The sequence below is a fragment of the Anas acuta genome, chromosome 2 (assembly GCF_963932015.1).
Source record: "Anas acuta chromosome 2, bAnaAcu1.1, whole genome shotgun sequence".
Classification (NCBI taxonomy): domain Eukaryota; kingdom Metazoa; phylum Chordata; class Aves; order Anseriformes; family Anatidae; genus Anas; species Anas acuta.
In genome coordinates this window covers 115,412,614-115,484,702 of record NC_088980.1, presented here as the reverse complement: position 1 = coordinate 115,484,702, position 72,089 = coordinate 115,412,614, and the positions used below count along the sequence as shown (strand labels likewise).

The window sequence follows — 72,089 nt, the reverse complement described above, 5'->3', positions numbered from 1 at the left end:
CTGAAATCAGAGGTCTGATTAAATAACAGATATACTTGTTTATGTTTCTGAATTTTAGTGTCCCAGTCCAAGGAAGGGAAATGCAGTGCAGATGGAGAGAAATTTTGTATTTTACCAGACTGACAATGTGTTGTTTCGCATCGTGTTGGATTACTTGATATAACTTGCTTTTCTTCCTTTCTGGGGTTTAAACTTTGTCATCTGGGAGGTTTTTTACAGTCTTATATTTCTCCACTTCTTTCATGTTTTCCATAAGGAGAACAAGGACTATTTTCATTTCAGATAAACTAATCATAAAGAAACTTCAAACATGGATCTTTATTGTAGGCAGTTGTATAAAATTGTCCTGATATTTGGCATTCTGACTGCTCAGAGCTTGTACTTATTTCTAAACATTGACCTTTTTTTTTTTTTTTCCTGAAATTAAGTATGGAAGAGATTTTTATTTTATTATTTTATTTTATTTTATTTTATTTTATTTTATTTTATTTTATTTTATTTTATTTTATTTTATTTTATTTTATTTTATTTTATTTTATTTTATTTTATTTTATTTTATTTTATTTTATTTTATTTTATTTTATTTTTTCCCCAAGACTGAGATGAAAAATGTGTGGTAGGTTACATAAATAAACATATCTCTAGCTATAAGCACCTGAGTAGTGAGTCTGCTTTCATGTCTTATGCCTAAGATTATGTCTGTGCTTATGTGTAATAAACATGCAAGCCCTTAGAATATGACATGAGTGTCTGCTTCAAAACAATGTATGTAAACTGCATCAGTCACAAAGAAGACGTCATTTGCTTCAAAGTAATGTATTCAGTGTTTTCTATGAAATGTTTGTGGCATTTCTTGCCCTAGGGCCTTTGCTTCTGCTTTTCCATTTATTGGTAAGTTCCACTGCTTGGGGCACACCTTCTGTCAAACACATTATTTGGAAATGTCACTGGAGCAATGAAATCAGTAAGAGGTGAGAAGCTGACATAAGAGGCTTGGTGTACAGCAAAACTCCATTGCTCATGAGTGATCTGTGATAGGAATCTAACAGCAGAATATCTATGTTTTGAATGGGGTAGGATAAGTCTTTCTGTAGTTCACCTGAAACAGATAAAATCATAATTCCATATCTGAGGATATGACAATACATTTTATTGTATCCATCATTCCACACAAAGATTTGTGTTTGGTTTACCACATATTCATAGTTCTTCTAAGCCAGTATAGCTCTGTGAATTTCAATGGATTGGTCTTCAGATTTGAGTGCTGTTCTGTTACACCATCTTTATGCTAATGAATTGGAACCTAATTTTGAAATCATGTCTGCCATCTTTTCATTGTACTGTACATCACCTGGCAGCTGCATATGTAGTTGCTGTGTAATTTATGCTTTGCAGGTGTCAGTAACTCCATGTCAGAAAACAGAAATGTATTTGGTAATTACTGTGTTACTAACAGGGTAATTGCACACTTATTTCTGTCTACAAATTGCATGGTAGTTGCACTCAGAATTGCCATTGAAGACATCTTCAGTAGATGCCAGTGAATAATTGCTTTTTAATTACAATATAATTACATGCTTATTACTGTCTGGTAGAATAAAGCACTACTTGATTTTGTACACTTTATAGCATTGTTATAGCAGCCAAAGGTCTATGGATGTCATTCACATTAATATTGTCTGTGGCAACTCACCAAAATTTTTGAAAGTGTCCCTCTCTGAGACTAGGAAATGGCTATTTCTGTGGAGGTGATACTATAGCTTGAGTAAGCAGTTCAACCCGTTATTAAAGTCCCTGTCAGTTAACGTTAAGACTGACATTGTTTTTGAAGGTCATTGTAACATTTCTGTTTTAAGTTGACAAGAAGAGTGTTCATGGGTGGAGCAAGGACAAGAATTTGCACAGGGGCTTCTACCAAGAAAACTCCAGCCCAGTGCTCCAAATAACTGCATATCACTTTTTTCAGCAGTGGCGAGCCCTCATCCAGTGATTAACTCCAGGCTGCTCCAATAACCTGTTTGATAATGAATTTTAGAGCTGGACTACTACAAAGTAGCACCTTCCCTAAGTTCCAGGGCTTCAGAAGAAATGTAAGAATTGACAACATTTGATAAATCAACAAAAGTAAAACTGAGAGGTCTAAAAGTATAGAAAGAGAAAATACTATAGAAAGTATTCAGCTAACTGTGGAAGAAAAAAAATGAGAAGTATCATTAATTTCTACTTTGTTTATAAGCAGTGAAGGATGGCAGGATATTCAAAACGTAGAGCTGATTTTCAGAGAGACCCAACAAAATGAATTCCAGAAATCCAACAGAATCAGTCTATTCATCATGGAAATATAAAAGCCTGCTCCAGGCTTTTTCCTCTTACAGACAAAACAAAACAAAACAAAACAAAAAAAAAAACACTTTCACTGGCTTGAGGTCAGTTTTTGGTTTCCTGAAAATTTCCTGAATTTTCTTAGCAGGGAGTACTTTCCTCACTGAGTTTGGCCTAGAGGATCTACAGCCTTTTAGCTCTGGGATCATCTTACCAAGAACCACAGTTTGCCTTCAGACCTCACTGAGATAGTTAATCATGATTAAGTACTTTACTGTAAGATTTTAGAGTCTGTTTTATTGCAAATACAATAGGCAAATTAAATGAGGTTCATTTAATCATCAAGATTTGGATAACCTGAATTCTGCAGAGTGTTAATCACAGTTTAAACAAATAGGTAGCATTTTCAACAATTTAAAGCATGCTGTGCCATTCAACGTGCTTTACAAATGAATGAAATTCTTCCTGTGACAGCATGGAAAAAAAACCCTGAAAACCAGGCACTGGAGAAACTCAATCTTTGTTTTGACTTCTAAGTTGTAAAAAACCTTTATGTTTGCTAGCTTATCATCATCCCTAGTGGCACTTTCAGGCAGTGCTTATTCACGTACCTTGCCATTTTCAATAATGCACTGATTTGCAGATAATGGGAAAAATATTTTCTATCTCAAGTTTCAACCTGAGTCTGATCTTTTATATAGGCAGAAGGAGAAATGATTGAATGTAATAGAGCTGTAAAGGTTTCAGCTAATCATAGATATTGAAAGAAGAGAAATACCTTCAGTTAACATTCAGTTACATTTTCACAAATGCTTTCTAGTTGTCCACTCTGCTTATATTTATCCTCCTCAAGGATAGTTTATATCTTGCTCACAAACTCTCTTATTAATAGGAGAAGTTGAAATTCAAAGAGTAGTCAACAGTCACTGTGAGCAGTGTCACTAAACCTACTTTCTTTTCTCATACTTCTTTGATTGAGTTCATTTAAATCTAACTTGAAGGGCTGGCAAAATAACAGTAGGCTGAAATAATGGATTTCTATGTGTTAAAGTAATAATACATTTTTTTTGAGGTCAGAATATTCAAAACAATTTAGCATACATGACATATTCACAGTCTTTATTTTCAGAGACTTCCTTTTTAATCTAAAATATTGAAGTTTATTTTTGAAACAAAATTGCAGAGGTGGAGAGCAAACTGCAAACCACTCAGTGTTATTGCAAATAATTCAAAGGTAAATGCAATGCGTGAAAGAAGTATTATTTACTAAAGGACATTTGGTAGCAGTCAGAAGCATGAGACAGAACAACTGTCTCAGCTGAACTCTGAAGCCTGGTAAAGACTAGAGTGTATGTGTACCGGGTTTTAGAAATTAAAGACTACTGAAATATTATAATGATATCTGAGTGTTTAAGTATACAAGAAACTGCTGGACTCTCACAGTATTCTCAGAAGCCAACATCAAATGGTTAAAACAATGCTTTCTTCATGGTCTTTGAGACATCTAGCATGATTTCATTGAAGTTTATTTATGCTTTCTGTAGCATTTCTCAATTGGAAGTTTTAAATAATGTTTTGTCTTTCTAGTGCTGGAAATCATTTTTTATCTTTAGCTTATGATCCATCCAGTCTGTAAACCAAAATAAATCTGCATCATGGATTATAAAGGCTTTGAAAGGTTGACTGGAAATTCTGACTCTATTGGCAGAGATAGAAACGCAGTTATAGGGGCTCCCCAAGTCAGAGGTAGAACTCTAGTTAGAGGGTGCGCACTACAAGCTAAAACACACTAGGTTCTTGGAATAAACTTTTTCACCTTTAAAGATTTTTGCTGAAGCAGCAATCTTCTGTCAAGAGCATTGGAGCAATGGAGTGTTATACAGAGTAAAAAGAAACAGCAGCTGATCTGGAAAAAAGCCCATTTCCACTTGATGCATTCATCCTAAAAAGATCAAGTAAAATGTTCATCCTACATGCTCTGGATTCATGCATGCTCCATTACTGAAATAATTGAACCTTGAGTAGTTCCACTAATCAAAAGAAACATAAAATCAAAATGTGTGTGTACAGAAAAGAAGAGGATGGGAAAGTTTGGTGGGCTGAGGCAGACAGCTATGAAGTAAGAGATCTGAGTTTACAGCCTGTTTCTCTCTTAAATTTACAGAATCACAGAATTTCTAGGTTGGAAGAGACCTCAAGATCATCGAGTCCAACCTCTGACCTAACGCTAACAGTCCCCACTAAACCATATCCCTAAGCTCTACATCTAAACGTCTTTTAAAGACTTCCAGGGATGGTGACTCCACCACCTACCTGGGCAGCCTGTTCCAGTGTCTAACAACCCTTTCAGTAAAGAAGCTCTTCCTAACATCCAACCTAAAACTCCCCTGGCACAACTTAAGCCCATTCCCCCTCGTCCTGTCACCAGGCACGTGGGAGAACAGAACAACCCCCACCTCACTACAGCCTCCTTTAAGGTATCTGTAGAGAGCAATAAGGTCACCCCTGAGCCTTCTCTTCTCCAGGCTGAACAATCACAGCTCCCTCAGCTGCTCCTTGTAGGACTTGTTCTCCAGGCCCCTCACCAGCTTCGTCGCCCTTCTCTGGACCTGCTCAAGCACCTCGATGTCCTTCTTGTAGCGAGGGGCCCAAAACTGAACACAGTACTCGAGGTGTGGCCTCACCAGAGCTGAGTACAGGGGGACGATCACCTCCCTAGCCCTGCTGGTCACAGTGTTTCTGATACAAGCCAGGATGGTGTTGGCCTTCTTGGCCACCTGAGCACACTGCTGGCTCATATTCAGCCGACTATCCACCATCACTCCCAGGTCCTTCTCTGCCTGGCAGCTCTCCAAGCACTCATCTCCCAGCCTGTAGCTCTGCTTGGGGTTATTGCGCCCCAGGTGCAGGACCCGGCACTTGGCCTTGTTGAACTTCATACAGTTGGCCTCAACCCATCGGTGCAGCCTATCCAGATCCTTTTGTAGAGCTTTCCTACCCTCGAGCAGGTCGACACATGCGCATAGCTTGGTGTCATCTGCAAACTTACTGAGGGTGCACTCAATGCCCTCGTCCAGATCATTGATGAAGATATTAAAGAGGACCGGCCCCAGCACCGAGCCCTGGGGGACGCCACTAGTGACTGGCCTCCAACTGGATATGACTCCATTCACCACGACTCCTTGGGCCCAGCTATCCAGCCAGTTTTTAACCCAACGAAGCATGCGCCAGTCCAAGTCAAGAGCAGCCAGTTTCTTGAGGAGAATGCTGTGGGAGATGGTGTCAAAAACCTTGCTGAAGTCAAGGTAGACCAAATCCACAGCCTTTCCCTCATCCACCCAGCGCGTCACTTTGTCATAAAAGGAGATCAAGGTTCGTCAAGCAGGATCTGCCTTTCATAAACCCATGCTGACAGAGCCTGATCACCTGCTTGCCCTGCAAGTGCCACATGATGACTCTCAAGAGGATCTGCTTCATGAGCTTCCCTGGTACTGAGGTCAAACTGACAGGCCTGTAGTTTCCCGGGTCTTCCCTCCGGCCCTTCTTGTAGATGGGCGTCACATTTGCTAGCTGCCAGTTATACCACTTGAACCAGTTATTTAAACTTTATGTAATTCCATATCCCAGGTACAACACAGGAATAACAACCCTTCCTTTCTTTCCCTTATCTGCCCTATATAGTTAGTCTGCCAGATATTTGGCAAAAGAATCACCTCTTCGTGTCTATTTACAGCATTCCAGTTTTGATGGGGATGTCTGGCTAACACAAGTAATTCATGCCACCAAGAAGAATCAGATGTATTTTACATGGACTTTCCTCTGTGGCCAGAATTTACAGCAAGTGATTCTAAATGGCAAACACAGTATGACACCTTCTCATTCCCTCTCTGCACAACCTTTGCAGCCAGTTTCTGTTCATTTACTGATATCTTAGTGTGCAGAATAACTGCATCCTTTTCAAACTCTTTGATTTGATCCCTTTGTGGGTTTGAACATATCATGTAACCCTGAACTTACAGCTATTCTTAAGCACATAGCATTTTTTATAGACATGCCTCCTTACCTAAGCATAGTATTGCAAGCTTTCCTATATCTTCATTAAAATAAATTTTAAAAAGAGCAGAGTGTATAATTAGGCTAGTGTCATGTATTCAGTGGTTTTGGAGTTTGTTAGTAATTTTAATAGAGGGTATTAATTGTGTCTGCATTCTGTATGAACAGAAAGACTCAGGAGAAAAGGATATTCTGAAGAGAGTTGATATGAATGGAGTTCTCTGCAAAACACAGATGTGGTGCTGCTTGCACCTGTTTTATGTCAGACAGTTTATGGAGGAAACTGAAAATGCATCTGGAGATGAAAAGTAATGTGGAAGAGAGAGGGGTATGAGTAAAGCTACAAAGGTAGAAAAGCCCGAAGAAGTATATGAAGAGCAGATAGTTTAGTAGGCTGTATTGTTTGAGAGGGCAGTGACAGCAGACGAGAGAATAGGGAAAGAAAATTGGAGGTGAGGATGAGTGGTTTTATTTTTAATTGGATGGGGAATCTAGAAAAAAGGTGGCAGGAAGTGGCACCCAAGCAGCCATTTACTTTCAACATGTCCTTGCCTTTTTTCGAAAAGCTACCCATCTTGACCAAATGCTCAGAATTTCTTTTACAGAAGTTGTTACAAAGACATGATCAGTTCCCTACAAAGTGAAACTTCTCTGCCTATGATATTTGGTTGTAACTGTGGATTCAGTCACTAAAGAAAGACACATTGAATAATGCCCAGTACAGAAAAATCTAGAAAAATCCTGCCTAGCAAAGAGCATTACATCATATCCAGGAAAAAAAAAAAGAAAAAAAAAAAGAAAAAAAAAAGAGAGAGAATCTTTCAGGTTAACAAGCATAATTTTTATTTAATTGTAATATGCCTCTATAATGTCCTGTGACACATCACATGAAAAGTTAATATTTATTTTTGAAAGGGTGGACTTAGGTAGGCATAAGAAAGAATCCACTCTCAGCTAGGAAATCATTTTTATATTAGGCAAAGCAAAATCTTCACAGTGAATGTATGTAAATCACTAACTCAGTGCACCAAAGGGACTGTACTTCATACTATAACTTAAATACTAATGAAATCAACTGAAAATGATAGTCATTAGTCAGCTGTGCCTTGATAAGGTTCCCTGTGGACTGATATAAATTCACCATTAGGAATAGATTCTCTCATAGTCCACAGTGAACATTTAATCCCCCTGTAAAGCAGATTTAAATTTGATATTTATTTTTTTTTCCTTTTCATTTCAGGTCTCTTATGTTTCCATATTTGCAGCTTGTGTTTAATCTTTTTTATTTTTAAGTTACTTTATTATTATTTTTTTAAATCTGAATTCTCTTGGTTTTATGTGAATATTACTGGTCTATGAGAATCACACAGTCACAGGTATTAATGATCAGCCATGCAAGTGAACAAATTAGCACAAAGCTCAAAATAATGATTTCTCTTGCAAGCTAAATGACCTATTTTGGTTTCAGTACATTAAAGGAATGTGTTACCACATTGAAATTTAGGGGCAGTGCTTTAAATGGCATCCAAGAAAAATACAATCATAAACATTCTTCATCTCTTTCCTTAGATGAAAATAATTTTAAATACTTCTCCAGTGTCTGAGAGATTATATGAAAATAAAATAGCAGAGACTTAGGCACACATGCACATGCACACATACACATGCATTCACATATGCAACTTTTGAAACTGTGGCTGAAGTTGTTTGAAAGGAGTGTGGAGTGAGATTCTTGACAGCATTCCTGTGAGTCAAATCATACTTCATGTCATATATGCTATATATGTCTCATGTCTCATATGCTATATAAGTATATGCTATCCATTCAGGTTTTGTTCTAGTGTGAGCTCCTCACTCCCTTACATTTTTGTCAGATCTGTGTAGGAAATATCAGTGGAGCAGCACGAAGCTGTGATTTGAACTGAATATTTACTCAGAGGAAACTCCCACTGAAATTAACAGAAACTCTTCTGTACATAGGACACTCTTCTGTACATATGAAAAGACATAATAAAATAGAAAAAGTAGTATTTCTTAGGAATAGTATGTTAATTATAGATTTTCTTGGCTCACTGCCATATCTACATATTTATATTAGACAATTGCCAGACTAAGGAAGAAAGAAAGAAAGAAACATAGCGGTGTCCTGCATGTATAGCAGTGTCTGCTCTTGTACAGCTGACAGGAATAATGGGAATTATTGTGGGCTGTGTGTTATGTTCGAAATCATAAATTATAGTACTATGGAAAATCAAATCAGAGAATGATGTCAAGCATGGACTACTGATTGTCTATATGCTTAACAGTCAGCACGTTCCCTGGACAAGTTTGGCCTGGTGATTATGCAAACAAGTTGGTGTGACTTACTTTCTTCCTAGAAAACAAAACCAACCCTCCTCCTACGTTGCTCTGCTTTTCCAGTCAAAATACAAACCAAGGGTATTATTGGCTTAATCAAACTCTAGTCAGGAGTCCTGCTTGAAATTAACCTAATACTGCTTTAAATTAAACAGTTTGTACTGACTATATTGAACAGAAATTAAGCTAGCTCCTATTTCCATTCTATAGTAAGATAAACTAGTGGAAAACACCTTCTTACATAACTCATGAAGTTGTTATATCTGAACTTTATCAGCAGGGGAAAAATTGCAGCTTTTGTGAAATCTATTGATTTAGACATTTTGGACTGAATTTTGAAAAAGCTTGGCCTTTGGTTTAGCAGACTTTGTGTGCAAAAGACATGAGCTTTAGACCTGCTGCTATTACTATTAAAAATCCCAGTTCAGAGCAGTACAAAATTTACATGCAAAATCCAGTCAGAAGCATCCAGTCTCCGTCTTTAATGGAGAAAGAGAAAACTACTTAGACCAGACAGAACTGGAGAGCTTTCAATACTGTCCTGGTTTACACAAGACCGGATAAGAAGCTGTGGACTTGGCATACACCTCCACCTCCCTGTCCTGACGTGCATCCTGGTCATCTTGCATTCTGTCATCTTGCTTTCTCTGGGATCCCTCTCCACTGTGTTTGTTTCCCACTCTTATCTTTCACTGTGGTCTGGCCTCTGCCCTGAGGAGTGCTTTTGGGTGAAAAAGCGTGGGGCAAGAGGCGAGTGCCTTCAAAAAGTGATGAATGTGCCACTTAAGTTCAGTTTACAGTAAGTTCAGTTGAGGCTAAGTATGCTATTTTATGACATATTCTGTTTTCACAGTTTCTCAGCAGGGGGTGAAGTGAAATTTGTAACCTATCCTATAAATCCAAAACAAATCAAAAAAGCAAACCTAAATCTTTTTGTGCAGCTTCCCTTCCTAATAAGTTTGGAGCTGCTGTCTAATAATTTATGATGGTCTGATGTTAGTTTGTTTTTTTGGATGAGAGTGTTGGTCTAATTCCAGAGGTATCTGCCTGGAAAAATACACAGAAAAGAGAAGACTGTATTAAGTTTTGCCACGTCTTAGACAATACTTGAGGGAAGAATCAGGTCAGATTTAGGTTCAGTGTCGGAAGTCTTACTGGACTTAAACAAAAATGGTTTGACTGCCATGAAACAAAGCAAAAGTACTCAGGGAGTGTAAATGACAACTTCTTCTTGAGAAGGGTCTAACAGGTTTTTGGAGAGCCTAGTTGCTGCTGTGAGTATGGGAATTCTTCCCATTCAGAAGAAAGGGATTCAGATTCAGGGAATTTGAAATACTCAGGGCATCTGAAACCAGCAGATGAGAAAGCTTTTTTGTGTTGGAAAAAAAGAAAAAGAAGAAAGAAAAAAAGTATATGGACCGCTTATATTTTAAAACTAAGAAAAGCACTGACAAGTCAGTGACTTTGTTGTTACTTATGACGTATACACTGTTTGAAAAGGGTTTCTAGAGCAGAAGAAATAAAAGTTCCTGAGCACATTTCAACCTATACATATCTACACCTGAATGTACTTGATATTTTAGTCCAGGACACTTTTCAAGATTATATGATGTTAACTGTGGTATTATGTGTATATTTACCAATATTATCAGTCATAATATGCTTTTTTTTTTTTTTTTTTTTAAATATATTATTTTAACAACCATGACTTCAGATTTGGTAAAACGACTTTCTTGTGTATTTTGTAGTTTAGAAACTGATCTCTGATGGTGAAAAATTCCAGTAAAATGGAGAAGTAAAAGGAAATAGAGCAATAGAAAAAGTCAAATTTTCAAGGCTAACAAGGATACAACCTATAGTCCAAGACATTAGACCCCATTCTCAGTTGTTTTTCATAGCCTCTCCCATGTGCCAGACTATAGCATGCAGCATGATTCTCTCAAGGAGAGTTGGCCTTTCCACTCTCACATGCCTCAGTCAAAGCAGGGGAGCAGCAGTAGTGAGCAACATGAAGGTTGCAGGAACCGCATAGAATCGTAGTTATTTAGGTTGAAAAATATCTGCTGAACCAGAACTGGCCTGGGTCATTTTTAGGGCCTCTAGAAGATCTCTTCCAAAAACTTTGAGCTGGTAAGGTAAAAGGAACACGTATTTGGCCTTCTTCACAGACAAGAGTTCTTCTTGTGCCTGGGCTCAATAAAAAGGTGGAAAAAATCTGATGGCTAAAATCTCAGGAACCATCTGCATCATGCTCTCTCTCCTTTCTCTCTTTTCTTCCCTCAGGCTCTGCAAACATTCTGAAATCAGAATTTATTGCCATTTTGTTGATGATTCAAGAAGCAGTGACCTTATTTCCCAGAGAAGCAATGAGTCATCAGTGCTGAGACCAGTAAAACGTGGTCTTTGAGTGGCCCCTTATCCATGTCTGGCTATTTATCCAAGGACTGCAAAATACATAATTAGCATTAATGCCCATAAATTTACTGGCAGAAGGTGTAGTGATACCTGTAATTCAGAACAGATTATTGATGTTTTCAGTAGGATCAGTTCTATTTTAACCCTTACCACCTTTCACTGTGTTTAGCTGATGACGAGACACTAGCTTAGCAATATTAAGCAACTTGCTCAAGGTCCTGCATGAGCACTATGACAAATTCAGTAATGAAAGCACAGATCTTAACTCCTACATCTGTACTTCAAATACATTTTCTTGTTATAGTCCGTGGATGTTACTCAGCCTCATAGGAGGCAGATGTTTTTGTCAGAACTCTCACTTTTTTTTGGCAATAGCATCATTTTTATTTGATGGCACAAATGAGTTGAAGCTGCGTGATCTCCCTGTGCTTTTGTTATATTTGAGAATTTTAGCTTGAAATTGTATTTTAAAGGCAGCTTCTGACGCTATTCACAGTAGCAGTGGAGCTATTAATTCTGACTATCCCGCTTCTCATTTTCTCTTTCCTTTAACAAATATTTTTTACTAGATTTCTTCAGTGCAGGTGAGGCCTGTGAACCTGGAAAATATAAAATAGATCTGTGAGGCATGCTCATTAGGCACATTCTACTTAAATGGGGATGCAGATTGCCATGGTGCAAGTCAAGCAGTGCATAGAAGTGAACAGTCCAGCCAGCAGTGATGAGAGATGGAAGCTGGGGTTTGCTAACTGTTCTGCATTGTCTTCACACTGCCACATGCATCTGTTGTTAACCTGTGTTACTCACACAAGGCTAGATGCACCAAGAGGGTTGTATGGTATGTAGAATTCAGATATATAAATTATACTATATATATTATATCATATATAGTATATATATTATATATATTTATATATATTATATATATATAAATATATATATAATATATAAAGTTTTAACTTGAACTGTGGATAACTAACCTTGAAACTTAGAATGTTTATTTAGGCATATAGCTAAGGATCTTAATGGTTTTTTTTTTTTTTTTTTTTTTTTTTTTTTTTTTTTTGTTTTTCTTTTCTGGAGAAACAATGCAGTTTGATACATAAATAAATGATCTGTGCTGCTGGTCATATGTGTCTGTACATACATTTTACGTACACATCTGTATATATAATCTGTAGTACATAGGTGCACATCTGCATATGGACAATATAAATACTTACAGACAATATGCTCAGATACAAAATCTGTGCAAAGTTTATTAGATTTCTCTGAAGCTCTGTGAAACGTATTTTTTCTTAATGAAACTGAAGGAGAAAACAAACAAACAAAAAAATGGTATGATACCTTTTTCTCCAGTGTTTTTGCAATGAAATAATGCAATGTGAATGCTGCTACTGATCGACAAAAATTCATTACACAGTTACTTTGTACCATCTGACAGTAGTGTACATCAGATCACTCTTCTTTTATCCATCCTCATTTGCTTGCTTCCATTTTCAATCTGTCCTACATTTTCAGCAATGCTCTTACATGCAGTGGCTGTTATTCCCTGCAAATCTTCAAATTATTTGGTACACTAGAAACATAACCTGGGTAATGACCTTACTAGTGCTAATGAAATATAAGTGTTTCCTAGAACTAATAATAAGCGTATAACATTCTATTGATTTCAGAAGAAATGTGTCTAATATTAATTATTTTGTCCCTCATCGAGCCCTCCAAAATGTTGAAAGTTTTATTTTCTGTTTAATTTTTGAAAGTTAATAAATCTAGACCTTGTTTGCATCACAAAGGGTGCAAAAGTATTAGGGAAAGATATAGTATACTTCTATTCCTAGATCAAGTAAACTTAAGATTTGATTAATTACATCTCTTTTTACATTAGATCTGCTTAAAAATTCTATTCAAACCATAATGTCATCATTAAGGCTCTTTCAGCATGGCAGAACTGACAATAGTTAGTTCCAGTATGTAATTAGGACATATAAAAATCTTCACTATAAACAGAATTTTAATACCTACGACATCATCAGAGGAGAGATTTTATTTTATGGATTGCTTTTATCCTATTTGGAGGTTCTAGCATGAGCTGATGTCTTTGTTAATGTGCAAAGAAACAATGACAAGATCAAGAGTACTGGCATCCAAATTGTCTTATGTCGGGAGTTATGGTCTTTTTTTTTCCCCAGCAGCCTCACATGGTACTTCAGAACTAAGGAGATGCGGCAGCAGTTCTATTACAATATGCAAGATTTAACAGCTAAGATAGTATTCCACTCTTATTTAGCCAGTCTCTGTAATTTATTTTCCATTACTGATTTATTTCTTTTCACTAGATGTAAAGATAATAATAGAGCTAACATTCATTTTGAATAGATAGGTATTAGAAGGGTATTCTTTATCTTTCTATCCATATGGATTTAGCTAGCATTAATTTTCATTTGCAATCCTGATTGCAAAAGGCACGTACAGAAATCTCATCCATATATTGCTCAGTGTTCTTACTAGAGTACAGAGGTGTCAAATACTATCAGGTACTAAATTAGCAAGGACATTTTCACTGAAATTGATTTCTTGCGTCTTTGGAATCCTTGAAATCACTCAAGTCCTTGTTGCTTTTCAGGTACCCTATTAATCTTTATAGGGTTGTATTGACATTGTTGGCTGTAGCTTTCCTGCTCTGCTCTCTGGGCAGATGCGAATAGACCACAAAGAGGCAGGGATCCACTTCTGATTCAGAAGAATCCACATCAGGTCTCTAAACTGAACAGAAATATCATATTAAAAGCAATTATAATCACAAACTGTAAATGAGAAGTAGGATGCTGAATTATTCCTGGATAAAAACAGTGTCCATGCTGATCTCATTGCTGACTTACCTTTGTTTGTCTCTAAGTGTGGTTTGAAATCTAATAAAGATGTAGTTCAGAATGAGGTGAGTGATTCTCATCAAAACTCGACATCTTCCAAATATTAATAGTAATAACATAAAAATAAATAAAGACAAAAAGGAAGAAAAGGGAAGAAAAACAGCTTGGAACAAGGAGTAGAGAGTCTGGTAGAGAGAGGGGAGGAAGTGGACTGCAATTGTAAGACCCCGTTTGCAGGGAAACAAAGAGCAATCAATGTAATAGCAGTATAAAGCAGTCAGAAAAGGACAAAGGCTGCAGTCTGACATCTTTTATTCCTGAGCCCAGGTAGAGCTATAATTGGCAGTCCCAGCTTGGGGATGAATACCGTGTAAAAGAGCCCTCCCCTTGGAACGGCAGACAAAGAAGTGCCTTGGTTTTTAGAAGAACAATCAAAGAATATCTCTAGGTCTTTGGGGGGGGGGGGGAAAGGTGGGGAGGGAGGGGGGGAGAGAAAAAAAAAAAAAAAGAAAAGAGGAAAGATAAGATTCCAGAACAGTCAAAGGGGTCACTGGAGAACAAAATCTTGGCATTTTATGAAACTTGTGGCTAGAATCTGAGAATTCCAGGGCTGCTTGAGCTCCTGTTACCTTCCTGCACACAGACCTTATGGGGCAGCATGAACAATCAGTTAAAGAGAGCCTGACATCCTCACAAAGTGTTGCTGGCCAGATCTGCTAATTCAGGTGCCAAATACTGACCCCCTCTGTTCACAGTTAGCAGGGATGACAGAAAGTCTGGGCAGGATCAGTCATGATCACTGACATTTAGATTTAACTAAGGCAGAATGCTTTCTTGCTACGCAAGAAAGAAAAGGCATTTTCCCACTGAGTATCCTCAGCTGCTGCACAAGATTCCAGTTATAAGGCCTGTTCCACAAAAAATTAAATGCAGCCTTTGTGTTGAAATGTAGAAATATTAAATATAGGCAGACAGATAAAAATGATTTATACCCCTTTCAATGTAATTTATTATCAGTACTTTGTTTCTCCATTTTTTCCTCACTTCAACAGTGTACATTTTTTTTTTTTTTGATTAAGTTCATGAAGTGCCTCTGAGGTACAGACCCCAGAGGACATAGATTTGGTGATAAAGAGTTCTTTATTCCTTTTCTGAAAAAGACCAACAGATCTCAATAAAAATATCTGAAAATGTATAAAAGACAACAACAAGGGAAGAACAGCATTTACAGCCTCTCCTAATAAACTAGTTTCTTAGGGAATAACTGTATTAAAATTAATCAGACACCTACACTTCAAATTAACCAGCAAAAAATGCTCATTTTCTTTTCAGACACTGTATGCAAGTGTGTTTAACTATCATTTACTCAGCAGGGGACAGGGACAAAAAAAGCATATAATATGAATGTATTGGTTTACACCTTTCTTATGGCCAAGAATAGTTCAAGAATAAAGACAGTTTTCTGAGACTGTTACTTTGCAGTCATTGACCTAATTTGAAGTTTGGATGAAAATTCCTAAAAATTCAGCTATTAGTTGTTGACCTTCCAAGAAAAAGCTAATGCATTTATGACCTTCAAAACCTCTTTAAAACACTTATTTTTATGTGTGTGTGTAGGTGTGTGTCTGCCTATGTCTTTGTTTACACATATATGTACACACCTTACAACACAATACAATGACCATATTGGGTCTACTCCAGCATTCTTTTACCAACATTGACCATCAGTAGATCTTAGAGTACCTGTACATGTGTAAATGTAAGTAAGTACATATGTGATCTAATATTTTCCTAACATAAAAAACATTTTCAGCTGAGAGAGTTTACTGAGCTGGATGTGGTTCCTGTGTGCTTAATAGTGCTTGCTGTATTTATCATTCTAACATTTGTCCACTGTATGGCTGAACTCATGTAAACCCTTGAGACTTACAAAGCTCTTTCTAAAGATGTTAAATGTTTGTTGAAATTTGACCCACTGGTTAAATCCTGCTGTGACTTAGGTTGCAAGGTCATGCAGAGTTGTTCTTAGCAACTGGTTACCATATAGATAGAAAACAGGCATCAAGTCCTGGTCTCACAGCCATCTGGACTGTGATGACACAGTTGTATTAAAAACCCTTGGACCATTCTCTTCCAGTGATGTCAATAGGCATAGGATACCCTGCATACATATAACAGCATATTTTATCTTTCAGCACAGGCTCACCTCACCTGTATTGCCTATTGTGAATAGTCCTCGTCCCGGCTAATTGTAAAAAGTTATTGAAAATTGCTATTTGACTGCATTGACATGCAGGTTGGCTGGACAATCAGAATAAACCAGAAGTGATTCTAGAAACTCAGTACTATAGAGGAATGAGTTCCAGTTCTCAGGAACATTATCATGCACTCTTTATTACTCTCATTGTAGACTTTGAGCAACAGTAACAGTATGTCCTGCCTTATATCCTCATCTCTCATGCCAGTCCTAATAACTGTTCCTGATCACTTAATGCAATTTCACTTCACTCATGTCCATCTGTCTGTGAATCCCTTTTAATTCAGCATCTTCAGTCTGATTTCTGCCTCTCTCCTCTGGACTACTGTATATAGAGTTCATAGTCAAGGCCCATGTAGCATTATAGCCACAATATTTAGTTATCCATACAAGAAAAATGGAATCCATTTAGTCATTTTCAGTCCAGATCACACAACACATTAGGCAACGATCTTTTCCAGGTCTTCATCTTGAAATGTATTTTGTAATATGTAGTCTTTCTTCAGTAAAAGAAGAGTCTTTAGGGGAAGTCACGATGAAGAGATGTGAATGTAGATTTCACAAGAATATCCTCATAGAGGCTTGGGTTGGAAGGGACCTTAAAGAATACCAAGTTCCAGCTCCCCTGCCATGAGCAGGGAGACCTCCCACCAGACCAGGTTGCCCAAACCCCATCCAGCCTGGCCTTGAGTACTTCCAGGGATGGGGCATCCACATCTTCTCTGGACAGCCTGTTCCAGTGCCTCAGCACCTTCATGAGGGGGAAATGTCCTGTACTTCAAAAGGCTGTGTCTAAGCAGTAAATAAAATGAATCAGTGATTATTATTTGCTCCTGGGGACAAATGGTATGCCCTGGCTTGCTTCCACATAGTGTGCATGTGCCTCATTCAGAAGACAGAATGGCAGGTTTCAAGCTGCCTGGTTGGAATAACTCCTGACAGGAGTCCCCTTCCCCCCAAACAATCTAGGCATTGTCTGGAATCTACCAAAGCTGCACTAGGAACTGTGATAAAAGAATACAAAAATCATGGCATGGTGTATTGTATCATGCTTCATACCGTGCCCCAGACTTATTTTATATTGTAGAATAGGTGTATGCTAAGTCATTCCTCGGTTACCCTCCGTACAAACGGTCTCTTTACAGAAGTCAGTCTGCAGAAGCAGCAATGTCTGGAAGCAGATGTTTTCTCTGCCTGAGTCTCTCTAGAGTACAGAAGTAGATCAGATGTCAGCTTGTCTTCAATTTACTCTCATTGCAGTTTTGGATATATATATATACATTTCTCCCTCTGTAAAAAACAAACAAACAAACAAACAAACAGGAAGTTAAATGCAAGTGTTTAATCAAACACATAGAGTTGGTGTTGATCTTCTAAATGACATCTCTTGTAAAGAAGGGAGAGAGAACAATAGTAGTAGCTAGATATGGAGACATGGAGATGGTGGTGAGTAGCCAAAGCATTTCATGTGCATAGACCACAGCCTTGTTTGCACCTCAGATAGGCACAGCCCAATTAGAAGAGGCAACTCAATGAATTCAATTCATCAAATCTGTTTTATTTTCCTGTGCCTTTTACAATATGGCAGTTGATTTTTTCACTGACTCACTTTGCTGCTGGTACTTCTATGATTGTTAGACCTGAATATCAGACTGCATTTGTTTGGTTAATGTCACCCATCAATTAGAAAACAAAATCTCTCAATGGAATCAATGTAACTGAGTCAATATAATGTACACCATAAACAACAGGTATGATGAAAATTGAGGAGTACTTTCTAGTGAGTGCATATATGGACAGTGATTCAAGACTGTCACTTTGTCACTCATTTCAATTCTGCCTGTTGCTCTCTAGGATACTTCTTGTAATCCATTTATTCAGTCTTTTGTCTATCCTCTTTCCCATTCTTGCAAGTATAAAATAGGATAATGATGTTGAAGTATATTAATATGTATTAGCTGTATACATGCAATGAACTGAGATGTACAGGAAAAACAGAAGCATGAGCTCATGATTAGATGCATGCCATATACATGCAAAGCTTTATGATTGCCAATAGTATTTCTAACTAATTTTTAACTTTTTATGTAATGCATATACATATGGTTTCTAAGCATATCCAAAAATATCATATTTTTATTCATGAAATTTATCTGCATGCAAGTATAAAGTATTAAGTTTCTTACCAAAAAAGATTCAAAATCATCTGCTGGATTCTGAATTTGGAGACAAGAGAAATATAAAACCTTGGTAGAAAGTTGGGGCATTTGTTTTCTGATAAATTTTATGCTTTTTATTTTTCACTTATCTATCCCTATGCTATTTTTCAGTTGTGTTTACCTGCTGTATTTGCTACACAGACTTCAACTGCCTGGGGCAGGGACTGTTTCCTTTGTTATATGTCTGTATACTACATAGTACAATATATCCTCGATTAAGGGCATAGGCAGTAGTAGTGTGGTGTACATAAATAATAATAATTTTACAATGCATGGCTTCTTATGACTGAATTAAAGATAGAATGGGATGGTGAAATAAGTATATTGTAAATTGAAGTCAATAATGACAGCAGACAACCTTGTAGTCCCTGAGTACATCATGCAAGTGACATGCTAAAGGTTAACATTAAAACTTTATTTTGGTTCAGAAGAGCCAATAATTGGCAATTACCTATACTCACTTTCTTCACATAACTAGGATGAGCCCCCATACCTGGCAATGAGGACCCAGCTGGATTTGATGGCCCCAGCTGAAAGAACCTGGAAACATCAATTCAAAACAGAGGACTAAGGAAAATCTCCATCCTTTACAGGATGCGGGGGGAAACCTTGTTACAAAAGATGAGGAAAAGGTGAAGGTGCTTAATGCCTTCTTTGCCTCAGTCTTTAGCAGCAATATGGGTTGTTCTTTGGATACCCAGTACCCTGAGCTGGCGGAGGAGGATGGGGAGCAGAATGTGGCCCTCACTATTGACGAAGAAATGGTTGGCAACCTGCTACAGCACTTGGATGTGCACAAGTCGATGGGGCCAGATGGGATCCACCAGAGGGTACTGAGAGAACTGGCAGAGGAGCTGGCCAAGCCGCTTACCATCATTTATCAGCAGTCCTGGCTATCGGGGGAGGTTCCAGTCAACTGGCGGCTAGCAAATGTGACGCCCATCTACAAGAAGGGCCGGAGGGCAGACCCGGGGAACTACAGGACTTTCAGTTTGACCTCAGTACCAGGGAAGCTCATGAAGCAGATTATCTTGAGAGTCATCACGCGGCACTTGCAGGGCAAGCAGGCTATCAGGCCCTGTCAGCATGGGTTTATGGAAGGCAGGTCCTGCTTGACAAACCTGATCTTCTTCTATGACAAAGTGATGCGTTTGGTGGAAGAGGGAAAGGCTGTGGATGTGGTCTACCTTGACTTCAGCAAGGTTTTTGACACTGGTTCCCACAACATTCTCCTCAAGAAACTGTTTGCTTGTGGCTTGGACTGGTGTACACTTTGTTGGGTTGAAAACTGGCTGGATAGCCAGGCCCAAGGAGTCGTGGTGAATGGAGTCATATCCAGTTGGAGGCCAGTCACTAGTGGCATTCCCCAGGGCTCGGTGCTGGGGCCAGTCCTCTTTAATATCTTTATTGATTATCTGGATGAGGGAATCAAGTGCACCCTCAGTAAGTTCACAGATGACACCAAGTTAGGTGTGTGTGTTTGTCTGCTCAAGGGTAGGAAGGCTCTGCAAGAGGATCTGGATAGGCTGGACCGATGGGCTGAGGCCAACTGTATGAAGTTCAAGGCCAAGTGCTGGGTCCTGCACTTGGGGCACCATAACCCCAAGCAGAGCTACAGGCTGGGAGATGAGTGGTTGGAAATCTGCCTGGCGGAGAGGGACCTGGGAGTATTGGTTGTTAGATGGCTGAATATGAGTCAGCAGTATGCTCAGGTGACCAAGAAGGCCAACGGCATCCTGGCTTACATAAGAAACAGTGTGGCCAGCAGGGCTAGGGAAGTGATTGTCCCCCTGTACTCGGCTCTGGTGAGGCCGTACCTTGAGTACTGTGTTCAGTTTTGGGCCCCTTGCTACAAGAAGGACATTGAGGTGCTTGAGCAGGTCCAGAGAAGGGCGACGAAGCTGGTGAGGGGCCTGGAGAACAAGTCTTACAAGGAGCGGCTGAGGGAGCTGGGCTTGTTCAGCCTGGAGAAGAGGAGGCTCAGGGGTGACCTTATCGCTCTCTACAGGGTACCGTAAAGGATGCTGTAGTGAGGTGGGGGTTGTTCTGTTCTCCCATGTGCCTGGTGACAGGACAAGGGGGAATGGGCTAAAGTTGTGCCAGGGGATTTTTAGGTTAGATGTTAGGAAGAACTTCTTTACTGAAAGGGTTGTTAGGCATTGGAACGGGCTGCCCAGGGAAGTGGTGGAGTCACCATCCCTGGAAGTCTTTAAAAGACGTTTAGATGTAGAGCTTAGGGATATGATTTAGTGGAGGACTGTTAGTGTTAGGTCAGAGGTTGAACTTGATGATCTTGAGGTCTCTTCCAACCTAGAAATTCTGTGATTCTGTGATATTTTATTTGAAATCTAATTTTATTATAAGACAGCCAGAGCATCTCTTCTATTCAGTCCTTACTTATGACTGTTATTTTTAAACCTTTCTTTTGAATGTGTTGTTTATGTTAAGCACTGGACTGAGAGGATTGCTAGGGAAGATGATCAAATATCCATGGAGCTTCATGACCAGAACGGCTTCTCTGCTTAGTGCCACTGCCTTGGAGAATGGCAGGGCTAAGCAGTTTTTATAAACTATTAATCCTTTTGCTCTCCATGAGGATAAAAAAGGACTGTTAATTAATACAAGCAGTGCAAGCAATGTATGAAATAGACACCTGTAGACTTGGAAAATATTTGGAACAACATACTCATAGGAAGATGTATTCATCAAAAAAAAGTAAAGCTGTAGGGTGTTTGTGATCTTGTCCAACTACTGTTTGTTTTTTAAACTGTCCAATTCTCTTAAGTTTATGTCAAAATAATATGGAACAATTTAGTAGATGGCAGTTCAAAAAGAAGGTTAGTGGGCAACAGCTGAAGTGTGTAGCTGGGCTCCACACCATTTTTTGATGGCCAGTTTACTCAGCATCTGGCAGCTGAGAGAAGACCGAGTTAAGTGTGAAAATTGTCTGGATTCAGTCATAGCAGAGTTTCTGTGACTACTGTTAGCAAGTGTCAAAAAGCTAGATTTAACTGTCACAGGGACTGAAGCAGATTCTTGAGCACTTAGGATTCAGCAGAGATGGGAGATTTAAAGGACCATACTGGACGTTGAACAACTTCTGAAAGTAGATTTTAGGGCCTAATGAGGTCCCTGTGGTCTGTGTGACGAAGATGACTGGCTGTGATAGACCCCTCTAGATAAAACTGCTTCCTCAGAGATTATTTTATGGAGGTGCTTTTTTACTGATCTGCTCTGTAGGTCACAGTGGCATCAGTAACTGGGACGAACTTCCCACTTGAGAGGAATTGTTGAAATGGTTCTGTTGATCATAAAATTAAGAAAAAAAAATACCAACAATGCCAGGCAGTGGGAAGGGAAGGGAAGGGAAGGGAAGGGAAGGGAAGGGAAGGGAAGGGAAGGGAAGGGAAGGGAAGGGAAGGGAAGGGAAGGGAAGGGAGGGGAAGGGAAGGGAAGGGAAGGGAAGGGAAGGGAAGGGAAGGGAAGGGAAGGGAAGGGAAGGGAAGGGAAGGGAAGGGAAGGGAAGGGAAGGGAAGGGAAGGGAAGGGAAGGGAAGGGAAGGGAAGGGAAGGGAAGGGAAGGGAAGGGAAGGGAAGGGAAGGGAAAAAGGAAGGGAAGGGAAGGGAAAAAGGAAGGGAAAAGTGAAAGGAAAAGGGAAGGGAAAAGCAAGTTTTTAAACTTGCATTAAATTTTAGTGCAGAAATCTAGTAGGTCTCCCATAACCATCTGGGACTACCTTGAATAATATGTATGATTTACCCCTTTTACCCTACCTCAGCTTTGAATTGGCTCAGCATAGACTTAGTAATTTGTGTGGCAGCTATCACATGCGGCTATCAGGGCTTAGAAAGTAAAAGCAAGACAGCAAGGGAAGTGGGAAGGCTTGAAAATAATCATTTTAGGATAAATTGCATTTTCTGGACTACATTCTCATTTTTGTGGTTTGAAGTTTTGCAAGCCTCATAAACTAGTTTATGAGTTCATAAGGTTCACAAAGCCAGAATATGCTAGAAAGTGTATATATATATATATCTATGTGTGTGTGTGTGTGTGTGTGTATAATTTTTTCCCCAAAAATATAAGCCTACTTGTTTCTTGGAAAGATGATTCAGCTAATACAAAATATTTCTAGGTAAAAAGAAACTTCTGTAAATGTTGTATATTCAATTGGCGTGTGTGCCCATGTGTGTATATATACATGTATGTGTGTAAATATCTATGTGTGTGTGTGTGCATGTATTATCCATTTAAATTGGATTTTTCTCTTTCCTTCATCTTTTCTATTCACTGTATCTCAGTATTGGTTCAGTTACTGAACCATTTTTACATCTTAGGTAAAATTTTCAAACGTGTTATTTTATGTAAGAAAGGAAATGACATTCAGGATCTGAAGGCAATTAGGTACTTTTGAAAGCAGGGTCAAAGTTTCCTTCTCACTTGGATACATAAAAATTTTACTTTCTGTGTTTATAACAATTTATTATTAGTATCAGAGTAACATAGAGGAGGCTCAGTTATGGGAACGAAACTCCATTGTACTGGGTTTTTGAATAAATACATGTGTATTCTAAATAGACAGCCCCTGACTCAGAGAATTTAGGATTTTTTTTTTCTATCTTTCTGTTTTCTTTTTATTAGTTGCCTTTTAGCACAATGTAAATAATGTTAAAATTTAAATCTACAACGTCTGAGTGGTTTTGAAGGAGGAAAACCTTAATTCACTCATCCATGGTCAGTAATAAGAGGGAAGATCAGTTGCAAAATTGAAACCCAAAAATAATAAGAATAAAAAAATCTGAATAAACAAACAGTTGAATGAATAAATTAGGAAAAGCACTTTTTTTTTTTAATTTAGTTTTTATTTGGGATTGTGTAATTTCTTGGTGATGACTGTGATCATATGTAAAAGGAAAGTGATTCATCAATCTGGAGAAAAGTATGGCTGAACCCCTCAGATTCCAAGTCAGTGGAGCTATCTCCCTTGTCTTGCTTTGCTTTTAGTGGTCATTATCCAGGGAAATATCAAGACTTTTTGCTGTGGGTTCAGAAGGGAGATAGTATTATCATGTGAACACTCCTGGTATTGAATGGTAAAATTCATATCTCCAAATCAAGTTCTTCAGGTGTTTCCAAATCACATAGTCCCTTTAATCTTCTGGATGGTGTTCAATTAGAAGAAAGCTACTTAATTATAAAGAAATAATAAGAGTTAAAATAACAACAACAAAAGGGTTTTTAGGCACCTATTCTGTGCCAGTATAAAACTGCAAAGAACACACAATCTTGTTCCGTTCTGTCACTGCTTAAATTGTCTCTTATTTTGGGTGGTATACACATCTCTATTGATTTTTTTTTAACAATTTTTTTTTAATTACTTTGTACTGCTGTGACCCAGAGAGACATTTATTAATCGTTTAAAATTCTAGTTTATTGGATAAAATAATATATTTTCAGGTATTGCAAAGTAACAGAGACTGATTTATAGGAGTTGGTCTAAGTTAATTTGTAAGTATTGGCTTTACTTAGTCTCTTCACTTACAGGACTCTGGCTGCTTAAATAACTGTGGTCATTATGCTTTGCTTACATAGACATGTTCTTTAGTCAGCAGGGCATAAAGACTTTTTCCCCAGTTTTCTCTTTGCCTGGCCTACCTAAAAGCCAGCAAAATTCTAGTCCATTGTGACAAAATGTTTCTTGGAAACAGCAAGAAATGGATAATATTTCCTTCCCTATTCTTTGATTAGTGCAAAAATATCACAGATGTCAGAAAATCTGGGCTGAATTTGAGGAGATATGCATCTAAGCTCTGTTACTACATCTGAACTGACTAGTACGTGTACACTGTGTTGGGCTGAGGTTCTCATTCTTTCCCATCAGGAGAGCACCAGGATTCCTCCTCTCTCCATATTTCTGGAATTCCTCATCAGAGAAATCACACAGCATGGAGGCTGATATTTCCCCATAACATCTCAAAAAGTGAAGAAGTGAAGTTTTCCCCTTCCACCCCCCAGAGATCTAAGTACTAGATGCATTCCTCCATATCCTTAAAATGATAAAGCATCAAGAGGATTGTTCAGAACCTAATTTCATTGTTTTACACATATGAGATCTTAATTCATTCTTTCACTTTAATATCTGTGGACAAAAAATAAGTTTTTTTTTTTTTTTTTTTTAAATTGTATTTGCAAGTCTCCCAGACTGATTCAAACATCTGTACAGATATTAAACAATTGAATAACTTGGGCAAGAAGAGCCCTAACTAGTTTTGCATTTTTTTGTTTGTTTTTATTATTTTGATGGAAGTTGTTTTTAACCTGGAGCTGTCTACGAACTCATTGTCTATGAACTGGGTTAGGCAGATAGTTCAGTTACAACCTAAAATGAGTAGTGCAATGTAATTTGTAAGGACAAAAGAATGGACATATATTCCTAAATGGAGTACATTTCCTTCTGTGTTCTTTCCTCTTCCCCTTTTCTTTCATCTCCTATCTTTTTATCTCCCAGAATATTGATTATTGCAATAATGTAAAGATTTGTACCATATATAGATTTTCAGCTGCTAAGTGCTGAAACTTAATCACGAACTATCTAATTTTCAAACGACATCCACCTTCTGAAGCCCTGGGGGTCTTTTGTTGTGCGACTCTGAGAAAGAAGTGATGCACAGAGTGGCCCATACACACAGAAGCCTCCTAATCAATAAAAAACATTAGTATTAATGATTAATAAAAGTGTCCTGAAAATCAATACACAACAGGGATTTAAAATGTTGGTGATTTCACCAGTGTTTCAAGATCAGCTTTACAGTCATCTACCAATGTCAACTCCACCTTACCATTAAAGTAATTTCATTTGGCAGGAATCAGTTAAGTGTTTTAAGTTTTTGAAATTATAAGAGCTTTTTTTCTGAAAATGCATTGCATCTGCAATCAAATGTTCCACCTACCTGGTTATATTACACACTCATACAAAAAGGGCAAGATTATTTCATATGAATGATGTTTCCTTGTGGAAGATAGAGGTGGAGCATTAGTGAACCATATATAGCTACTTAATCTATAGCCCTCATCTTGGAAATACTTACAGCGACTACAGTGCTAACTAAAATATATCTACTTATATTCATGCAATGATGGTCCTCATACCCAATTACACTGTCGCAATGTCCTCTTCCTACAACAATAGACAGGCTAAAAGAACTATAAAAAGCAGTTGGTATAGGTTTCTGACACAGTCCAGCTGAGAGGAAGAACTGGTTCATCAGAGGTATTACACTGGAATTTTCTAAAAGCCTACTTTTTACTTTCACCCCAGAAAGCTGATATCTTAGAACAGTAAGTTTTAAAAAAGATGTATTGAAAAGACATTTCAAATAGCTTTTGAAAAAAAAATGAGAAAGTCTCATGTTTAATTTTATGTTCTGTTTTGAAATTTTAAATGGAATTTTTGAATTTGATTTTTCTTTCTTTCTTTTCTGTTTAATTCAGACTAAAGTTAAAAGCAGCAAAACCAAAACAAAGCCTTCTGGGGGAGATAGAGGGATTTTTGGTTTGCAAATGAAGAAGAAAAAAAGAGAAATCGAGATTTTCCTGTGTACTTGAAAGGTTCCTTTGTCAGAAAATCTATTTCTTCTCCTGATCCACTTCTCTTTGTAGAGGAATTATTTGCCTGACCTTTGCAGCCAGTTTCTGACCTTTCTGCCTAATTTAAATACATGTGTGAATATGTATATTCACTGCTCAAAACTAGAAGACTGGTACATTTTTCTCATCTTTGTGCTAGATGAATAGATTGCATGATAAGGGTTTTCCTCACACTAAACTGTGAATATGTATATACATACACAGCACTCCAGCTAAGTCCATTGTTTCTAAAAATGTTTAAACAAGAAATAAAACCTTAAAAATATTTATGAATTAGAAAATTGACATAAGTATCTGGGAGATCTCCCCCATCAACTCATGTACATTTTATTGGTCAAGCTCAGTCAGCTAAGAACATTTCCAAAATATAGATATTCACACTTAAGTGATTTGACTTATTTTATTATTATTATTATTATTCCCCCCTATGGTTTTTGTATCCTTTCCATAAGCATCTGGTACTTGCACAAGTCATAAGTAAGAATGAATAACAAAAACCTGATGAGCTTCTTGAAAATGTTTATTCTATTTTAGTAAAACAAGTGAATGTTGCGTCTTGAATTTTGCCTAGTTAATCCTGATGTTTCCTACATTTTCCAACAATAATTCATCATGACTGGTCAGAATTGAATCTAACAGGAGCAAAATATACCAGTTAGGTCTCACTTAATCTCATACTAATCTCATGGGGGCTTTTTTCAGCATGACTATTACCTGTTACTTTGTTGTTGTTCTCAGCTCACTATTTGTATTTACTTAAAAAACAAACAAACAAACAAACAAACAAACAAGCAAAAACCAACCAACCAAACAAACAAAAAAAAAACATTTTACAAAATTGGGAACATAAAAGTTAACCTTCATGTTTTAAAGTGTTATTGTTACAGAGGTGGAAATTTTCCAAAGACAAGTAACAATGAAGATCTGAAATATTGTAGTTGTGTTTTTACATAAACTGTCTTATTCTGCCTATAAAAAGAGCTAGGGGGTTATGACCACCCTGTTCACCAACGGTAAAACTCACACTCACCTTGCTGAGAGCTGAGACAGTTCAACACTGAGCTTCTCTGATGATACCAGTTTAGTTTCTAGATGACTTTCCAGAGAGCATTTTATAAAAGAGAGAAGAATGAAAATTTGAAATTCAAGAGAGAGATTGAAAACTAATATCACAGGGAAAGAATGATATAACAGATGAAAGACTATAAACTTTTACTGTTTCTATTTATTATTCCTATTTACTATTCCTAATTCCTATATTATTATTATTATTATTATTATTATTGTTATTGTTATTGTTATTGTTATTGTTATTGTTATTGTTATTGTTTTTATTATTTTCTGAATCTGAATAAATTTAACTGGTTTAAGGATTAAACAGGATGATCCAAACACTACCCTAGATATTAAGAAAAAAAAGAAAAAAGGCAAGGAAGATGAAAGATGTTAAACAAATTAATGGAAGAGATGGGAGAAGATAGGCCTACCCCAACTCTCATATATGTGCATCTTAAATCATTGTCTTTTTTTTTTCTTTTTTTTTTTTTTTGAAAAAAATTCACAGAATTTGAAAAACAGATGTTCTAGGTAATTCTGTGAAGTTTAGTTAAGTAAAGGCATAAGAAAGGCAATAATTATTTTGAGTTGTTTTATAGATGCAAATGTGACTGGTATGAGCTACTGATAAAATCAGACTATTACTTTTTTGTTAGTTTCATTAATTTGATCCAAATAAAGATGATCTGAAGACTAAAGCAAAAAAACAAACACAAAATTAAAAAATCTTTTTTTTTTTTTTTTTCCCACATATTTTTTTTTTTCTCCACAAGGCTTACTTGTTTCTGCTGGCTGATCACACTAGATCTAAATCAGACATCACTTCTTGCTTCTAAAATTTTCCTCTTTCCAGAAATGTGAAAAACTGTTCAATGAAGGAAAAAAATCTTGTTGTTGCAGGTGGGTGTGTTTCAAATAAAAGTATATAAAATTAAGTTCTCAATAAAACCAGATTTTCCATTTATTTCCTAATATATATATGTATTCTCTTTCACACAAAAGACAGCAAAAATCAAAACAAGCAAACTATCTGCTGCCATTTGATCCTTTGTGTCAAAGCTGTGTCAAAGATATATTTCCCTAATTTTGGCTTGACTACATAATTCATTTTCATTCATTGTCCTGCTCAAAGACATCTTTCCAACATGAAGCAGATGAGACAGGACTCTTCATAACACCAGGGGATTCAGATTCATGTTCCCCACATTCCCACACTCTTCAATAATCTGCATTTGTGTGTCATGAGGTGGAGAGAGCTTTGAGAGACAAACATTGTTACTATGTTCTTCTAAAATGTGGAGCTGTTACCTTCCACTACAGGACTGCCATACAGGTCTCATCATGCTTGCTCTCTACTGAGGGGCCATACTGGAGGGACAGTTGTGGGGTCAGAGGAATAAAAAAGTCTGTTTCACCTTCAGTGTGGTGACTGGGGTGCCACTAGGCAGCCCTGAATGTCACTGAAGGTCATTGAAAATATGGGGAGGTGGTTGGATATAACATTAGATTTTCCCCTAAACTGGATATACTGGTAATTATGGCACTAGGTTAATTAATAAGCTATTTTTTAATGCACCGTTTTCCCTGTTCAGCCTCACATTGAGATTTCAATTACTCCAGAGCCCGTGTGGAACTCTTCAGAACGGGACTTCTTGCCCTTTATTTTCTGGATTCAACTAATTGATATAGTATGTCATGAGAATAAACAGTATTTCAAGTAAATTAAAGTGTAGGTTTGAATTTGCTAGGCAAAAACAACAAAACAGAACAAAACAAAACAAAACAAAACAAAAATTGCTTTGTTTGAATTTGTTCTTTCCTCATTTTTCTCATTACATATCTCTCCCACTGAAAATTGTTGACAATAATATTTTTCCTAAGTCATATTTCTCTATACATTTTCAAAGAGCTATTCCACTCACTTTTGTAAAATTAGAAAATTACCATAGAAACTGTTCCATGCTTTAAAAAAAACGTCATTACACTAAGGAGAATGTAAAAATAATGCCTGTCTTCCCAAAGAAGAAAACACACAGCTATATTCCATCATTTACTTAGTTAATTTTGCTTTCCATTAAAAATAAATGTTCTTATTTGCAGTCCTTCTTGGTAGCCTCACTTAGTTTACATAATAGGAAACAGCAGCTTCTGACTGTAAACTGGGGATCTTAAATAATAACACTAGGCTTAGATATGATTTTTTTTTCATTTTGTTTTGTTTTTCCTGCTGAAAAATGGATGACTGTACCATCATATTACTTTCAGCAAAAAGTTTCTCATTCTCAAAATGTGTCACTTTTGAAAAAGACACTGTTAAACTGGAGAGCAAATAAACACCTACCTGTGGGAAATTTGGGATATTTTTAATCTTCAGTTTCTGTTTCATTCAATAAAATCATAGAATTGTAGAATAGTTTGGGTTGGAAGGGACCTTAAGGATCACCTAGTTCCAACCCTCCTGCCATAGGCAGGGACACCTTCCACAAGACCAGGTTGCTCAAAGCCCCACCCAACCTGGCCTTGAACACCTCTAGGGATGGGGCATCCACAGTTTCTCTGGGCAGCCTGTGACCAGAGGTGGTGACCCTCTGAGTAAAAAATTCCTTACTTATATCTAATCTAAATCTAACCTTTTTTTTTTGTTTTTTTTTTTTTTTTTTTTGTTCAAAACTATTATTACTCCTCCTACCTACACTGACAAAGAGTCCCTCCTCAGCTTTCCTGTAGGTCCCCTTCACTTACTAGAAGGCCGCTATGAGGTCTCCCTGGAACCTTCTATTTTCCAGGATGTACAACCCCAACTCTCTCAGGCTGTCTTCATAAGAAAGGTGTTCCAGCCCTCTGAGAGTCTTCATAGCCCTCCTCTGGCCTCATTATAATAGGTCCATGTCCTTTTTGTGCTGGGAGCTCCAGAGCTGAATGCAGTGCTCCAGGTGGGGTCTGATGAGAGCAGAGTAAAAAGGGGAGTATCCTTGCTCTGCTGGCCAAGCTTCTTTTGAGGCAGTCCATGATATGGTTGGCTTTCTGGGATGCCAGTGTACATTGCCAGCTCATGTTGAGCTTTGAATAGAAGCTGATATAGTTGATATATACCTAGCATTTTAGAACTGCTCTTCTTCACTGGCCATAACCAGTCCCTTTAAATTTGACACCCTTATTTTTTTGTGTCCACCTCAAGGGTTCAGAAACACACGTACTCCAGTCTGTGCACTCAGGACACGTAGGTATGTTATTCTGATTGCACACAGTTGGAAGCCATGGTGCACCTGATTTGAAAATACAGATTTTAAAGTCAGAATGAGCATTTAACATATTAAAACTTCATGACCTTTTCTGCACTGGTGGCACTACAATTATTTTTGGAGAAACAGCATGAGATATCATAAACACAGGTTTATGATTTCTCTCAGCTAAAGAAAAAAATGATTTGCGAAGGAGAAAGCTATTCAAACACTAGCATCTTTAATAATAGCAATGGGAATAAAGAATGTTGCTATCTAAGGAAATTGCTTTTTATATGATTTTTTTTTCCTTAATGCACTCAGTGTGAAAGCTTTCTTTAAAAGCAATTGAAGGGATTTCTTCAGTATGTTATTTTTTCCTTTTTTAAGGAATTCTTCTTGGTTTTCCTCTTCATGGGAATTTTAGACAAAAATGGAAGATAACTGTGGTTATATCCAACCCCCATTATCATGATATGTTTGGGATAATGTAAAACTGACATCGTTTACTACATTTGAGCACAATAATATACTCTGAGAATCAAATCTAAAGTCTAAATCACAGACTTTCTAATCAGACAGGTTTTTGAGCTGTCTAATCAGACAGGCTGGGAGTTTCCTTTAAACAAAGTTTCGAACAAGGTGAACTATTCATGGTAAATACTTTGGTTAATTAATGTATTTCTTATTAATTGCTGTGTTTGATTTTGTGTGAAATAATACATTTTACAGTAAGGCATCTGAGTCTTTTATTCCAAAACTGCTTCATTCAGCAACTCATTATTTATTATACTAAGTACACAAAGACACCAAAAAAAGAATTAGGTACAATATGCACTGTAAGTGCAAGAATGGAAATGAATCTTTGCTGCTCCATTGACTGATGAGCTGTATGCTCTCATCAGGGCTCAGATCAGGGCTACACTAGTACCACTAGGTTGTCAGAGGGTGTCAGAGACTTTGTCAGTACTAAATTAGGGGAGAAGAACACAGATGAATAACTGCAGTCTTAATTAGAGATAAACACATTCACCTTATTATTTTACCTGTTTAAGATGAGTTCTAAATTTTTGTATTTGTCTCTTCACTTGGTTTTCAGAAAAATGGCTGATTTCTTGAACAGCTTTTTGCAAAGATAGGTCTTAAAGAGAAATATATTCAAATGTGTAAAGGGGAAGAATGTTTAGCTGAGAGACAATGGACTAATATGACTGAAGTGATACATGGGCTTCCATTTATATTGAGAAAGAAGCAAATGGGGCTGTCATACAGATAGAGGTGAGAAGGTAGTGTATTTACTTTTTATGAGATCAGTGTTTATAAGCAGCACCTGGAGTTGTAGAGATCTTTGAAATCTGAATTTGATAGGAAAGATAGTTTTTTAGCTACAAATTGAAAGTATTGGAAAAATAGCCTGAAAGGTATGGTTACAGACAGTGAAATAGCATACCAAACAGACTCAACCTTCCATCAATCATGTTAAAATAGACTGTAACAAAAAGATTATAAGTATTTCTGTATATATGTAATACATATATGACAATACATTACAAAATAAATGTATATTCTTTAATAAAATTGAATATAAAATATAATACAAATACTTCTTTTACATATATTCTTAAAATTTCAGAACAAATCTTATTTATATTCAGTAGTCCAAATGGAAAGCTAGAACTACCCCTACATCATTGAAAACTATTCAACAATGTTCAAAAAGTGACAATATTTGTGAATATAGTGTGACAAGTGCTGGAAAGGCATCGTATATCAGCCTGTTTTCATCTGTGGTTATATTACCTTCAGTTATAAACTAAGGCAGTTCTTTCTCCATTTGCAGGAAAGTGCTTACCAGGAAGAGGCTGCTATTGTAAAATTTTCATCTGAATTGTTGCTGTTCCTGTTTTAGCATGTGGTCTTTGGATAAAATTTGGATAATCAATCTCTTGCTTGCTTATCCAAACCCAACCTAATCTATTGAGATTTGTCCTTCACCACTGATGTGAATTTATTTTACTAGTCACATCAGTTAGATTTAATTATCATCATTATTCAGTAATAACCTCATGTCTGACAAGAGAAAGGATACCACTGCCTATCGAACCCCTTATCCAAAAGTAGGAAGGTTATTGTGTGAGATCTATTTTAGGAAGAGGAAAAGAGCAGATGAAAGGCAATATTCAGTGTAGTAACAGATTGTTGTTAGCTGTACATCGTTATGTAGCTGTTGAGATGTATGGCTCCCATATTCTGATACTACTTTCTTGTTTGTGAGTTCCATTTAAAATCTGTATCTTTATCAAACTTGAACAAAGAAGACAGGCTTTTTTAAGTTTCACTTCCAGTACTTCAAGGCTTCACTCGAAACACTTGATTAAAAAACATTTACTGAGGACAAGCTTTCTCCATAGGAGCACAATGAAAGAATAGACCAAACCAATTTCACTCTAATTTGAGAATGCAGCGGTAATACCCCTCTGCTGAACCTGATCTGTCTCACCTTGTACCCCACTGTGCTAGGGATGGGGAAAGAATGTGTTTGAGCACACATCTAATGGGCTTGAATGGCATAGGATTGAAACCTCTTCTGGTAACAGAGCTTTATAAAAGATTCCATGGTCTTTGAACCTGGCTCTTTTCCAAAGCGGAGGGGCACTGTTGTGGCTTGCTTGTCATTTCTGCACACTAAATAGAAACGAAATCGGACTCCAAAGTAGCTCTTTCCCAGAACACTTTTGAAAATCACTGAAGCATACTTGCAGGAGGCAGCAACGAAGGAAATTAGAGGCCAAAGGGTTTATTTCAAATATACTGCAGAGCTCTCACGAGGATTAGAAGGGAGAAGCTGAGCTAGCATGGGGCATAACAGAACAGTCAGTGGGAAGGACAGTGTTCAAATAGTTAATGTTAGAGGTAAACAAATTAGAGTACATAGGATTGTATGTGATGAATTTCCCTTCCGTTTGTGAATTACTCGCAAACAGGTCATCAGAGGTTGGTATTTCTTGGTGCACACAAGATGCACAAATTGATGCAGCAGAAAGAGAGTGGAAGTCCAGTCTATGTACACTGCAGAGGACATAAATTTTCTGCCATTTCATTCTTACTTCAGAGAGTTTTTGAGCAGCTAAAAAGACAAACCATCCAAGGCATTGCACACTGTAACTGTGCTTTTCACTCTGCTAAGCACTGAAGCTCCAGTTCTGCCAGCACTAAATCCAGTGGAATGAATCATGTCCTGAGGCTGATCTTGCAGTATACAGGCCTTCACCACCCCACCATGCAAAACAAGGAAAGCTTGACACATCTTCTGAGCCCATGGCTCCCTCTTCTGCTTTGCAGATGCCTCCCTGGACTTCAGGATTTTTTCTTTACAGATACTATCTAATTGCAAATTTGGATCAAACCAAGCTTTAAAAGAGTTTTAAGACAGCAAAACAAAACAATCTGATCGTGGTAAGGAACTAAGAAGTGGAAAGCTAGTGGAAAGCTATCAGCAGTCCTTGTCTAGTCAGAACAAAATGTTAAATCCCCAATTGCTTCCGATTACGTGGAACACACACCATAGTCAGTCATCTCCGGACTATCCCAACCACTTCGTAAAAGAAGCTTTTCTTCTTGCTGTTCTTTTCCTCTTGTTTGCATAAACTGGCAAGTTTATATGGTTAGCAACTGTATTTAAGCATCCTGTTAACTGAAGAAGACAACGTCAAGGAAAAAAAAAAAGGGCCATTTAAGAGAAAATGGAAAAAAAAAAGTTTTTTTTTTTTTTTAAAGCCAGCCATTTAAAATATCTTGAGTGATGACATTTCATTTTTTGGGTCAAAACAAAAGACAAAAGGAATTTTGGCCTTTTCCTTCTATAAAAAAAAAAAAAAAAAAAGAAATAAAATAAAATAAATAAAAATCAGAAAGCTTCAATGCAGCTGTAATATCAAACTCTGTCCAGTGTAAAAGAAACCAGACTGAATGTCCTTTCATATGACAAAAGAGAGAATTTTGTACCTGCTTGCACTAAGTCATCCCTTTATTACAAATGCAGTTTAACATTATAATACCATATTAACTTTCTTCCTTTTGTCCTGTTTGCACTAATTGCAGAACCCTTTTGAAGAAATGAGTGTGGTACCAATTACTGAAAAAAATCAGTGAGATGCTGAGTCATACCTGTGATTCAGGGGGCCATGCTTATTTTGAATTTCTTTGAGAGCAAAAATCAAAGGGAGATTGACATTTTATTCCCCTCATCTTTTAGATGCAAGTACATTACTATATTATCCACTTTTCATCTGACTCATAAAATTATGTTTCAAGTCATAATGTTGTGCTCTTTGCGACAGAGACAGGGTTATTTTCTACAGGCTCTGTGAAAAAAAATCATGAGAAAACCCTTAACTCTACAGAGCTTGCCTGCTGTTGCATTTTTGTTACCATTTGGCAGTTCTGACCTTTATAAACAGAGTCACTAATTTGCATTAAAAGTAGTGGGGATCCGGGCACGATCCTCATGCCAGAAGTCATGCATGAGATTTTACCACACCACTGACTTCGGAGCCTACAAGCCATATTTATGAAGCACACAAGAGAATGCCATTACAGACTGAAAGAGGGAAGAAGGGGTGGTAAATAAGGTGAGGGAGGATTCTGGCACATGGGTAGCACATGAGTTTTCTAATCCACCTTTTTTAAAAAGTTGTTGCTAGTTATTCCTACCTTAAACAACCATTAGCTACTTCTGTTCTTGATTTTAATGATCAGGCAGGGATCAGTTGTCTGGGGTTTGAATGATGTCAAGGACATAGTATAGCCTGCTATCCTTCTCCTTCTGCTCTCCGTTTTGTTTTTTTTTTTTTTTCTTTTTCTTTTTTCAAAGGTATCTGTTAGAATTACACTAGTCATTGAAAAAACACACAAGCACAAATGATATACAAGACACAAATTAAGGTCAATGACTAATTGCTTCTGTAGTCATTTTCACCTTTTCAAAATGAGCTCAAAGTGACCATTATTAAGATCAAATGGAACCTATTCACATCCACTCTGCACTTGCTGCATATGGTGGAAGGTACTGGAGGATCAGGGCTCTAATCTCTTTATTCTAGTCAATTCATGTTGTGCCTTGGACAAATTGCCAAGCCATGGCCCAATCCTGCTGAGCCCACGGAGGGCTAAACCACACTGCGAATGGAACATATGGCCCTCCTGACAGCACTTGCGCTGTAATCAAGTCTCAGCATGACAGAAGGATATCTCTTAGATCCATTATATATAGGCTTTGGTTTGACTCTTCCTGTTTGTTGCTGTGTCTTTTATAAACTAGGAAGGATTTTTAGTTTGATAAGCAGGATGAACTTCCCCACACACTATGATCTGAAACATGCTACATGTTTACATTCACAGCAAGGCTCTGCAAGCGTGGCAGAGCAAGTTGTTAAGCCTCAGCTTTCTGCAAAGGCAATGTTACTCTTAAGAGGCAGACACTACCAGCCCTTCCCCATGCTGAAGATTCCCCAGGTCACACAGGAAGGACAGAATTGCTTCTGATCATATTGAGGTCACAATGCAGCATACAAAACAAGAGATCAAAGATGAACAAGCCAAGTAAAAATCCTTATCTTAGAGATGTAGTATCTTTCCTGGCTGTAGGGAGAAGAAACACTCAGTGTTCGGCTTTATACACCCCTACACTGATCTGATAGCTGACTACTCCAAATCTACTACTCTGATCTGATAGCCAACTACTCCTACAAGCTCCCAAAAGCTTGTAGGGGAGCCTTAAAGACAACTACTATCAGGTAGGATGAAGGTCTTTTCCACTCTGACTCACCTTTTGGCACCTAGCCATTAAATTGGCCTATCTCCTCCCCACATGAAAGCACTTAATGTTGCAGCTGAAGCTCAAGGACAGCTTTTGGGTTTCCTTTGGATGACAACCTGAAACAGAGTGGGAAGAAGGTCCCAGATTTCTATTCAGAACAGAGAGAGGTATAATAAAAGTGCCAGAGCATTTGAGTGTATGTGACAATCCATACCTCTGAGGCAGCATAATGTCCAGTCCAGACTGCCTCCAGTTTCCTCAGGATGGTGCAATTTTTTACTGCCTGTACAAAGTTTGCCTTTGCTCTGGGATTTGATCAAAAGCCTTAGCATTTCCTTTCTAATTCTATGCAAGCCTGCACTGGCATCTTTGTTCTCCAAAATGCTCTTGAGAATTTCAAAAGCTGAAAGAAAGGATGTCCTATCCAAACATAATAATTGTAATGATAACATGTAAGCAGATAAGGCTATCAGTTTGGTACAATAAAATATCCACTGTGAGATATTTACATTCATTGATTCTTCTTTACAAGGCAATGCAAAAATAAAGTGCTTGTAGAGAAAGGAAAGAATATACAGAGAAGACATAAAACAATGATGGGACTTCAGGGGATAAAACCAAAGAAAAAGATACAGAGGAACAGTCCACACTAATGCCAAATTAGAGAAATCTAAACGTAGTCACCTGTGCAGTGCTTTCTATCTACAGGATCAAGCCAGGCAGGACAAATTAGACAAGAATAGAATATTTAGAAAAATGTGTAGGTGTCTGAGAATAGTTTAGAGTGAAGAGCTTAGAGTGAATTTCTTTTTCTGCAAGTACTTACACCTAGTAAGGAGTAATTTAGAATGCTAATCCTAACCAGGGCCTCACAATAGAGGTGGTCCAATTAAAAAACTTTCTTGAGCAAAACCAAATACCCTGTAATGCAAAAGGTAGATGTGGGATGTCATATGTACCAAAGGATGCTTGTTCAAACGTGGTCTTGAGCCAGCAACAGCAGCTGCTGAAAAAAAGCCAAGAAAAGATCCCAAGAGACCAGAGAATATCACAAGAAACTGTCCCACAGCTTCTCTAATCACAGGCTGTAATGGAAAATGAGAGTGATTCTTGCTTACTGGTGATTGACATAACTGATGTAGATTTTCATGTCACTGAATAGGAATGGTGTTGCTATTGTTTATGGACTGAGACTGATTCCTCACTTTTCCCTCTGAATATCGGCTTATGGAGAAGGTGAAAGTGCAGGACAGAGGTGGAGGTATGATTTCTATATAACATAACCATCTAGCTACCCTAGATTTCTGGGTGACCCTAACAAAGATTATTGTATCACTCTAGGGGAAAGAGCAAATGTATAAAGCTATATTACTTGGCAAAACTGGAACATAGATGCTAATCTTTTTTTTTTTGGTGTGGTGATCACAAATGACAGAGATGACCTTTCATGAACTGAAGTTATGGGCAGCTCTGCAGAGCCTAAAATTGGGTTGGACAGCATGTCTGTTCAAGCTAATAATGCTGCTGGTACTTGTCAGGGGGCATGTCACTCCTGCTCTTGTAAACTGTGAACATAAACTTTGTTCTGGGGAAATTTGGTGACCCTCAGAGTCAAACTTATAAAGCTTCAGTCATAGGAAGAGTTCTGGTGAATTTGGTCTGTTGAGATCTTTTGCGGTAACCCTGTTTGGGTGAAAATGCAGTGATGTGAAGTAATGATAGAGAGAGTTATGTAGCTGAGGACTACCCACATCAAAGAGTGACCTGAGTCTGTCAGACTCTCTGGCACATAGATTCACAGCATAGCTTTTCTGGACCACAGGTCATCCTGTTTGAGGATGTCACTATACCTGTATCTTTGCCCAGTATGAAAAAAAATTACAGAAGGAAATAAAGATCACCAGTCCGGTCTACAGCCCTGGTCATCTGTAAGATCTACACTCTACACTCTACATCAAGTTTAGATTTGCTGGAAAGGTGGCAGAAACAGTAGTGTTTGTGAAAGGGCAGCAACAAGCAGCACAAACATACGTCAAGAAGAGAAGGAGGAAGAGAAAAATATAACTAAAGCAATTGGTTACCAGCTTGAAATAGGTCCAATAACCAGTCACTGAGCAAGCAGATATTCCTGACAAGCTCTGCTCTTTTCTTCCACTTTGTTCCACAAAATATATGCTAGGTCTTGAAGGACCTTTGCACAGAGTAAATCCTTAGCTCATAAGGCTACACCATAAAAAAAGTGAAACCCCATGTTTTGCTGAATATTCAACTTTTTTTTTTTAATCATTATTTATTTATTTATATATTTACTTTTGTCAGATTCATTCTGTTAAAAAGTCTGCAAATTTAAAAACTGAGTTTTTCCCTTATTACCCTAAATATCAGTTTGTGAGCACTCGGGTTGTTCCCAGGTACTTAGTCAGGATTTATTTTGAAAATAGCTATCAATGACATTCTCATTAAACCTTGGAAGTCATTAGCTTATGTTGGTTATAACATATGATACCTAGCCATGTTTTCATTGGTGTCATGATCCCCTGTAGAGCATTAACAAGCAAGGCAGCAAAACTTTTTGCCAAAAAGGGTTTGCTCAGGGAAATCTCAGCAGATGATCAGAAAAACTTAAGCACACATTTCTCACAGTTTTTCACTCACAGACTAGTGGATCTACAGAATGATCAGAATCTGGAAGAAATGTTTAAACCTCCTTTTTTTTTTTTTTCTATATCTGTCAATTCCTATTTTACCTGATACGGTGATATTGAGGAGTGGGTACAGCTGCAATGTTAAAAGGTTGAAGGAATAACATACCTAGCATATTCGTATGTATGTTCATAATATATGAACAAAAGTTTATTTCTACCAAAACCAAACCAAGCCAAACCAAACCACAAAACATTAAACTATTAAGTGGAGAAAACTGAAAGGAAATCATTTACAGAATTTCAAAACTATTTTATTGCTTTCACAGGTTTTCACATGTGAATTCTCATTTTTCATGACAAGGCAGCACCTTTCCCTACAGTGGTCTAATACCAACTGCAAACTATATATCTCAGTGTAGACCTTCTTTCCAGGGGTGCAGTCTTTCAAATTCATAGGGATTATATATAATAGGTTTTAAGAAACTGGAATCCAGACTGAACCTCTAAAATATTCAATAGATAATTTATAGTCAAAGCAGAAGAGGATGTATCTTTAGGGTTTGTCTGCATTCATCTACGAGCAGAAAAGATCATGACTCAGCAACTACATTCAAGAAACCTGTCTGGACTTTAGAGAAAACAATCAAGGATAAAATGATCAGAGGCTGCATTCCTATCCCTACTTCAGAAAACTGCCTAGAACAACAAGCCTAAAAATATGATCTTGACTTGGTTAAGATCTCTTATTGCAACAGTCTCCTCACCATTCTATGACACAAACCACTGTCACAAGTTTTTTCTGGCTTATAGATTAATTCTTTCATCTATCAACAGGATAATTTTCTTCATACAGCACATCTGGAAGTCAAAAAAATCTCATTATATAAAATGAGAACACATCAGGTATGGTTGTCTCAATAGCATTGCCATGCCTGCTTTTGATCACATGATGAATTATATATTGCATGAACACGATAAAACAAATGGAAAACAAACTCAAGATATTTATATTCCCTAGTTCAAAATGTGGCTTAGTTTAATTTTCTCAACATTGGTGTGCCTGTTAGTGTTGTGAAAAGTCTCTTCCCCAGGTTGGCAACAGAACTAGTAGAACCACTATCAAAGATGTAGCTCTGCCAAAGTAAATTTGTTTTCACTGGCTTTGCTTATAATGTTCAGAAAGCCAGTGGGGAAAAAACAAGCAAGCAAATAAGAACTAGCTGTTGGTGGTTGCCATATTTTTCTGCTGCTAGGTGAATGTAGATAGCCTTTGAAAAAACACCAAAAAAAAAAAAAAGTGTATGAATGTGTTTTTGCATCTATTACAGTTCAACAAAAAAGCATATAATGCTTCAATAGAAGAGACTATGAGTTTTGTAAAATTGAATTGGTTGAGCAAATTTATGCCTAAAAAATACTTCCAGTAAAAAAGTATTTGGAAATGTTATGGAATACTTTTATATAGTGTATATTTTAAAATATCTGCTTTCATGCACCAGTTAGTCCTAAAATATTTTCCCCGTAGAAGACAAGTATCTCTATTAACTTGCTACATATTTCAGAATATATTGGTGACAGGTGATAAGAAGTTGATTGGAGATCACTGTTGTGGAATTTTTGATTGCAGCTTCTGTGCTAATTCCTCTTGACCATGCTGATTTTTCTTGCACTCATGCATTGGGTAAGTTTTCCATTTGTCATTTTCCTTCCTAAGCATTCGACTCATAAGTAGATCAGTGTATGTTTAGAAAAGCCACATGTGCCATACAGACCAAGCAAACCATGGAGAAGAATTGAGCTGCCTGCAACAGGTAATGAAGTTCTCCTTTCTCTGGCTGTCCTTCACATCTCCATTCACAAGGGAAATATCATATTTTAGTCGTAAATTATAAAAAAATCTATTGTTTGCACACAAAATTGTATTTTCACCTTGAAGATAAAAGTTCGACCTATTTTTCACCATGTATTTCACCAGCTGTTTTTATTAGGATTTCAATAGTTTGAGATCAGCAAAATTAAACCACTTTTATTTGTATGTTTTGAATACATTTCTATGGGAAAAGAGTAAGTAGGGTTTTTTTTTTAGAACTTTTTTTTTTTTTTCCGTCTTATCAATTCAGTGCTTAATTTTACATGCAGAGGTGTTGATTCTCTGAAATGCTGTTCATCTTCCTTGAGTTTAGCTGTCACAAATAAAATAAATGCTCTGGGAACTGTTACTGGTTTGGTTTCATGCATACACTTTATGGACTGATGTGTTAATTTTCATTAGTTTGGATGAAAGCAGATAGGATGGTTTGTGGCCTCTGTTGTTAAGAGCCAATTTATTTTAAGACTAAGAGAAGACAAAGACTATGCCTCATTTTTAGGTAAGTCTGGTCATCCAAAAGTGTTACTGCACTACATGGGTTGAAAGCAAATACTGAAATTTTTGGGAAAGAAATTCTGCTTTTTGGATGATTGGTCTAATCCCTAATTGTTAAAATACATATTTGAAGAAACACCGAGTAAGAAATACTTAGTCAAAATAAAATATCATTAATCCAAACTGTCCTACATAACTTCTCAAGCTTGCTTTTTTTTTTTTTTTTGACATTTTCTATTAAGAAAACAACAACAACAACAACAAGAAAGAAAACTGATTGATTGATGAAGAAAACAACTTCATGTTTTAATATACAGTTTTCATTTAAGATCTTGCTTCGTTGGAATTGAATCTATTCTGTACTTTCTTAAGATGAAAATATTTACAAATCCCAATTTCTTATATTATTACCTACTCTTAGAATAAGGGTGCCATAGGCAGTCACTAGGAGCAAAGGCCTGCTTGGCTAACGTATAAATATTCTGCCAGATTCTTTTAAGTTAAAATCAGCCATGAGCAAGTTACTTTTCCTCCTGAGCTGATCCTTGCTGTGCCATCTGTAACTGAAGTTAAAAAAATGCAGCAAGTAGAGATAGAATTCCTTCATTGCTTGGGCACATTACCCTTTCTGCATCACCTAAAAGTTGTCATTCTGCACTGTCTGACAGCACCATCTGGTTCAGAATACAATATTTCAGATATGGCCATTTCTAGAGCTAGATGTGCTGCCACCACATATAATTTGAGTGCTTTTTGCCTACATGCTACATCTTCTGAAATTGTAATGCTGATGCTGCATCTTTAACTGGACCAAAAAGCCAGACTACTTAAACAGAAGCAATGAATTATTCACATCAGAAACAGAGAAAAGCAAACAAAAAAAAACAAACAAAGAAAACAAACAAAAGTCAGTGGACATGTCCTCATTTGCTGGGAAAGGCAGAGTCGGGGGACACATGGTATGCGTTGCTATCACGCTCAGAGAGGCTAGAATATCCTTTGTCAGCTGAGGAGAGCTCTTGGGAGCTCTTCTAGGAGTGGCAGATCATTTAGAGTATCACTGGGTCCATACTATCCAACCTTCCCTCTTTAACGTTTCAACCAAGAATGATCTATAGAATACAAAGATCTCTCTCTACAGGTGCAGTCTTCTGAGAAACATAATCAGTGGCTATACAGCCAGTAATTTTTTGTCGGAATTGCAGGTCCTGTTTAATACTGGGCCAATCTTACCTAATTTCTCTTATAAGGAAAAAAGATATTTAATACTCATAACAGTGCTTGTTTCATTAGCAGGCAGGGAAACTTTGTTGTAGAGAATGGTGAGAATGAATGGAGAGATTCAGCGGAACACTCAAACTGCCTTACACCACTCTCTGACAAAAAGCATCCATAAATCTGATTTTATGTGGCGGTTGCAATAAGCTTCTGACTGCTTTGTCTCATTAGAGTTGTGGAAAGAAATTGGAATATGTCCCTAGCCTGGCAAACTAGGCCCTCTACCTGTAAATTATTAAACCTTATGTGTGTCAGGTGTGCTTAGAAAGGAATGAGCTAGAGAACAGAGAGAAATAGAGGTTGCATCATTAGATGCAAGAACCAGAAAAGAGATCAGGTGAAAACAATCATATTTTGGTTTGCTTCAGTTTTATTTGCTTATTAAGAAACATGGAACACTGCAACTCTCTATGAAAGGTCATGGCGACACAAGGAAAAAAAATGTGTTGCATTTATGTCCCTCTGAATGAAATGTACCACTTTACAGACTAATACAGGCATTGATTTTGAAGAAATACTCTTGGACAGGGAGTCATGCTCAGTCCTAAGACATCATTTTTTCATCATAGTGGAAATAGGAAGAATACACAGTAGAACTAATCAGACAAATTTAGTATGATACAGATTTATGGGAGTAAATACTGGTTCTGGCAGTAGAGTGGACTGCTCAGCAGCAATGAGTTTTTCAGAGAGCTGCTGTGTCCTAATTGCTCCACCTAAAATAACAATCCCTTGACAAGTTCCATTTGCTAATATGAGTTGCAAGAACCCTAGTCCACTCTTGATCTGTGTTGGGTGTGCTGAACTGACCCCTCCATGCATCACACACAGCTCTCCCTTGGGTTTTATTTGAAATGATTTTAGGCAATCAAAACCTGACTTGTTTGGGCTATGCGTTACACCTTTGATGGCATTAATGAGGGTTGACTGAACACATGCTTTAGTACACAGCATGTGAGGAAAAAAAATATAAAAAAATCAAAGAATTAAACAAAAATATGGGTATTTAAATGTAAAATATTTATATATCTGCAGTTTCTGAGTAAAATGAAACAAATGCCATAGGCATCTGATATGAAATTGGGTATAAAATATACAAAATTATATAAAATATAAAAAATACGTGCATGGGACAATGAAGGGCCAGGACCGTGACTGTTTCATAGTGGAAATCTGAACAAAGATATGCCCTTACATTGTTATCTTAAAGGTTCTCCAGAACAATGGCAGTCATCTACAAAGATATGAGTCTCTATAGCATAATATCACAGATTTAGCCATTAAGTGCCATTGGGAGCAATGCTGTTACTCCTAGGAAAAGTGCCATTACCGCCCATAGATAAAACAGTAAAAATCTCCATTTATCTTCTACATGGTGTTATTTAGCAATCAAGTTTCTTTTCTGCTTCAAAATCTGGAATAAATGAAGCACAGCTGGGGGATAGAATATAGGGACTGGTTGTTCTGAAGCTTTTGGTATGAGGCATGGCAGAGGCAGCTTTCAACTGCTTTGGACTCACACTGCTGTGGAGGGCACTGTTAGCTGGCCTACTTTCTGGCAGAAAATGGAGGGCGTTTGTACTATGTATGTTTCACCACAATGTGTCAGGTCAAATTTGAGGCTCTGGGGTCCAGCCGTGATTTTGTTTGTTACGATTCCACATATGTTTTGTTTACTGAAACAATAAAAACAAGACAAACTCCTGCTATTATAAAATTTTCACTGACACAACAAATGCAGAAATATGCCTTTAATATACCAGCATGCAATGATTTGTAACAATATGTGAGCACACAAAGGATGACTGACCAGTGGCAGAGTGAACTCTAGCAGCATGATTCATTCCAGACATTAAATCCTTATAGCTCTCCTGCATCCTCAATCAAACCCCCATGCTTTCCACATTGCTCACTAGACCCCGAGAATAACATGATTATTTTGGAAGTTCAGTCTCGCCTGCAGGCAAGAACTTGTCCCATCATAGCTGAAACAAAAGTAGCACAGCAGGACCTTCACTATTAGGAACAGCAGCAGGAATTGTCCTCTTGAAACAACATCTCTCTTATGTGTGAGCTTAAGTGTGGATATTTCATTTCTATAAATGTCATTTTCAATTGTTTCCGTATCAACCTAGATACGGAAAGGAGCATAATCATTCCTGGCAAATAATGACAAGTGTAGTTCCAGAAAAAATATTCACAGTTTGGAAACGTTTTACACAGTTAGTGTGAATAATAGGGAACAAGAAAATGAAACCACACTTATTTTTCCTAAATTAACCTTCTGATTACTGAAGTAGCTGCTCTAACGAGTGTATCATTTGAAGGGACACCTTGTGTGATGGGACAGCCCCTGCTGCTTGGGCAAAGGTCTGGGACTCTTCAGCTGTATTATTCCCCCATTGCTCTTCCCTTACCCCTCCACCCCAAACAGCGACATCCCCCTCCTGCTCCCCACCCCCCCAAAAAAAAAAAAAAAAAAAAAGAAAGAAAAAGGTTGCTAAGACAAATATGTCAATCTACATAAAAAGACTATAATGGGTCTTATATATGTGTATATGTGAATGAACATAACGTCTGACAAAATATATCAACAGAGTGATAATTTTTCTTAAAACAAACGTTTCTTTACAGACTGAACTGTGTCTGTTATGGCCACAGCAACAAAACCAATTTGTCAACAAATTATATTTACACTGCTGGCATCTGGCTACCAGAAACTGGTTGCTTTATACATATAGAGATAGATAAATTAGCTAGATTAAATAGATGGATGCAGGATGCTTCAGCTGAATAGCCATGAACCCTTACTTAAAGGATTTATCTTATAAATTCTTGTGTAGTAGATTACTTTGTTCCGATGGCTTATAGCTTTCAAGGCTCTAAATCATAGAACTATTGACTTGCATGAAAAATGAAGCATGAATCATATTGTACTATAAAGAAAAACATGATACCTGGTTGTTAATTTTTTAATTTGCTATATGAGGAAAAAAAAAAAACACCTTCATTCTCTGACTTCAATTCAGTAATGAATTGCAAAATGGCAAAAAGACATAAAAAGATCTTTAGTCTTTGGCTTTAAATAGGCTTTAACGTCTTCCTGATGAACAATTAGTACCCTCAGGCTACTTGCTGCCTCAGTGGGATTCTGGTGCTCTCATTTGCCATACTACACTCAAGTACAGTAATGCTTGCATAGCTTAAATACAGCCACCACTAAACAGGTAGTGAGATGAGTTGAATTGTATAGGAAAAAGAGAATATTAGAGGAGTCAGGTCAGAAATTGTGGTATTAGGTACAGCAGTAATCCATCTGCTGTTTGAAACAATTACTTTCATGAATTTGAAAATGATACTATTCTAAACCAAAAAATGAGAATGAAAAAGGAGAGTTGTAGAGCAATAAGAACAAAGAACAGATGTGAATTACTCACAGGCAATGCTACTAAATATTTGTTTAATGCTGGAGAATATTTGATGTTCATTTCTTCCTCTTTCTGTCTGTGGTAAACATAGGTCTTACAGGTTTTGGCCCTCTGAACTTTATGTATTGTGACAGAGTGTTGTGACTCTTTGGTGATGCATAATTTGTTGCTGAGGACTTGTTTGACTGAGAACTGGCTTGCCTGAGAGGACAGAAGGCAATGTATGATGCCCTTAGGTTATGCCTCTCAGCTCTCTGCTCCTGTGCTAGGTATTTCTTGAATCTTCCAGCTTCTTGAATCTGCCAGCTTGTCACGTACACACAGCTTCCTCCTGTTCCACTGTAATGTGGACAAGTTTTGCTCTGAACTTGTGTTTATAACCTAACCACCTCAGGTGTGTTGCTGTTGATTGTATTTTGTACTTACCCAGACAGAAACAATGCTCAAGGAAGTGTCTCATCTGTGGGATGCAGTGATTCACCCAATTCAGTGCTTTTGAAGCCCTCAGATAAAGCTTTCCTGTTACATTAAAATATCTCTCTGTAATACAGTCATAACTAGCTGGCTGGAACAGCTAGGACATAAAATGCAGATGACATGTATTTTAGCCTACTAGTTGGGGTCTACAAAACTGCTCTGTAAAATCATTATGATTATTATTATTTAGTTAATATTTGCAAGCAAATTGATCTCTTTCCATGAAATATGCTTTATTCATTCTTTCTTCCATTATTCACAGAAGAAAAACATGCTGATGATACCATAAATTATTCATTGCTTACATCACACATATTGAATGTTGTTTTGTCCATATACTCTACCTATACCTAAACTGCGTATACAGGATTCCAACTTTCTGAATAAGCTCCTAGTCTATGAATTTTTGTTGTTTTAATTGAAATGTTTTGCCCATATAATTCTTTCTTCAGTATAACTTCTTAGGGAACATTGCAAGCATTTTCTAATTAAGCCCACAAAATCAGTAATATATAAATCATACAGTGAGCCATCACTTAAAGCTTGATACAGAGACTAGCAGACATAAAAGGATACGGTAATTTTACCATACACTTGAAAATAAAAATCAAACTAAACATGTCTCATTGAAACTGCTTTGGTAACCTGGCTAATAGAACTAAGTACACAAAATACATTTTGCAAGGTTATAGGGGCTGACTTCACCATTTGTTCAAATAGCACTGTTTAGTTTTACATCTTGTCCAAAAGACAGTAAACCAATTTCTGTTCTCTTTTACCTTCATGTTAGCTTGGAGTGAAGTTATCTGAATGTGGTAATGATGTTGGTAAAGGTGGTTTGTACAAACTTCAGAAGCACCTAATTGTTCTTTCAGTTATGACCTTAAGTGGCCATGATAAATGAATTGGAAGGTATCATCTTCAGTGAGATTAAATACAACAACTGAAAAATATTGTTAAAATTGGAGACGGGAGCCATGAACACTAGGTTTTCAGGAGTGTAAATTTCATCTAATTCACTGAAACTGGTGGAATTTGTTTTTATTTTATTTATCATTCAATATATTCATAATCATTCTCTATGACCTAAATATTGTTACTCCAGAAGTTTAGTAAGAACACACAATAGAGTAACATATTAGATGTACATAAGCTGTTTCTCCTCAAGAAACATGATCTCAATAGTTCTTTCTCATTTCTCTTACATTTCTCCTCAAATTTAAAAGCATGAAAAATGTATCACATAAAACATCACATATTTTCTCTGTTCAGTTATCAGGGTCTTGTTATGTTACCTACTGGTATTTATTTTTCCTTTTTTTTTTTTTTTTTGATTTATTTTCAAGATAACATTAAAATTCACAGCTGTTTCAAAAGGAACATAAAATCCACCGAAAGGACAGATTTACAGATTTTTAAAGCAAATTTCAAATGCTCAGCTGTCATCATACCATCCGTTGCAATGAGTATAAATAACTTCCTCTTAATATATGAAGAATTGGGATGGGAAAAGAAAAAGATATTTGCATTGCAAGAAAACTCCAGGTGCTTTTAGAGTTATTTGGGACATTTTCCAGTTGACAATATGGAGTACTGTCACTCAGGCCAGAAAGCTTGTTGCTATGGGGATACAATAGCAGCATCATTTGACAACTTGGCAATTGTTAAAGTTGGCAGAGAGAAACTCTGAGAGAGGGTCTGTTGGATGATTTCAGGTGGGTGTGCACTAGAGATGGATGGATGCTTAGGAGAAAAAAAAAAAAAAAAACAACAAAAAATAACCCAAACAAACGAGAAATTCTTTCTATCTTACAAGCTCTCCTTCACATATGTCTACATTTTATTTTTTATTATTATTATTTTTACGATTTTTTTTTTTTTTTGGTACAGCTTTATAGAAGTTTAACATCTTTGAAACAAGAAGGAAAAAAGACCCATACATGTATGCAGGCATCAACTAGCTTTGTATCTATCCTGGTATGGATGAATATTGAACAGCAAAAATTTATAGAAAAACTAGAAAGGATAAAGAACTAGAAGAGATAAAGCTGCAGCAAAAGCCAGTATGATTTTGGTTGTTCTCTCTGAGGGGTCATGCTATAAACCAACAACATTATAGTCCCTCTGTAGCTCAGATGAGATGATAGTTGGAATACTAGGGTAACTGCAGCTCAGTGCATAGAAAGTCAGCGATTAACTAGAGAAAATTTAAAAAGTGGTAGTAGTAATTTTCAAGAACTGGAGAATGTTTTATGAAGATGAAAGAACTAACTGTTTAAGTTGTCTGAATGTCAGGTAAGATGTGTATCAAGTTTGCTAACAATTCAAGAGTCTGAACATCAAAGAAGTTAACGAAATAGTCAAATAACAGTATTGGAAGAAACTGGGGTGGAGCTGAGGAAAATATATTCTAAAATAAAATTTAATTGGGTAAAGAATCCTACTGCTGAGTCTATTATGTTACAAAACGATCACTGTTTGAAGAAGGGTATTCACTTAGAATGTCCCAAGCGACATTGGACAATGCATAGAAGAATGTACATTAGGCAGAAATTATGCGGAGTGTTGCAGTTAAGAAATATATGAAACTTTCTATTTCAGTTTCTGAGAGGGGTGAGCAAATCTGGTGACTGTATTGGAGTGTCCTTCTAGTTGAAATAAATAAAGGCAACAAGAATTGAAAAATGTTTCTGTAGTGGTGCGTAAAGAATCAGAAATATGTCATATTTGAGTAATGCACTTGTATTAGCAAAAACCTCCAGGTTCACACACTGCAGGAGGATGGAGAGTGAGAAACAGTGTCCCAACTTAGTCACAGGCAAAAAAATTTCATGAGCTGCAGTGTGGTCTAAATGTATTAACAGGTTTATGTTATCAGGGGTGTTTGGGAAGGCTGTTCATTCTTCAATAGTTTTCCAGGGTAATACTAACTTTCCTGTCTCCACCAGAGGAAACAAAAAGGCAAATGTTTTCTATGCTATTAAGGTAAGAACTATGTGTTAGCTGTGATTATGTTTTTAAATCTTTGTTCCTACAGGAAAACTGCCTCTTTCCCTTCTGGTCTCTTATGATCATGCCACCCAGGTTCTTTCCTTTCCCTGTGCAAATCAAAATCAATTAAAAGTATCCCCACAGGGCTTGGTTTTCAGAGAACATACATATCCATACCTCTAATTGAAGTCAATGATAGCTGCAGGCATGTGGCATTTCTGAAACTCAGGCTCTACAGAGCTAAGTAAAGAAAAACATATGGATTTTGTAGGTAATATACCATGGGAGAAATCTCTAAATAGACTCTGAAATAATGAAGCTACATGTTTTATGCTATAGTCCAACTTGAAATCACTAGGCCATCTCACCACAAGGGAAAAACGGATATTGAGAGTTATTGAACATTGCCAATTTTTGCCGTGGATCAGCTTGAAGTTATTTAGCACAGATGTTTCTGTAATTGTTACACACTGGGAAAATCCACATGCTCAATAGCCCTCAAACTTGCACTTCCATCTGTGCAGTGTGATGGTCTACAGTTACTGTGCGTGGTTGCAAAATAAAACATACAAGAATACTCTCTGGCTTAAGATCTGCTGCAAGATTTTTCCTAGCACCATCTGCATTTTCATTTACCTATATCCCTACGGTTCTATGTTTAGTTGTAGTACAATTATAAGACAGTCATATATGTCTAGTGAAAATAAGAGTGTGTAAAAAAAATGTACAAAATCTGACAGTGTGCTCACAAAGCTTTCATGATATGAAATGACTGACAGGAATTTAACAGTATACTGTTAAAATCATCAGTCTTTCTATTTATATTGCTCAAAGCTAGGTCATTGAGTCATTTTAGTAACAACAGAAAGATAGGATTCCCATCATTTTACTGGAAAAATAACATGATTTAACACCCAATATTGAAAACCTGGATTCTGCAAAACATTTCTTCATCCTAATATCTTTGTAGCATTTGATTATTTTCCAAACAGTAGTGGGGAAAAAAGCAAACAAACAACAACCCACAAACAAACAAACAAAAAATCACCTCTTTGTATTTAACAAACATTGTGAAATCAAAACAGTGTGTACCAATCCAGAAAATTAGAGGATGACTTTCAACGCCTTTGAAATTTAAATAGGCTTAACTGTTAATTATTTGTAACTTGTTTGTTCACTTCAGGCTCAGGCTACCAAGGAAAAACAAAATAATGTTTCAGAATTTAGGCATATGTGGCTGAGTACAGAACTTGGTGGTGGTACTATCCATTCAGGTTAGAAGTTCTGCTGCTTATAAAATTTCCATCTTTTGGTGATGCTTTGGGTCCACTGTCTATCCCCAGCTATCTGGAGTGAAAATGGAAATGGCATCCCAGTTCTTGACTTTATAGGCCTGGTACTGGGGTGGGCTTGTCATTTAACCATTTCTCTACAGTGAGCTGCTGATTATGTTCTGTTACCCTTCCTTGCAGTCTCCCAATTCAGTTTTCTTCAGTAGCCTGGTTGTTGAAATGGGAAGCAAAACAGCATCTACTAGTGGACACTAAAATATTTCCCATCGTGAAACAATGTTAAACAATAAAAGAAAATTGCTGGGTTCTCACATTTAAAAAGAAAACTTCAGTCTTGGAGAGATTAAGGGAAATTTTTGCACTTCTAAAACAGATAACAATCTTATATAATTGTCTGGAACAGTCATTGAATTTTGTCCTATAGAAATCAGGATTATAAAGTAGCAGACTATAATTTGCTTGAAATACAAAAGACAGTGTTTTGTCTTTTGCTAGAAATGCAACGTGATCTGGAATCCTCAGAACTTCTAATTCAAATCTTCCTTCCAGACTGTTGCTTTGGAAACTGAAATCCATCATGATCTGAAGGAAGGAGTGAGGTCTTCATCGCTGTTGCAAAAATAGCACATTTCTGGGTCCAGTTTTGTTCAGCTCTTGAATAAAACTTTTTTTGTTTGTTTTTGTTTTTGTTTCAGTGGATATTACAAAGGTTTATAAGATGGTTGACCTTCAGGTAGATGCACTGTGCGTAGTAGCTACCCAGAACTACTGTGTACCTGTTGCTGTATTTACACAGTATTTTCTTTCCCTCAAAAAGACAGAAAATGACTTGTGATGTAATATGTAATTAATAAAGCCCTGTATTAAGGCCCCGTCTGTGAGTATAACTTTCTACCCGAAGTGTATTGGCAAAATTTAGTGTACAGGTGAACAAGTTTCTTGAGGAATACCTTACCACAGCAATCACTAAATTTCATGTATTAAACCTAAAACTTTCAAACAACCTATGAGGATGAAGAATGCTATATTCTCCAGTATAAATTCTTATTCCTTATGGTAAATTTCAAGGTTAAATCTGTTGTGCTAGGCTTCCCCTCCTTGGTTATTTTTTTTTTCCCTTTTATTTTCTTTATTACGCTTTTTTTGGAATGACTTTGGGAAGCCCTTAACAATATGTGTCAAAATGTAAGGGCTGGACTGCATTGTGAACTGTTTCTTTGCTGACTCATCTGCCACAGCTAATCAAGACTTTTTGGTCTACATACTGCAACATTTTAAACCTTTTAGCAGTAAAGAAATGCTCTTTGCTCAAAAGCTTTTTAAATTATAGCACATGGTGGGTGGCTGATAAGAATTTTCTTTTTCTAAAATGGAAACTCGTTTCTTGTTATTCCTATCTGGTCTCCTGTTCTATTTATCAAGTCACAAGGTTTCTGGTGTCTATTAACATTTTTCTGAGCTGGGAAAATTGTTTCCTATTTAGACAATCTCACACATTTTCTAGTTAATTTCAACTGTGTGTGTGACAGACAAGCCTGGCATACTTTTTTCTTGTCCCACAACCTCATAGGAAGAGGAGCACAGGTCCAAAGTCTGTTCTCTTTGGGAATGGAATTGAGGACAGGAAAGCATATCCAGGTTTTGTTGGGTGCAACACACTGAGTTCAGTATAGCTACTTAGCTGTTCCCACAACATATCACAATTTAGAGGATTATTCTAGGTTTTATTCTCTGCCTGCTGCCTTTCTGAGGTGTCTGTATTGTTCTCTTCTGTCTGAAGATGTTGGCAGCAACTATCTTCTTCAGCAGAGGAGAAGTTGCGTAGGGGACTTGTATGACTTAGACTCGCTGATTTCCCTCACAGGTTAGTGGTTGGGGAAAAAGCCCTATTTTGGAGTGATATTTACAATGCATTCTTCAGTACAAAAATTCAACAGTTATTTGCCAACAGACTTTCCCCATTTTGGGATTCACGAAAGTTAATGATGCAATCCAGAATCTTTTCTGGGATGTTATATGGATATATATGTTAAGACATACAGCACACAATCACTAAAGTTGTTTTTATTGATTCTGTGCTTTACAAAAAAATATACTGGTAATTTTACAGACAGAACATTTAAATATTCATATGATTTAATACATCCTTTTTATTGAAGTTATGATATTTATATAGGGACTTATACCTTTCATGTAAGATTAATTTGATCCATCTTCTTGTTTGATTTTAAAATGATTACTAAAAATCTCAGGACATTTTCACAACATTGGAGAAATTCAGATAATTTGCAAATGAATAGGAGCATTGGCTATACCTGCTGTTTACAGACATTTTCATGGTGGGACACTGATGAAAATAATGAGGTTGGAACACTATAATTTCAAAGTTCAATAAACTCACAGTTATTTTGAGGTTTTTGCTTTCTGGAAATATTTCTAGAGTGCAAGTATGTTACAGATGATATAGTATGGGTAAACATTAGAATGTTCTTACCCAGTCATTGATGTAGACTGTGGGCTATTACTGATAACAACATATCTTTCTGGCTCAACCACCCTCATTTCTCTCTAGAAGTTCCTACATTAATTGTTCTGCAAGTCTAGAGATACCTTTTTTTTTTTTTTTTTAATTATGGAGGTATTATGCAATTCTTGTTCATGTCTCTGCTCTACAGCCCAATTTATTTCACTGGTTGGAAATTATGATATGCTAGGAGAATAAGAGAAATGTAAGAAATAACTTGTTTGCTTAACTGTTAGTTAAAACAAATACTATCTTATCTTCTCTGAATTAAACAAACTCATTTCCTTTAGTCTTTCCTCACAGGCCATATTTTTAAAACTCAGATCTTTTGTATTTTTTTTTCAACACTGTCTGCACTGATCTATCAGTTTATTGAAGTGTAGTGCCCGGGACTAGACACAATATTCCATCTAATTCCATAGTGTGAATAAAGCATTGAATAGAGGAGAAGTATTACTTCACATTTCCTTCCAGTTTTATTCTTTCTTATACATCCTGCTATACATTTGCTATGGCATTTGCCTTTTTCTCAATAGTATGACACTGTTGATTCACATTCACTTTGTGACCTCTTACAACCCCTAATTTGTTTATAGATATGTTTAAAGCCAGATATTCCCCATCCTGTATTTATGTAGTTAATTAATCTAGAAAAAGCATAGTATCTTGCATTTGCAACTAAATGTTTTCATATTTTCTGTCTATATCAATTTTATTAAGATCATCTTGAATTGCCCTCTAACATTTGTTCAGTCCCTCCTAGCATATGGTATCTGTTTTTTTGTAATAAGCATTCCAATCGGGTCATTTATGAAAATATTAAATAGTACCAATTCCAGAAGAAAGACACTATTAGAATTTGTCCTTCTGTGAAAGTATCTCTGATGGAGAAGAAACCAAGGACACAATTCCATTGTCCTAAAAAGCACACTTGAAAGTTGGCTAAGGAATGACAATTTGATTTTATTATAGAACGTAAAGTTTTTGTTGTAAACTGAATTCAAAACAATAACAATAAATGGTTCTTCAAAAACAAAAGTTCATTTCTGTAGCGGAACAATTATTTTTATAATTTCTCCCTGCCTATATTTGCCTTTTTAGAGTTGCCAAAGATTTCACCTGTGACCTCAGAAACCTTACCATTCATATTATACCGAAATCTATAAAATTTTGTGAAATATTCTGACAGCAACAAACTTATTAAACAAAACAAAATAAAACAAAGGAAAGGAAAGGAACTTTTTTTTTTTTTTTTTTTAAGCTGCCAACCCCCACTCTAATACCTGTAGCTGAAATGCTGATTAGCATAGAGTTAGACTAACTACTAGCAGATGTAATGTTACCTACAAAGTAAGATGAAATTCAAAAGGGGAAAAAGTGGATTGATTTCAAGAAAATCTTTCTGACAACAAAACCAGTGACACCTAGCTCCCAAGGGAAGATGCAGAAACTTGAATTCTAAGGATTTTTTGGACTTAAGCGGGCAAGGGACCAACTTTGTTCTGACAGGCAAATGAGCCTAGCTTAAGTCACCCATAGAATTAATGCAGACAATTCACAGGTCTGTAGAGGTTAGTGCTAAAGAGCACATGCTTTCTATTAGGCACTGCAAAGGAGGAAAGGGGGTCAGTCCTCCTGAGCTCAATGTAATTCATTGCTTGAAATTATCTATAAACCTTAATGAACTATTTTTTTTTAATAATTATTTTCTTACTGTTTTCCCAAGGTTAAGTATTTAAAGCAATAGTATTTTTTATTTCTTTGAGATAGTTCTTATTACAACATGTTTATTATAAACTTTCTCAGAGAAAAAATAAAATTTTCACTATTTAAGTTTAAAATATAATCATCATTCTTCGTAGAAAAGAGTAATGAATACTATGCCAGTGACTGTGGCTTGAAAGATCTACTTTGAACATGTGAAGGAATAGAAAGCAAATAGGCTGTCATGTCTATCATGGGATGTTTTCAATTTTTCTTTTTATTTACTCTGTGCAACCTCTAATTTCTATTCTTTATAAGAAATATAAGAATGCCATTTTATAAGGATAGTAATAAAGTATGAGAGAGAGAATAGACCACATGTGACAGATGATAAGGGTACGCAATGCACTATTGGGAGAAGTATAACAGAAATGAGGACGATTCAGGAGCATACAGTTAAAAGTATTACATTACACATAGGAGGACAAAGTTTTTTTATGAGCAGAGGAAGTCTGAATTTAGCCTTGTTCCAGATTAACCATGGTCCTAGAGTCACTAATGTGACTGATTTCAAGAGGGCGGTCTTGTAGCATTAGGTATCTGCAGCCAGGGACAGTGAAGAAGGTGGTGACCTTCTGAAGAAGGAATACGACATTGTCCTATTTCCCAGCTCTCTCCCTAGATTCAGAAAAACTGGAAGGCAGATATATTCATTAGTTTTAGTAGTTTCACTTCAAACTTCATCTTTAAGGAGGGAGACTGAGATCCTTGCAAGCTGCAGTCAGGTCAGGTTGAGGTTGTTGGGAACCCACGCTGCTTTCCTCTGGTGGATGGATGTCTACAGGTTATGGACAGAAAGGAGAAATGCCTTGTTGTTCCTGTTGCTCATTTTGTGTTTGATCAGCTACTAAATGGCTTCTGTCATGATACTTTTTTATTCTGTAAGGACATCTTGGCTGTCATTTTGACTTTTGTAGTTAAATTTGGTTTTGATGAAAGGAAAGACGAGAATATAAGTATGAAAACTAAGATATTTTTATCATATAGAATTATTAATTATATAGAATTAATGTATAGGATATTCTGTTCATATTTGGTTTGCTGACATACACAGCAAGTGAATTCCACTGAAATTGCACATGGATTCATTCATGACAATTGTATTTATTGTACCTTTTTGAAAGTTATAAGGGGAATTCATACAGTTGAATTTGAATTAGTTCTTCTTCTTGACCTTTGTCTGTTTACTTGATATGCTTGTCAGAAAAGAGATTGTATTTTACTAAGTGTACACTGTATGACAGGGTGGGTTTCTGATCTCTACTTGGACCCTAGACACTACTACAATGCAAATAACACAACAAAAATATGGTTTTTTTTTTGGCTAATAGAGAAAGTATATATATTTATATATCAGTATTTGTCTCTGTTTTTTTTTTTTTTTTTTTTTTTTTTTAATATTCTTTCCTTTAGAAGTTTAGTGTTCTTTGCTAGTCACTCAAGTACTAAATATTTAGCATCAATTCATATGAAAGTTGCTTTGATCTTCATGTAAATAAACAGGCTCTCTATCTCCCATAGGACTCTTTCTTGAAAAAGATTTCTTTCATCAAGTAGTTTGTCGCATCTCTGTGAACATCAATACTGTTTCCTTCAGAACTTCAAACAAACATTTCCTGCACATTTACAGGAAATACATTAAACACTATAAATGGCAACCTGACTCTCACCTGATTAAACAGCTAAGGAGGGGCTTGGGCAACTGAGTGACACTGCCTTCTCCTGATATCCTGGCAAATACACAACATCTCTTCTACACTGAAGTTAACAATCACAAACATTCATGAATTTGTATGGGTGCATATAAATATATATACACACAAGCACATACATATATAAATGCATGTATTTATACACATTTACAGACTAAAGTTCTCTTTCCTTATGTAACATAAATATTTAAATATTGATGGTGTTTGTAACCATATTTTGCACTTAGAAAATTGTGTCTTGGAAAAGCCCAAAGCACAATGCCAAAAACCCTACTAAGACCGTAATTCAAGTACTGTCCTCAAGAACAGGAGAGCAAGCAAAAAGAAATTTAGCAAACTGTGAAGAGATGGATAGAAAACTCATCAAGATAGAAGTTTACCTCTAAGAAAATTTCAGCAGTTTTTAGTCCCTCTCCAACCAGACTGTAAGCTTTGAGACCTCATTTAAAAGAGAAAGAAAGAAGGAAAGAAACAAATGAACAACAACAACAACAAAAAGCTTAGTATATTTTTGGTTGATTTTACTCATGGAATCCAGCCCTAAAATTTGTCTGCTACTTTTACACAGGATTTTCACTGACATCATTCCATTACGAAGTTCTCCTTTACTCCTTACTTTATTATACATGCAGCTACATGATCAGAATCAGGTCTTTGGGATTTAAAATGTGATGTGTTGGGCAGAAAGCCATGGAGGAGTCTATCTCCAGAAGACATAGTTTCAAAATGTGTTTTCTACAAAAACACTAAATTGTTGAGAATCTAAGAAAGAGCTAATGGTTCAAATGAGTGATTCTTTACCCTAGCCAGCTTTCTGGCACTAATTTGTATGATTGTCCTCTTAACCTTGTCATCAACTGCAAATTTTGACTTACCACAAGGTCATTTCAGAAGTTTTCTGTAGACTGCCTGCTTTCTTAGAGAACAAACCAGCCATCTGTGAAGACAAATTTCATAGCTTTACTGGCCTTTAATGCCCCCCCCCCCCTTTTTTTTTTTTTTTTTTTTTTTTTGCACTTAGAAAGCTTTGAAATAATTTTAATTGAATCAAACTCATGTATTATAATGTTTGGGAAACACTGCAACATAATAGTCTTTCTTTGTGATATTTACATTCTAGCTTGATTGTCCTCTCTGGTGTCTTGCTTCGGAGCTCCATTTTGACAATATTATTCATGATGCAATTGTATGCTCTGCAATCAGTCATGGCCCTGATATATAATTCTAGTTTGGTTAAGTGATATGAATATTGAGCAGCTAGGCTTTATTATCTTTGAATGAAGGAACTCTTTATTCTTCCTGTCTTAAGTCTCAGTTAATATTCCAAATAAATACACAGCTTCCAAATAGGTACACAATTGGCCTTTAGTTAATCTTTAACCAAAGAGATTAAGGAAACTCAAGCCTGTTTGACCCTGTAATACATTTGAATCCACAAACAGATTCGGTGCCTCCCTGTTTTTCTTCCCAAGAAGCAGCATTTCATTTGTCACTCTCCCAAAGGGAACATTCTCTTCTTTCTGAATGAGCAGAATCACACACAGAATATACATGGTTTTACAATTATGTACTTAACTGACACAATTTATGCAAACCTTTCCTTTTTTTGTCCCCAGGTATGTTGCAGATACTATTAATTCTCAATGTAAAGATTGTGTCTGGTTTGATTTTGCTGTTTGAGTGCTGTATATTACACAGACAATGAATGACTAATGGATGCGCAGAGCCTCAGTGAGTGGAGTCCACCCTCAATAGACTGGAGTGCTATGGAGACACAACCTATCTTGTCTCCTTTACCTCAGCCCAGGAGTAAGACATATATAAAGTTGAATGTGCTTGGGAAAAAGATGTGCCAGAGTGCTAGGCGTGCTCTTGTTAGGCAGAATACTGTAGGACAGTACAGAGTGTTACTGTTTTTTTTTTTTTTTTTTTTTTTTTTTAATGTATTTATCATCTATCTATCTATCTATCTATCTATTTATTTTGAATACCCCCCTTCAAAACAGGCATTTGTATTCATTGATCACCTAGTCCAACCTCTAACCTAACACTAACCAGTCCTCCATTAAACCATATCACTAAGCTCTACATCTAAACGTCTTTTAAAGACCTCCAGGGATGGTGACTCAACCACTTCACTGGGCAGCTCATTCCTGACAGCCCTCTCGGTAAAGAAGTTCTTCCTAATATCCAACCTAAACCTCCCCTGGTGCAACTTTAGCCCATTCCCCCTCATCCTGTCACCAGGCACGTGGGAGAACAGACTAACGCCACCTCACTACAGCTCCCCTGTTAGAGAGCAATAAGATCTCCCCATAACCTCTTTTTCTCCAGGCTGAACAATCACAGCTCCATCAGCTGCTCCTTGTAAGACTTTTCTCCAGACCCCTCACCAGCTTCATTGCCCTTCTCTGGACTTGCTTGAGCACCTCAATGTCCTTTTTGTAGCAAGGGGCCCAAAACTGAACACAGTACTCGAGGTACGGCCTCACCAGAGCCGAGTACAGGGGGAAAATCACTTCCCTAGTCCTGCTGGCCACACTGTTTCTTATGCAAGCCAGGATGCCGCTGGCCTTCTTGGCCACCTGAGCACACTGCTGGCTCATATTCAGCCAACTATCAACCAATATTCCCAGGTCCCTCTCCACCAGGCAGCTTTCCAACCACTCATCTCCCAGCCTGTAGCTCTGCTTGGGGTTGTTGCGCCCCAGGTGCAGGACCCAGCACTTGGCCTTGTTGAACTTCATACAGTTGGCCTCAGCCCATAGGTCCAGCCTATCCAGATCCTCCTGAAGAGCCTTCCTACCCTCAAGCAGATTGACACACGCACCTAACTTGGTGTCATCTGTGAACTTGCTGAGGTTGCACTCGATCCCCTCATCCAGATCATCGATAAAGATTTTAAAGAGGACTGGGCCCAGTACTGAGCTCTGGGGGATGCCACTAGTGACTGGCCTCCAGCTGGATTTGACTCCATTCACCGCAACTGTTTGGGCCTGGCTATCCAGCCAGTTTTTAATCCAACAAAGCGTACGCTAGTCCAAGCTATGAGCAGCCAGTTTCTTGAGAATGTTGTGGGAACCGGTGTCAAAAGCCTTGCTGAAGTCAAGGTAGACCATATCCACAGCCTTTCCCTCATCCACCCAGCGTGTCACTTTACCATAGAAGGAGATCAGGTTTGTCAAGCAGGAGTAGAGTGAAGAAATGACAGCTGAAACTCCAGTATGTAAATGTGTTGGTGAAAGTTCAACAATTTGCTAGTGTGTCTTATAAAAAACTTTCTCCTGGAGCTGATTTGGATTTGTAACCATAGCCTCACTGAAACATTAGTAAATGTAGACTTTGGTGTTACTTATCAGCCTTGCAAATAATCAATTCTTGAGTTTTATCAGGAGCAGGATGTAGCTCTGGAGAAGACTTTGCATTGATCCAGGATACTAATAACTAATACACAGCAGTATAATTTAGGTGCTTAATATTCTCCTGGAGGCCAACTGAAGGATTTTGGTGAGAGAAAAAGTAAAAATGACCTCACTTTCCAGAGTTATGAAAATGTGTTATAGAAACTAAATATCTGTTAACTAATAAATTCACAACATCTTACTCTAGAAATGACCTTTTATTATGACCTTGACATACTGATGTGTTTGACATTAAGATGAGTGTTTCCATGTTATTTCACTTTCCTTCTGATGAATGCTTTTTAAAAGCTAAGTTTATTATATCCTCACGTTGAAATCTGTGACTAAAAATTCATGTCACTGGTAGTGCTAATATGTAAACAAAGATATTGTCACAGGATTTGGGTCAGTTAAATTTCAGGGAGAGCTTTGCAAATATTTTGACTATATTGTACATCCTTATTCGTCAAATGAACATTATTTTATTTTTTAATAAATCTGAAATAGACAGTGTTTCCTAAGTGTTTGCCTTATCCTTTCATACTTGCACGGCTTTCTTTTTTCTTACACAGCTTCTATTTATTTATTTATTTATTTATTTATTTTTATTTCCTGTGATCAGCTTCTGCTGTAAGAAAACTGTTTGGTGAGATAGTGAGAAAAATACAGTAAAGATATATTTTTCAGGGGGAGGGAGGATTTGGACTGGTTGTTGGCAGGCTCTCACTGAAAGATGAGTTTTTTTTATTTTTTAAACTCTTCTTTGTAAAACAGTCATGGTTAGGAAGCAAATCTCCAGTTAACCTGGTTTCTCAGGCTACTTAGCCCACACCAATTACATTGATGGGCCAGTGCTATCCCTGGGATAACTCTATTAAGACTGTCTGGATTACACTGCAGTTGGAATAAATTGTGGTGGATTAATTTATGGCAGATGAAATAATTCCTTGATATAGTTCTGAAACAGTGAATCTCTCTCCACAAACTGGCTTCAGGGGGTCCAAAACAGCAACAGCTTTGAAAACACATGGTGAGAGAGGGAACAAATACCTTGCCTTTTAATATCTTACATTATTCTGTGCTCTCCCTCTCCTAGTGTATTCTCAGTGCTCTCCTTCCTCCTGCACTTCTGCTGCTCTCAGTATGAAGAAGTAACTGGGTCAAGCTAGTGGGTCACTGACAATGCAGTATGCACCTCACCATGTGATGTCATGAGCAATAAAGGATAACATGCTTAAGTTTCTCAAAGCCTATCTTACAGGCCCTAATAAAAATCTGTTCTCAGTGACACAGTGGAGAGAGGCAGACAGAAAAACTGTACACATTTCTAAGGTGAAAATACTTTTCAGTTAACAGATGTAAACTAAAAATTAGTAATATTCCTACACATATCCCTTATGGAAAGGAAGATCTTTCAATCTGGATGTTCCTTTGTTCCCTCTATTTAAAGAGAAAAAGAAGGCACTCTAAAGTCCATCCACGTATAGCATAGGATACTTGTTCTAAAAGGAAAAGAGATCAAATCTTTTACATGCCATTTGGTATCAGTCACAGCATGTTATGTAACATGACTGACTTGTCACAACATAATGCACTAGGGAGGAATGACAAAAGGCATTTTTCACAGCTATGTTTGAAGAAGCCACAGTTGCAGACAGGCAACCTAATACATTTTCTTGTTAAAGGAACTTCTCTAAACACCTATTGAAAATGTACTCTTTTTCTGGGTCTATCTCTGGAAATACAAAAGTTCTTCAAACATACCTGCATCATATACATGAACATGATAAGATAATTTCTTTACACAGGAAAAATGACTGAATGTAGGTACATATATCCACAAGCTTACATAACAACCAGTGCGGTACATATATCACACACAGTTACATGTTTTATATCTATGTATTAACTTCTGTGATCACTTTGAATTTGGTAATTCCTGGTGCAACAACTAGTTTATCAGGTCTAGTACAAACAATCAAGTTCCAGTAAATTATACAACTTTTATTGCTATTATAGTAAAGCAAGAACACTTGTGCCAGTGGGCATTTATTCCATCACACAGTTCTTATGAGAATTATGACAATTTATTTTTACTTTCTATCAGAAGCCCCCTTCTACCTGATTTATGCCAAATCATTTTACATGGAACTGCTATCCCTACCTGTGCTTTGTGTTATTCTCAGCTCTGGTTCTGGCAGCCCTTCAGTAGGTTGAAGGGCATTAGTAATGGCTTTTGTGTTAATCCCAGGCAGTGAATATCACAGAAATCAGATGACAGCATTAGCAGAGTTGGTTGACTCGATTCTCCATGAAGACTCCAAAACTTCAAAGTAATAAGGTCTAACACTGATGTACTAAGGCATGTCTGTTCTTTGGCAAACAGAATGGTCTTATTACCTTTGACTTATCTTCCCAGCAATGTTTTGTTCTTTGCTACACTAAACTCCCATTTCTGGACATGTCACCTCTACAAGAATAGCAATTATAGATCTTACATAACAATGCTAAACATGGATAAATGGAATAACGATGCTTGAAAATGTCAGTTCTAGAAATACTTATATTTTCTTACAGTTTGATTGTTGTTCAGATAAGTCAGCCTAGAATGAAGGGATTCAAAATTGGTTAGCTAGTTAGTTTATCTGCAGTTCTTCTGAGAAGTGCTTGTTTCTTTGCTGAAACTCCTTTGTCTCTGACTAGAAGAGTCTGAGAGGATTAGGAAGACCAAAAGTGCAAATTAACAACTTCATTTAATGATTTTGCAGGATGTAGATTATGCTTGACTATGCTAATGTTAATTTTTAATGTTAATTTTTTGACTGTGCAGGCTAGCCTCAATACTTATTTGTTGGCATTTTACTTCATGGTATAAAATCAACACCTGCATTCTCTGGATTCACTTCAGATTTATAACAGAGAGAGTTATAAATTGATCTCATGTTGTAATTATAAATGCAAAATTTTAAGATTCTTAAATGTGACAGCTCAGAAAAACAGGCTGTTAACCTTACCATACAAAGGTATATTAATTTCACACACTTTTGTCAAGAACTACATGAAAACTTCCAGTTTGATAGTCATGATAAAATATTTTATTCTTCTTTCCATATGCTTCACATTGTGGATGTAGAGAACAACAACAACAACAAAAAGATATAAATTAAAATTGCCTTAGAGAAATGCTAATTTACATTTCTCTCATGAAAATGGGGTTGGGACAACTACTGTTGAAATGAAGTCAGGATTATTTATTGTTACTAAAAATTAAAGGCTCTTAATTCCAAGCCCTGACCTAAAAATATGGTTCATTTTAGAGTAGAGAGAAAACAGAGTAATATTGAAATTTCTCTATCCTTGACTTCGGTATCTTGGCTTTAAAACACACGCAAACAAATGAGAATAAAGATACTTCCTACCTTGAAGCACAGTTTGAAGAATGAAAATGAGCTAAGTTTAAACGTTAGGGGTTTTTCATCCCAAAGGTCATTTGATTACAGAAAGGTTGTTTACAAGACTGAAGCTCACTGCTATTGAAGTAAATGATTCCAATAACGTTAGATAAAATCTGCTCATTTATTTTATATTTCAACTAGTTTAAATTCAATGCCAATTTTCTTTCCTTGAAATATATTTGACATTCTATTGCATTAAGAAAATAAAGTTTAAAGGGAAGATATTGCCTATATTCCACTTAAAAAAAAAAAAAAAAACAACAAAAAAAAAACAAAAAAAAAAACAAACAAAAAAAACAATCCACAAAACAAAACAAAACAAAAAAAAAACAAAAGCTTTCATATGACTGGTAAAAATAAAAATGTAGCAATAAAGAATGCCTCCATATTTTCTCTCCAACTAGCAGGGAGGGAAAGGAAAGAAAAGTCAATACTTGGCTGGAATCATGAGCAGCTTGTTGGCTGAGTTAATCAGTCAGGAGCCCTGCAGCTGGTCAGCTTCACCTCACCGATAAATGTCACAACTCTCTGCTGTCAATATGAATTACCAGAAAAGGTTTCCTAGAAACTAAGGATGAGGGAGCCATTTTCCTTTGAATGAATTATACAGGCCAAAATAATACTGAAACAAGATTAGGATGGGTTGCTCTAATTGACTAGGCAATTATTTAAATGTACCCTGGAGGTAAGACAAACCATAGAAAATAATGCAGCCCAGGTTACAAAATGCAAGAAATTTGTGCATTTAACAAAGGTTTAAAAGGTTACGCTTAAAAGATGATGTACTAAGTCACAAGCAAGTTTGCTTTAGTTTCAGTGCTGGGAAGGGTATCTGAGGAAACACAAGTTTTCTATATAAAATCAAGGAAGGCAAATAATGCCTGAAGTTACAGGAAAAGTTTCCTCTTTGATTCACTTGCTACATGCTTTATGTAGCAACAGCAGAGTTCCTCTCTGGAGGGGGCAAAGGGAGCAAACCTACACAGCTGTGACCCATGCTCCAAGAACAGGAGGTGGCTACAAAGTGCAGGGCTTTTGTACTGCCCATATGGAATAAAAGGAGAACTTGGAAAAAATACTGTGATCCTACTTTTTTTTTTTTTTTCTTTTCTTTTCTTTCTTTTTTTTTTTTTCTCCTGGTTTGCTCACAGAGGATAAGGAGCACCCACCAATTTGTGAGCAGGTTGAGTGGTAAGTACTTCTGACATTAATTACCAAAAATAACAGTAGCTGCCTTAAAACAGGAAAAATATGTATTTTAATCTCTGCTTATACACCTTGTCTTCATGCATTGCATGTTAGGCTGCACCCAGTTGTTGCTGTTGGACATTACATGTTGTTGACATAGCAACATGTAATTTAGGACAAAACAGTAAAATGATAACTCTGGTAAATATGCTGTTTTTATGTACCTGCAGAGCACATGCCCATATTCTACTAGCAGTTTCTATATTGTTCAGAAAAAGGAATCTCTTTTTCAGGGAAATTCCAGACCTTGAAAAAGTTATGATCACAGAACAATGCTCTCCCCCTCTTTCTTCCCCCCCCAAAAAAAAAAACAAAAAACAAAAGCTTCCTGAAGCAAAACAAAACAAAACACAAAAACAACTATTTGCTAAAACTGAAAAGCGATGTTTATTTTAACCGAAATATTTAATTTAGCAATGCTGAGTTATTTTCATTTCAAGAATATCAGTTACTTTTATTCAGTGGGGCAGAAAATGGAATTGAACAGAGTAACAAAAAACAAAACAAACAAACACAAAAAACAGAAAATGATGTTAAAGTATTTTGAACAGAACCTAAAAAAAAATCATAACTAACCAAAATGTTGACTCACTTTGTATTCTTTATTTTTAACTTAAGAAATACTACTCTATTTTCAAGGATCCAAAAAAAAAAATAAATCAGAAACATGATTTCTAAAGGGAGAATATTAAATGCCTCAATGCAGAAATGTAAAAATTAAACATTCCAACATTATAATACTTTATTTATTTATTTATTTCTGAAAAGAATCTTTGGTGGCATCAACATGACCTTGTGAAACATTTTGATTCTGAGTGCCTGATACAATAGAAAATGCCTTTCTATTGCTATAAGTCAGGCCTTTCAAGCAGCTCCTTGTTTGCTTAGGTAAAAAATAGTAATGTACGTAAAATTTAATCCAGCACACCTACTTAATCTATATGTTTTCCTACAACGTTAAAATTAAACCCCAAATCAGAAAGAACATTTCCATTTTATTGTCTTTTTTTGACTTTATTCAAATGAGTCAAGAATATAGTAAAGTTTTAAATTTTCATTCGAATTGAAAGGAGAACAGGAATGGACAAGTTCATTATTCTGATTATAGTAAAATTGCATCTCCACATTTATCTCAGTGGAAATAAATGTTCTAGTGTTATATGAAAGAAGATAAAATAAAGGATACAATAACAATGAGTAGTAAGGCAATTCACTTGACAGTGTATCAGGTACACTTAGGACATTCTCTTAATTACTTACTGAAACTATCTGGATAACACCTTCGTGCCTTTAACATTGCATAAGAAATACATGAAATAAATTATAAACTAGATATGAACATAGCTTCTGGGGCCTTCACTCTGCTTGTTACTTGTTCACTCTTTTTCTCTGGGATTCCTGGGAATCCAGTATTCCAGACAGAACCATAACACCAACTGGTCCAGGCTTGCACCCCAAAGCCCCTGGGGTGCCCCATATGAAGTATATGCCCCATACAGCATATGTATACTTCTGTTGTGCAAAACAGGCACTGGTATTCCCAAATAGGCATCAGATTCCTTGTGGTTGTATTCCAGAGGAGGTTGGTACAGGTTGCTCATCAGAGCTCCTGAAGAACAGAAGATACAGTATCTTCCTGATCAACAGACTCATCATTTGTTCTTTGTACAATACAAAAGTTTCTACCTTCACCTCCACCTTGTTTTGCAAGCAGAAATACAAGAGCTCTGCCGGTAAATTTCACTGACTCAGGATGTGGTGGCAGATATTCTGCTCCTCTTTTTGGACTCAGTTTACCTCTATCGTGAGCATGGCATTTAGAAAGGCATTTGCAAAACTTCTGGTTAGGCAAGTACTGTACTTCCTTCATGCTGCAAGGTAACCTGAGCATATCTATTAATCTTGCTCAGTATCTTGCCATTTGCAGAAAACACGGTAGGGGAAGTTTAGTCTAGAAAATCTGTATATCAAGTTGGTAAGAACCCAACAACATATTGTTGGAGAGTTTCAGCTAAACATTAGATACTTATTGTTCAGCTTCTCTAAATGTATACCACAAAACCAGGAACATATAAGCCCAGTCAGAAGCCAGGAATATAAACTATTTTTGTAGAATTGGCTAACACCTGGTTGGATAGCACATCAAGAAAAAAAAAAAAAAAAGAGTAATCAGTACAGAATATATATATTTATCAACAGTCCTGGTTATCGGGGGAGGTCCCAGTTGACTGGCGGCTAGCAAACATGACGACCATCTACAAGAAGGGCTGGAGGACTGACCCAGGAAACTATTGGCCTGTCAGATTGACCTCAGTGCCAGGGAAGCTCATGGAGCAGATTATCTTGAGAGTCATCACGCAGCACTTGCAGGGCAACCTGTAAGATTAGGCCCAGTCAGCATGGGTTTATGAAAGGCAGGTCCTGCTTGATGAACCTGATCTTCTATGGTAAAGTGACACGCTGGGTGGATGAGGGAAAGGCTGTGGATGTGGTCTACCTTGACTTCAGCAAGGCTTTTGACACCATTTCCCACAGCATTCTCCTCAAGAAACTGGCTGCTCTTGGCTTGGACTGGCGTACGCTTCGTTGGGTTAGAAACTGGCTGGATAGCCAGGCCCAAAAAGTCATGGTAAATGGAGCCAAGTCCAGTTGGAGGCCAGTCACTAGTGGCATTCCCCAGGGCTCGGTGCTGGGGCCGGTACTATTTAATATCTTCATCGATGATCTGGATGAGGGCATTGAGTGCACCCTCAGTAAGTTTGCAGATGACACCAAGCTAGGCGCGTGTGTCAATCTGTTTGAGGGTAGGAAGGCTCTGCAAGAGGATCTGGATAGGCTGCACCGATGGGCTGAGGTCAACTGTATGAAGTTCAACAAGGCCAAGTGCCGGGTCCTGCACCTGGGGCGCAACAACCCCAAGCAGAGCTACAGGCTGGGAGATGAGTGGTTGGAAAGCTGCCTGGCAGAGAAGGACCTGGGAATGTTGGTTGATAGTTGGCTGAATATGAGCCAGCAGTGTGCTCAGGTGGCCAAGAAGGCCAACGGCATCCTGGCTTGCATAAGAAACAGTGTGGCCAGCAGGGCTAGGGAGGTGATTGTCCCCCTGTACTCGGCTCTGGTGAGGCCGCACCTCGAGTACTGTGTTCAGTTTTGGGCCCCTCGCTACAAGAAGGATATCGAGGTGCTTGAGCGGGTCCAGAGAAGGGCAACGAAGCTGGTGAGGGGCCTGGAGAACAAGTCCTATGAGGAGCAGCTGAGGGAGCTGAGTTTGTTCAGCCTGGAGAAAAGGAAGCTCAGGGGCGACCTTATCGCTCTCTACAGGTACCTCAAAGGAGGCTGTAGCGAGGTGGGGGTTGGTCTGTTCTCCCACGTGCCTGGTGACAGGATGAGGGGGAATGGGTTTAAGTTGCACCAGGGGAGTTTTAGGTTGGTTCTTAGGAAGAACTTCTTTACTGAAAGTGTTGTTAGACATTGGAACGGGCTGCCCAGGGAAGTGGTGGAGTTACCATCCCTGGAAGTCTTTAAAAGACATTTAGATGTAGAGCTTAGGGATATGGTTTAGTGGGGACTGTTAGTGTTAGGTCAGAGGTTGGACTCAATGATCTTGAGGTTTCTTCCAACCTAGAAATTCTGTGATTCTGTGATATATATATATATATATATATATATTTTTTTTTTTTTTTTCAGGTGTATCTCCTGACATTGTAAACCAGCTCAGTAGAGAACTCACTAAGAGAGATGCCTTCTGGATTTAAGTCGATATTTACAAGTAAATAACAATGAATGTGTTGCAAATAACACTGTTAAACACAGGGTGTGGATTATGCAATGTTGACTGTAAGTAATACAGTTTGATACACAATTGCCAATACATTCTGTTTGAATTTTGTATTTTAAAATTAAAAAACTAATTTTCCATAAATATTTGTATAAATTGGATGAGATTCCATTCAATGTTTCCAAACTGCCTCTTTAAATCAAACAAAAAGAAGTTTTACTTTAACTCTCTACGTGGGCAAATATAGGATAAAAATTAAAGGGAGAGAAAAGTGGAAAGTATTAAGTGTTCTAAATCAGTCTTATAAACTCACAGATAAATAATGGAATTATCTCTTTTTGGCTTACAGGGAATAACTGCGTGAACACTGTGGAGCTTTGTCTCTCTTTTTATTGGGGAATTATATACAGGTTAACTCCAACACAGAATTCAGATGTAGCACTGAACTAGATAGGCAAGTTCAGACAGAAGAAAAACTCTCCTCTCTGTCTGGACTGGGCTAGTGTTATCAGGAGCTGTGGACACTGCAGTAATGCAGAAGAGACAGAAAGAAGCCAAGCAGTACATTGACCCACTCATTTCTCCCTGCTGGAACACTCCCAAAGAGCTTTTCTTTTATATAATAAACACCTCCATTGCTCACTTGAAGGTCAAGTAACTGAAGATTTCTCACCACTTTCCAGTCTCTAAATACGTATGAATTTCCAGGTTATCTTTTACTTTTCCCTTTACATCACCAGCTTTCCTTTGTAGCAGAAACAGCCATCCAAAAACTATGTTTCAAAATATCAGTCTGTAAAGTCCGTAGATAGTCCAAATTTCAATCTAATGCTGCAGGCAATAAATCAATGCTTTGCCCTTATGTAGCATCATTTATCAGCAACGTCAAAGTTCCACAGCAACATTCTCCTACTGTAAAGAGGAATCTGAACCCCTAGGGATGCATCTGGAAGACTGCAAGGGCAACATTCATGGAATTGACATTACGTGAAATAAAAAAACAGACTGAGGTTTTCTCCTTTACTCGTTCCTCTTTCAGGGTGACGTAAGCCACTTGAAGAACAGAAAAGAAACAAACTTTATGCATCTTCAGTGAGAAAAAAAGTTTCTTTATGTTTTTCCTTTATAGGGCATCCAAGTAGCAGGCAGGACAACAGTAGGTTGTGAGACTGCTTATGAAGTGGATATGGATTTCTCCGTGTGAAGCACCAAAATCACACCTGAATATGACGTAAAAAGAGAAGTCACAAATGCTAACCTTTGGATAGTAGTTATATGTTTTTTCCTAAATATTCCACCCCATCATGTGCTGTAGCTAGTATGAAAAAAGGAGGGAATAAGAGAAAAAGAAAGTATTGCTTTCAACCAGTTGCCCTTAGACACAGACCAAACCAAAGAGTGTATTTTCAGGACAATAAGAAATGCAAAGCTTACAGATGGCACCTTTTCCAGGTACCACTGTAAAAGCAAACTGTCAATTGCATCTTGAGGAGAAGAGGGACTTTGTTGAAGGCCATCCAAGAAGGGTCTGACAATGAGACTGCCTTCTACATTACATTACCACTCTGGTCACTGAAATATACAAATTTTATAACAGCTAAAGATACAAATTAGAACTACAACATTAACACAGTTAAGAGTTCCCTGGACTCATAAATACCAAACATTGTTGCTTTGCACATATGCAAAATGAAAAAATATTAAAATAGGTGCCTCCAGTTAGTTATCTCTGATACTTACAGATGAATAGCCATTTTAAAAATGTGTTAGGCCTAAGGGAAAAAATCTCAATATTATGAAAAAGTATCCTATAATCATGAAATCTTTATGGAATATTGTCTTGTCACTAGGAGAGCAAGATCAGTTTGGATCATGAGTGAAAATATATATCCTTACAGCTACCTGTAGCGTACATAGTAAGTGGTCAATTAACATCAAGCAAAGTTCACAGTCCTGGTTCTTACAGATGAAAATGCAGAGGCTGGTGATGACTCCAAAGTAATGCAACAGAAAAGGGAAGAAATTACAATGATTATTTACTTGCACGTTTGTCTAATTTCAGTTTTTTTTTTTTTTTTTTTTTTTAGTAGCAGTTCCTTCACAAACCATATGTAAACCATATGTAAAAGAAGTCACATATACAGTGTACCTACTTCCATGTTGTCATCTGAAATATGCATATACCTAACACAGAGCACTAGAATTGCATTTGACTGCTTTGTTACAGCTTCCCCTCCCTCAAACTTACATCAACCAAAGCTGTGTTCCGTTCATCTTATTTAGTCTCTCACCTGCCTGTTTGGTGTTCTGAGTTAACCATATAATCTGTCTGTTTGTTCTATTCAGTTTTAGAAAGGTGACCTGGATTCTTCTTAAATTTCCTTCAGAAATGCTACCTGTGATATGAAGCACTCTTGGCCTCCCATACAACTTGGAAGAAATTGGTGAACTATCTGTTTACACAAAGATATTTTGTGTCATTACTAATATAAAAGAACTTACTAGAATCTAACAATGCTTTTAAATATTTCAGAAAATAGAGCAAGACTGACTCAGAAAACTTTCTTTCTTCTTTTCTTCTTTTTGTTTTGTTTCGTTTTGTTTCGTTTCGTTTTTCCATAGAACATAGTTGCAGAATAACCTGTCAGTTATGCAAAGAGAGATTTCTGCTAAGACAAACACATTGCAGATTCTACCAACAGAGGAAGACTCCATTTCAGCTGACACAGTATAGATTCTGCCAATGAATCATAAGGGTCCTGGGCTTAGAAACAATTGCAGCAAAATGCAATATACAAATACTGTCAAGAGAATGAATCTTTATCTGCCTTTCTGTCAATTCTGCCTTTGATTGATCCACATCTTAAAGTTGCCACTTCATGCATTTTGCCATTAAGGGTTTCACTTGTTCTTTGACTCTGTAGTTAAGTTTCTTGTTGATGTTACTGTAGATGCTGTTCTTTTTGTTTCAACTTGTGAACCAAGTCTTGTGCTCTTGACTGGGGTATAGAGACTTTCTGGCACCAGAATAACTCTTTCTGAGAGGAGTTATCAGCCTCATGGAAGCTAAAAGTGAACAAACATTCTGGTAGCATTAGGTTTGTGGCACACTATTGTGGCATCAATCCCCTTTTACTTCCATGGTTCTTTTCCCTTAATTTAAAATTTTGTTTTCCACATTAACACTATTGTTGTAAGTGGTCATCCTTCCTTTCTTTTGATTGATATTTTCAGGGCAATTTATGCAAATATCTGCCTGTGGACCTACTGTATGAGGGTATGAAACTGTAACTGATCCTAACTCAAAATACATGAACATTTTTGAAAAAAACAACAACAAACAAAAAAAAAACAACACATAAACAAACAAACAAAAATCCCTCTGTTTCTCTGTTAGACACTGTTCCCTTGTCATTCTTGGCATTCTTCCTTTTCTGCTACTTTATTTTTCCAGAAAAAGAGATTACTGTATTTCAATCCTGCTTCTTCCTTCCA

At 37.0% G+C, this 72,089-nt stretch overlaps 1 long non-coding RNA gene across 3 annotated transcripts; it reads right to left on the bottom strand.

Moving 5' to 3' along the window:
* Window positions 1-22,089: 22,089 nt before the first annotated feature.
* Window positions 22,090-63,606, bottom strand: LOC137851056 (uncharacterized). 3 transcript variants are annotated; one of them, XR_011092978.1, is made up of 5 exons: window positions 63,533-63,606; window positions 57,588-57,649; window positions 27,172-27,237; window positions 25,084-25,190; window positions 22,090-23,678 (listed from the first exon to the last, which is right to left on the bottom strand). It is a non-coding gene; the product is annotated as an uncharacterized lncRNA (long non-coding RNA). The 3 variants fall into 3 exon arrangements; XR_011092976.1 differs by having other exon boundaries at window positions 22,091-23,681; window positions 63,533-63,605; XR_011092977.1 differs by lacking the exon at window positions 63,533-63,606 and adding an exon at window positions 62,278-63,526 and having other exon boundaries at window positions 22,091-23,681.
* Between the last annotated feature and the right edge of the window lie 8,483 nt (window positions 63,607-72,089).